Source organism: Anopheles ziemanni, chromosome 3, assembly GCF_943734765.1.
Source record: "Anopheles ziemanni chromosome 3, idAnoZiCoDA_A2_x.2, whole genome shotgun sequence".
Classification (NCBI taxonomy): Eukaryota; Metazoa; Arthropoda; class Insecta; order Diptera; family Culicidae; genus Anopheles; species Anopheles ziemanni.
Window position 1 is genome coordinate 7,982,485 of NC_080706.1, and position 71,178 is coordinate 8,053,662.

Consider the following 71,178-nt stretch of genomic DNA (forward strand, 5'->3'; position numbering starts at 1 on the left):
ATGATCGACACATTGTGTTTCAAAACAAGACAACTAAGCAAAAGGAAATCGGTGTTTAAAAGCCATTGTAATCATTTTCCGAAACGGGCTCCCCCATTTGTGTAGGTGTTAACCGTCGAGCTAAAGATTCTTAAAGAATGGTTTACGTTACACTGCATCCGCCCGGGGTTTCGGAGAGATGGAGGCCAGATTTCGTTCTCGTGCATAATGATGCTTATGCTCGCTGATGCTGATGCCCTCCTCCGCGCACTCCATTCCGGTTAATGAAGTAAACCCCGGCGTAGGATTAGGCGAAACAATCTTGGCAAGTGGCCGGGAATCTGTCTAAGAATGCCGATCATAAAAAACTCATCGAAGCCAGCCGCTTTCTTCATTTTTTTTTTCGCTTTTTACCGGTCCAGCATGAAATATTTAAGCCGCCACCCGCGTAAGGTGTGGCGTTCGGCCAACCAGCGACTTTCGCCCGCTAAAGGGAAGGACAGGAAGAGGTTGGCCGCTGTCGACTTAAGCGCGATGGCGTTTTTTATTGCAAACGCTAGCAAGCTCGAGCATTAATGCTGAACTGTTCGAAATGACACCATAAAACAGTTTCCTTATCGGCGCCTCTTGGGAGGGATGAGAGCGTCTTTATTGTTTTCTCCATGTGTTTGTGCGCATCTGGGTGCGTCTGGAGGTTTGTTTATTTTATGAACAGTTTCGTCGTTTTACACCCCGGCGCAACTAGTGCCTGATTCGGATGTACGCACTTGTTTGTATGGCTTTAAAAGCGGTGACAAATTTTCACATCGATCCGGCTTTGATTAATCACTACAGAATGGGTTCCATTGTGGACAAACAAGACAAATAGTTGTATGTTGTATATATTGAGTTTGATAAACCCGTAAATCAAGCAAGTAGGTAACAAAAGCAAGGATATATTTGAATAGGTCATATGGCTTCGTTCTACATTGAGACTGAGTTGTAGTAGTTAAAAACAATTTTTAATATTTTATTTGACAACAATCATTTACAAAAACAGAAAAAAAATGTAAAAATTTACAATTCATCGAAAATTGTCGATATTTTGAAATTTCAGTTCATTTAAAATGATCACTTCATCCGGCAGGTTCGGATGACTCATTCATTCACCCGAACGAATCCGAAGCGGGATGAATTACCGGTTCGATGACCGTCAAACCAAAAGTGCCGGTGAAGCTGCCGGCAGCCGCCGTTTTCGTACGGAAGCACGAGATGCTGAACGTCAGTTTGTTTCGAACCGTTGGAAACGTAGCACGTGCGTCGCGTTGGCCAACGAAAGGATGTTGTTTTGAGGACGCGCAAACAACGTGCTCGAAGAAACGTAAACAATCAAATGTTCCACGTGAAATGTTGTCGTGCTGTATGAAAAATTGTGCAGAGCCAATGAATGTGCTCGGAGCCAAGTAAAACAAAACTTCATAGATATTAGTATACTGAAGAGCGTGTGTGAGCGACGTGTATGTTCTAAAGCGACTCAACAACGAATATCATAGTGTTTTGAAACCCGTAACAGACGTAAGTTTGATCGTTACCCCAAGCCCACCGCAACGTAGACAAACGGCGCCGACCGAACAACCTGTATGCGGTGGAAAAAAGTAAAGTAAAACATAAATAAAGGTTCGTCGCTGGCTGGCAAGTGAACACACGAAACGAAAGTTATGACGTTGTGTGAAAATTGACCCATTTTCCGGCGGCAAACCCGGCACGCTTCCGGGCTTCAATATATGTGTACCTCAACCCTGTTTTTAGTGAACAGGTGCGATGAAACAATTACTACTTCCGCGTGTGTGTTTTGCAGCGTTTTTATTGAGCGGTTGTTGAAATTCGATAAGAAACCCCAAGAAAAACGTGAAATCACCTGCGAAGAAGATTCTTCAGTCCAGTTGTTATTCCGACCACGTAAGAATTCGTAGTTTTTTGTTTTCGTTTTGTGGCCTGACTTCCTAAAAAGGTTGAAGACGTGCAAAGACGACTAGGTCGCTCTGAGGTCGAACCAAGGCACGGTGTCGGATCGGTTTGTTTGGCCGGTGCAAGTGTACCATTGTTTCCATGACTACGGAGTTTCCTTCCCGAGGCCGCACCGAGCCGGAGCTGATCGATTTAGACGTCGTGAAAACGTAGGGTGACTGCCGTTTGAAGAAGGTTCCCTGTCCCGAGTCGAGTTATATAAGTGAGAGTCAGGTGCTTTTACCCAGTGGGGGTGTGCAAGGAGGGGATAAAAATCTTAAGCGGTTGAGAGAAAGAGAAGGAGCTTAACGATTCCTTGAAATTGCGCTAAGAATCAAATAAACCCTAGCACGTTTGTGTTCCATGAAGACGATGGGTATCCAACGCTTCCGTATCCTATCGTCTGCCACGTTCTGTGTCAGTGTATGTGTGCGGACTTCAAAGTTCAAAGTACACGCAACCAAAACCCAACAACAGCAGAGGGTGGTGTCTGGTCGCGTAACTCCTACGCCATGTGAGTTTTCCTTCTGAACGTCTGGAGTATAAGTGACATTTTCTTCGCCGAAAAACCCGAACCCCCCCGAACCCCCTAGTTGCTCCTAGCGACGGTTCGCTTGCTGGGGAAAACAAATTCCGCAACAAAATGAAAAACGAATACACAAAAACCAAAATGATGGTTAAAACATTAGCTTTTCCGCTTCCGCTGCTGCTCGTGGCGGCCATGTTGGGCCTCGGTATGCCGCTTGCCAACGGTGCATCATCGATAACGGTGGAAAAGTCGGCGTACAAAAACGTCGTCATCGAGATCAGGGATAACGTGCCGGTGGACAACTGCCAAACGATACTGCAGAATCTAGAGGTAAGTCAACAGAGACACTATGTCTTTCTTTTAGGTGGATTTAAGCACCGTAAAGTCGTTGAAAACAATAAGAAAAGCTGCTGTTTTCCAGTTTTTCTGTACTTTCAAAACGCCACCCATTCCACCGGGACACCTCACGTGGAGACCCGGCGTTTTCCGGCACTTCTGCTAGACGGACTGCACTAAAAATGTAAACAGTCATTTATCTTACAACGTAGATTTATGTCCTGGGGTCCGACTCGTCGCATATGGTGCCGCGAGCGTGATCCGGCCACCTTTCGGAGGAATGAGTGTCCCTTCCGTCCCAGTTCGTCACACATTCCACCCTAACCTTCCGTGTGGGATGGGCGCGTGACACGAGTGAATGCGTTGCTCGGTCGAACGGAAATGTGATACCAACGAACCGCGGCTAGGTGGCCATCATTGGAGTCTGGGACCGGCACGAGGCCCACTTTTGGTGTGATGCTAAGCCCAAGGCAAGGTGAAAAGCACGTGTATGGCACTGGAACACGCCCGGAGGCGCTGTACCATCGCAGCATCAGGCTTTCCGGTGCTTTGATTCCTGGTAGTGTTTGGTTTGGTTGCTTTTTTTCTGCGCCAACGGGGTCCCAATCCTTCCACCGTGGAGGACCTTCGCCATATCTGACCTTTTGTTTTACGACCCAATTTAATATTTAACGATAGTGGTAGTGCCGTTGTTCGTGTATATCGTTCCAATATCGCCAAGCCGTTCTCCATTGGACTCCTTTTATATTCTCTTTTTCCGTTTGGTTTTGCTTGTTACGACTGTTTGATTTTGAATGCCGATGTAGCAAAAGGGTTTTCAATTTTTTAGAAACGCTTTATAAATTAATCACAACCATTTTACGATCGAGCATCCGCGTTTCCTTATGGATGAGATGGCTCTTCTGTGATATGCAAACATTGGAAAATGGTTCACATATTCCAACGGTTCGATTCTCTGGTGAACAAAATGCGGATTCGATTGACTTTGCCATCCAAATGTTTTATTAATGTCACTGTCAAAACCAATTCTATACGAGATCTGCCTAACTACGAATTCAAACATAAAATTTCCCCATTATTAAAAATAAAGTGAAAAGCTAAAGTCCGAGCATTGCAAAACATCAGGAGGGAGAACAATTCTACAAAGTGCGCGTAAGTGGTGGTGATTTTCTAATTTGTTTAGATCTGTCCGAATGCATCCCGCATCAAAGTCACGGTTCGCTGCACCAACATTGGTAATTACTCAACCATGTCCGAACAAGCGCGTCCGGATGACATTCCAAAGCGCGCCAATTTTTGGGTGTGTGTTTTTCCGCCTCACTCATCGTCGACAGAGCAGCACGTGGTGCGTTGGGCATCTCTTGGTCGATTTATTTTTTAGATTTCTCTCCCTCCACCAATGGCATAGAAAAGAGTTTTAATGGAGCATCGAGCCGCATCGCATGATGGCATGATTTATCGGAACTACATCAAAATTAAACTTCAAACAACCGACGCTTCAGGCTCTGTGACGAGGCTGGTCGTAATAATAATGCCGACAACAAAAACACCCACCAGAATCCTTTCCAACCTGCCGTCCGTGCCCGGATTCCATTACATTCTAAACTTCATCCTCCAATCAACGTGCCATCCATCACCTCGCAACAGAGGAAAAAAGCTTTCCCTCCGAAAAAAGCTCACCCAATATCGTGTCACGCGGCCATTCCATCATCGTGGCGGTGTTGTAAAAAGGGCCGCTCGAAATTGAAAACCAGCGAAGGTGGTGGAGCAGTAGAAAAAGAGGAGAGGCTGAAGAAAATCCAAAAAATCTGCCACAAGCCCACCCCCGGCCTGATTGATTTCGGCTTTGAAGTATCACATGTGTAATTGATTTGTACGCCCTTTTTTCGGTCTACCTTTTCTCGTCCGTGGTCCGGGATGTGTGTGCTAGAACCGTCGAAGATAGATCACCATTGGAAGCGCTTGGATTACTCCGTGGGTGGAATTTCCATTTGCGCCTCTCTCCTCACAGTCCCTCGCTCGGTTCGAGGTGTCGTCGTGGTTCATCCGAAACATACGGCAATTTAGCATCACTGGTGATGGTGAAAAGGTGCTGGACTAGTACAGCCTTAGGTTGCCCTATTTTACCGACCGATCGTTAGAGTAAGTATAGTCAAAAGATTTCGACTAAACACTCGAACCAAAGCCGGTCGAAGAGGAAAACGGCTTCGAAGAGGAGTCGCACTAAAAACCACCGTTCTCAGGGTTTTGGCCAGATTTTTAAGTACTGCCCATGCGGGAACACACGCTGTACACGATCCGCGATTATGGACCCATATGGTCCCTCCGCCCCTTTCCCCAATGGCTCATCCGGTAGCATCATCTCATCAGTGGCGCAGCTGGCATCGCCGAGTTGGGAGCCCTGGAATCTCCGGACCCACCGAAGAGCAAATGTGCATACGTACATACGTAGCACGTATATTAAAACCGATTAGCTTACGGTACGTCCCGCCGAAGGGGGCCACGCTCAAACATCGCCTCGCAGCAGCAGAACATAATGAAAACACATTTTCGAGGTTAATGACGAGCGAGGCTCCATCAGTCCCGGCGGGTGAGCGACCAAAAGGTTCATCTTCATTTCTTCTCCATCCCTCTCTCCTTCCCCTCCCGAGCCGTGGTTTGTAATTTTACACGGTTAATCGCAAGGGAAATCGATGAACCGGCGGACCCGCTAACCACCGGGCGTATTTTTCCTTTCGGCACACGAAAGGCACACGGGAAGATTCACCCAGATCTTCGAAAAAATTGGGCAAACATAAGGGCAAGTGTAGGTTGCCTTTCGTGAGCTTCCGAACCGCGGGACGCTGTGGCTTTTGTCGTTGAAGGTGAAAAAAGTCACGGGAGCAGAAACAATTATCACCACCAGCAGCATTCGGGACATCATCGGCATCGGGTTTTATGGACTTTACTTACACTTTAAATGTTTCTTTTGGCAATTACCACCTTTGCCGGCGAGAAGGGAGGTGGTGAAAGTGTGGCACCAGCGGAGAACGGAAGCAAATGGAACGAAACGGAGCACACGGACTACAAAGGAACACGAAAATGGTGCACCAGAAAGCCCGAACTGTCCATTAGCAGGAGTGGCTTGGAGTTTTGTGGCTTGGCCTAGGTTTCCGAGCCGCTTCCTAGTATGTGTGCGAGTGTGCCACAATAAATCACCGACTCTCGGCTTCCGGTTTTGCCTCCGCCAGTGCACATCCGTCTCCAAAGCGTTGGTTGGCGCTGACTAGGCCACTTTTGTCCTTTCTTGCGATGCTGGCGTGTGGAATCTTCGAAAACCGTTACCCAAACCAACCGGACTCTTCCAAATTAAAGGAACCTCACTAAGTGCAACCGAGAAATCTGGATCGGTTACGCGACGCAGACATACATTGTATAGCCGGGACGATGCCGGTCCTGAGGCGTGTGCTCGGTTTCGGTGATAATTGGTTGTGCAATGTCGTCTTAAATTCAGCTTTTTCATCTGAACCTTTTTTCTTGGGCGTTCTACTTCGTACCGGCAGGCATCTAAGCGATCGGTGAGAACTTCAAGGCAAAGAGTTTGTTTTTTTTATGCTCCCTAATGTTCTAGAGCTGTAATTTATGAGTAAGCTTCAGGATACGCCAGCCAGCAAGGGTTTCTTGGTAAGTTGTTGTAGTTCTTACCGTTCAAGGATGCTTTTCCTAGTGAGCGCTTTTTCAGCTTGTTTTCCTTTTGCCCGCAGTTCACACTCGGAATCGTAAGGTGCACACTTGCCTGAAATGATGGGTTTTATGTACGGACCTCCTTTTTTCCTCCGTTTTTAGAGCATTCTAGGCCAGCAGTGGTTTTGGAACGCTGTCAAGAAAATTAATCGACATTCGTGTGATGTTTGGGCAGTTCTTTCCGTCCCATTTCCAAAGGTTTCGCGGGGTTGAACTTATGCACGGAAACGTCCACACAAAGCCACACATACACACACACCAAATAGTTGGCAGGCAAAAGTAAATTCAGCGTCGGAAAGCAACGGCAGGACGTGGCCATAAATCAGACTTGCAAGAATCACTTTAACGACGGCTCTAGCTTTTCACCGCGGGCCATGTTTTAACTCGTGGAGCTGTTGACTAATGGGCAATGGGGTGTAATTTAGCGTGAGAAATTATGTGCCTCCTGTCTTCCCACCCACTTCCTCCTATCCCACAAGCCTTCCGAGAAAGGCGAGCTTTTCGGGGAAGGACCGCCCAAAGCTAGCTTCAATTTGGCGTTGGAAGAAAATTCGCCAATTTTCGGTGCCAGGAAGTTTCAGCGCCAAATTCTAGGCTGAATAGCAAGAACGCCTACGGCCTTGAGGCACTGCTGGATTTGACCTAATTAGTTGGCAAAGTAAACAAATTATCATAGCAAAGTTAACCTCATCCGAAACCCATTCCCTCGTCCAAGGGATAAGAGGAGAGGATCCGAGCAAAAAGGGGTTGGCGCGTTGGCGAGCAATATCTTGAATCTCTTGGCAACTCATAAAACTGTCATAAAATGAATATCTGCCCACATATTCTATCCGATTTGGAAGAGGTTCAAGAGGCGGGGGCTACTCGTAACGCCACTAGCGAAATGCTTACGATGGTGCTGAGGGTGAAAGTACCGGATTTATTGATATTATGCTATCTTTCTTTCCTTTTTATCCGCCTTTCTTCCACACCCACCCACGTGAGCATAAACTTATCGATATCGGGAAATCGCATGGCAAATAAAATAATAATTGCGTTAAGGCTTTACGATCTCCTTTCCTCCGATCGGACGCGCTTTCTTCATCTCCGCGAGTTGTGCCGAAGTCATCGTAGGTCGTCGTCGACTATGAAAGGCAGCAATGAATCAAATTGATCGGTATACGTCGCTTCTTTTTCTGGTTTTTATTGCCATCCCCGTCGTGTCACCGAACACCGGCCGAGTGGTCCTTTCGCCGGGCATGTTATCTCGTTTGATTTTACTTTTATTCCCGTTCGGGTGGAAAAATAGCCAATCATTCCGTGGCATGATTTGACAGGAAAAACACTCCACCACCCGATGGATGGATTATGGAAAGGGGGAGGAAAGGAAGAGGATCGCCTGAAGTGAGCAAAGAAAAAATAAAAATCGCCACCCCTAAGAGACCGGGAGCCCAAACAACTGTGCCGCGCATAAACATAGATTGAATTTCATTTATCCGATTTCTTCCGCACGGTTCTTCGACAGCATCACTCCGTCGGGGCAACTTTGGTGTCCTCGGGCGTCTTTGGCAGCTCGAAAGCTTACGCGATCGGGGAAGAAAGTATGCGAAATCAATCGTCCACGGTGGAAAGGTGCAAAGGAGAGAGCAAAAAAAGCACACGGCACGCCAGCTCCGGTGATGATGATAGCCCCAATGATACCACCCTCAACGGAGGGAAGGGAGGGGTCGGATACCACCCCTAGGGAGCTGGAAGCATATTGTGATATTTGATTAATTTTTCCTTCCCTCTCAGCAGTAACAGTTGCACTCTTGCGGAAGATTGTTGTCATGTCTGGCGTTGTGGAAAGTCTCGTGTTTTTTCCACTTTTTCCAATGCTTGATTCCTATCACTTTTCCTGGTGCTATTCAAATCTGCGCTTTAGGTATCTGGTTGCGGTCTGTGGGGGTAACTGTTCGAAACAAGCTCCAATCTACCCTTTCCCGCTCACGAAATCCCACCTCAAACCCGAGTCACATGCTACCTCAAGAAATCTCATCCTAACATTGGCGAAAAAGAAGAGGCAGAAAAAAAAACACATACAAAAAAGAAAATTCAGGTAATATATCCGATCGAACAAACTCGGGAGGAAGAAGGAAGGAAAAACCTACCGTAATTTAATCAAACATGAACACACCGATGTTTTTTAGAGTGCTTTTTCAGCGCAGTTGGGGATGAAAACCGAAAAGCCCCATAGAGGTGGGCGTACATCGATTCGGCGAACTGACTTTGGATGCTGCTTGAATTTCCTCTTTTCCTATTTTCCACCTCATGCGCCCCAATTTCGACCAGCTTCCCTTTTACGAGTGGGTGTGTGTATGAATCTATTTTCTTTACCACGTGTGGGAGTAGCAGGAAAATCATCATCTCAAACGGGCGCTGCAAGGCATCAATGAAGGCACAAAACAACGTAATCTTCCCATACGGTAAGCGAGAAAGAGAGAGAGAGAGAGAGAGAGAGAGAGAGAGAGAGAGAGAAAGAGAGAGAGAGAGAGACCGAGAAAAAATCCTACAATCCACATTTGTTGCGCTTCAGCGGATGGACAAAGGTACGAAAAGCAATCCTTTCAACATCAAATACCCAAAAGGGAATATACGTATTTGCAGGTTGGTTTTTCCACCCAAACCAATAGGCCCCATTCCCGGTCCTTCGGGTTTGGTTTCGAACCCTTTAAGGGTTGAACAACATCAACAAAAGGCAAATGATAAAACCAACCGACAGAGAAGCCAAGGAATAAACCGGTACGCTTAGCTTCATTTTCAACCCGCAAGCGGTTTTTTTCTTCGCAACCGATTTTCCAATGGCACTATCAGTCACAACCGATTGATCGGGAAGGTAAAGCTCTGAACAAAACCGATGGATCCCGATATGGAAGGTAGACTAGGCAAACGCTTCCCTTCGGATAGGGTTAGCTTAAAATAGGAGAAAATCGTGAATCCGCATGACTTCTTTTTTCCCTCCCAGCCGTAGAAGTAATGCATCCACAAAGAAGATGATTTCTTCATGTGCCCATTGGGATGGAACTGCAGCGTGGCCCAATCATAGACGAATCAATCTGTCACGTGGAAAAATGGAAACGACTGCCGTTCCTCCTCGTTCGTCTTCTTCCGAAGAGTTTAATTATCTATCATCTTCAATATCGTAGATGAGGTCGGTTGGGAGAGAAAGGGGGAAACCGTGCATCCAAAGATGGCATCAAGACGAAGTCACGATGTCTGGCTTGGCTCCCGAGCTAAGTGATGTCAGCATGTGTCACGCGTTGTGGCGCAGAAGTTCCGTTACTTTCCATCCGACATCACGATCGATCGCTCTGAAGGCGGCTACTGACGATGTTTGACGGAGCGTGCGATTCGGTTCCTGCTGGATAAATATCTTTTCCGGAAAACCCGCGCCACCCTTTTCCTTAGCATTCCATTTCGGAAGTTCTACCTTCGACCGGTTTCTACCAACCTCATTGTGCCGCGTGAGATTGCATTGCAAACCATCTTCAAGTAGATTCAATTTACGTCTCTTAAAACGGCTTTTCCATTTCCCCCGAATACGTACTTTGTTCGCTTTGATTAACAACCATCTTTACCAGTTTCACGTAACGCCACATTCTAACGGTCTTCCAAATGTAATCGTGAACCCCAAATCCGCACACATGGAAATGTAAAATAAAAATAATCGACCATCCGAATAACGTGTCACCGGAAGCGTGAGCTTCTTCGTGCGGCGATGATCAGATTGCGCGCGCGATACCGTCCTTTTTCCGAGATCGTTATCGTTCGCCACGGGAAATTGTAGTTGACGTCTTCTGGAGCATAAACTCCCCACATGATACGCCCGCCCGGTACGATAAATAGCACGTTTGGTAAAACAATAAGTCACATACCTGAATTATTGCGTTTACATGCTCCAATTACTGTCGCTTCGTCGTCGTCGGTTGAGAAGGTGTACGCTTCGTTCGTCTGTGTTTGCCTCCGGAAAGACGTGCTTCGAAGACAATCCCTTCTGCGCCGAGAAGGTTTACCCACGCCCAGTGCAGCTACAGTTGCATCTTGCATTTTGTTGAGCAAAGCGTAGCAAAGTGCTCACTTTACACCACCACAACCAACCGAACATGGGCAACGTTCGTGCCTCCCTTCACCCTGGGCCTCTCTGGGAAACTCGAAACTCGACGGTAAACGAACCCATAAATTCAGCTCTTTTTTCGATGCTGCCTTGAGAATGGTTTCGATTGTTTTTCGTTGGCTACATTTTGTTTTATAGTATTTCGTTTATTTTTCTCAAAAATACCACACCAATGATCCGGGCGGGATGATTAACGACTGAGCTGGGACGTCCCGTCAGCCTCGATCGGAGAACAATTGGGCCGGCGAGAATCGAAAGTGGAAGTGGAGAACCTTCCCAATACGAGGCACGCTTCTCTGTTCGAGGGAGGCTGTTATTGGTATTTGATGGATTCATAAACACCCGTAACGTCCATGGAACGATGGGAGGACATGGCTCGTGGGGTGGGAGGCCAGAAATAACATACAAATTTCATACGTTTTGTTCAAGCTAGGGAAGACCTCGTCTCAACGCTGTCCATCCGTGAGTGGATGATAATTCATGATTATATATGGTCCATAATTGAGAAAATGTTACCGAGCAAAAGGCGACCAACTCCAGCGAGTTGAGGAAAAATGTTATTTCAGCTAAACTTCCGGGCAGAAGTGATTATACGTCGCTGTTGGGATGTTCGCCAAGTACGATATTTTATCAATTTCATTACTGAACAACCCCGAACCTGCTTCTAACCATCTGCCAATCTGCATTTTAAAGCGCTTCCCCGAGAGGAGGAATTTACTAATAATAGAGGCTTTCCAGCCTCCGGTTTCTTCATCTTCAAGCAGTACGATTGTGTGCGTGTTTCGTTTTCATTGCGTGCGGTACGTTGGAAAAATGGACCAATTTAGAGGCTAATTTTCCGGCATCGGCAAAGCTTACCCAACGAGGTTTGGGCCCGAATGGGCTACACGCTTGCGAAAATGGTGGAAATTTGTTTTACATTTCGGTAAGTGGAAAATTATCATCGCCAACGCACCTCGCGTGCAACGTAACCAACATCATCATCATCATCAGCATGAGCATGATGATCATTTAACCAATCGCTATTTAATTCGTATTAATTATGATTTTGAAATTGATTTTTCCTCCGATTCGGCTGCTCTTCATCGCTTGTTTTCCTTTGATGACTGGCGATGATTAACCAGGCCGGGGACGGCGTGCTGCGTTGGCTTCGGATGCACCTAAAACAGCATCATCAGCGAGAGGAAAATTAGATCACGTCCACACAACCCGGTTGATGGAATCTTGCCTCCGAACGAGACGTGTGTTCTGGTGTATGCACACCACTCGTTTCCCGGTTTGGTCATCGTTTTTTCTACCTCCCCCCTTTCAACGAGTCATAAGGAGCTCTATCTTGGATGGCTTAGACACTGGGGCACCCATCTTCGATATTACCCCTCCACCGCCCTTCTTCCCTTTTCTCGAAAAGACAATCGATTTTTGATTGAACCGACCGAAGGGAAGGTATCCGAGTCCGAGCAGCAAAATCATTCTCCCATGCCTTACATGCTGGACGTTTGTTTAGCTGGAAAGCTGATCAGCCTCGATCGGATCTTCCTTTTGGCGAGGGTGAACGGGAAAGAAGATGTTAATCGTATCGATGATACGCGCAAACGATGACGAGGCCATCAGGCTGGGGAGATTACGTGAAGAAGGCGGTAAGAAAAAAACGTTCCGAAGGTTTTTCAATTAACCAAAGGAAGTAGCACGGATTTTGGATTAGGCCACAAACCCACGGTGATCAAAAAACGGGCTAGAGTGAGTATATTTATTTTTCCTCCCTTCCTTCCTCTGTACGTTTAATATAAAGAAGGTTTTCCCAACAAAACCTTCGTAAACCGTTAGTGTAAAGCGTTAATGCAAAACCCGTAATGACAATGTAAGTCGAGTTTCATTTTATGCACTCTTCCGGCACCCAATCTCATTATGTTCGCGGACGAGAGAAGCGAAGCGCTAGAATTAAGACCGAAAAGCTTCGATGCCGGCATTAGCATATTGCTAGCTCTCCACGAATGTACTCCAGAAAGGATGACCTACCGCTCGTTAGCGGCCGTTCGAAATAATGACCCTCAGTCGAAAACTTCGAACGCGATTTTCCAAGAGAGGGTCGGTTTATCTTTCCCGCACCTCGCGATGATGTTTAAAACTTAACTGCAACTGCGCTTCGACCCGTCCAACAGAGATGACCGTTCCACTTGTGCGGCTCGGGAAAACGAGTTGGATGTAAATGTTTTACGATTCCTAAGTACGTACTCCTCCCACAAAAACCCTTTCCCTTCGGGTTGAGTTTATTTAACTGCAATGTGCTACAACTTTTAAACTCTCATCGATCTCGAACGAACGCCGTTCCGCAGCGAGTTCAGGATTTGGACAGAAATATATGTTAGTGCGGATCCTGAGTGAACTCACCACCTTTGAGACGCCAAACTCGGCGTTGGCTTGGGAAGGAGCGATGAAACGCAGCTACATCTTCTCATCAACAGCATCGCTCAGTACAATACCACCATTGTAGGGATTGAGCCCTTCTCCAGCCGTAGGTCGTTGGTTCATACCGTGGGGAAGGTGACGGAAGGGTTTTCTTGTTTCGTTTAAATGCCAACAAGTTGTACGGATGGACGAAGGGGGTGGCGAAAAGTGGCGAAAGGAAGTGGCGCGAGCGGACGCGAACATCGCGTGGCAAGTGAAGAAGACACGAAAACGCTTAAATGAAAAGGTTGCACGCACTTTTAAGATCTAACCGCTATAAAAGAGACCTCCCTGTCACCCTTAGCCCCAACGATGGTTGGGAAGATAGAGAAGGACGGTACTTTCACCAAGTTCACAAAAAACGAAACAAGACACACAGACAACATTACACCAGCGAGCAATGGGTCCTCAAATGTCAGCGGATGGCATTACGGATGTTGTTGAGTCAGGAATAAAGTGCAGCTTCCAAACTCGTCCGTAATAACTTCCTGCACGTGGTTTACTCTTTCCTCTCTTCATCCCGTGTTTTTGCTTCTCTTTGCTACTTTTTGCATGTCCAGGATTCGGGAAGTTGAGTGCTATTTATGTTTTTTGTTCTTCAATTTAGTTATTATACGTCGTGACAATATTGTTCATCATGGCGCTCTTTTTTGCCGTTCGTTTAACCCGAAACATTTTCGTTTTTGTATCTAAAGCCAAAGCACCAGCATCGGACGGTTGTGGAGTTCGGTACGCTAGCACTTCTGTTTGAAAATATGCACACAACATGATAAACAAGACAAAAATGGCACAAGACAAACAAAATGCCCTTTGAAAAACAATTGCCGCAAGCACAGTCACAAGAACAAGTCGCACAGAGTGCCGAACACCGAGCACGGATTGGGGAAAAACGAACTACGACAAACAGGAGGAAAAATGGTCATTTGTCCAGCTTATTCTGGACAGCACTCGGTCACGCGAAAGACCCGGTCGGGAACGAAAGAGTTGCGCTGTCACTTTGGAGCAGCTTCAAAGTCAGCTGATCCGACACTTCCCGGGCTTCCGGAGCTTCCTACTGCTTAGCAAAACGGTTCTGGACTCGGATTGATGGAGACTGATGGACGGCAACAATCTATTCTGCAAGTCACCGAAGTCGTTATTCTTCCCGTTCATTTGTTTGTTTCCCATACTCTCATCCGTTATCCGTTCGTTATCGTTTCGTGTATTTTTCTACTTCGTGGAAGTTTTCGTAATTCTACTTATCATGTGGCTTCTCCTAACATTAATTGATGATGAATTGATTGCGTATGAATATTTATGTGCGAAGATGACACGCCGGTGCGAACAGTAGCAGTCGGATGCGACCGGTAGCGGTTGCGTCAATGTCTTCAGCTTTATCCATAAACATGCTTCGCGCGAGATGATAAACAAATTCTGAGTGAAAAGTAGGTCAGTTAGGTTTTGGTTGTTGGGCATAATTTTCTGTTTGGAAAATATCATTTTTGTTTTTCTTTCCCATCTAACAGACCACGTAGGAAATGGTTGTATTTCGGAGAAAACCTGTCCTCGCGATATTTTAAAAATATTGTCCCTCATAATTCAACTTCCGTATATAGCATCCATAAAGGTGATTATGGGTAGACAGGAACTATCGTTCAACCCTTCAGCACATGTGTTCGAAGAGTTGCGTAGGAATTCTCTTTCGGTGAGTGGGATAAGCACCTGTCCAACTTTCATATTTGGGTCAATTTTGAGTTAATCTTCTTATCCCTTGAGCACGCAGGTTGTATGCCTTCGGGGCTCTACATAATCCCATCTATTGGAGTGAAACTCATGCATGTATTTGCACCTGTTCATCCAATTCTTCGGCTTGCATAAATCACACCGTCCAATTTCCCTCCCTGGAACCTCAGAACTTCACGATCACCTTGCCAACCTACCCTATCATAAACCATTTACACTCGGCGATGGCGCAGCGGCACGAATGGGTATTATTATTCACTCGCGGGACTCCATTGCATCAACCCGGCGTCGTCATCACCATTGGTGACGGCTGGTTATTATTATGATGATGATGGCGGTGCACCTGAATGCTGCGCAAAGTTGTATGCAAACTTTACCTTCTATACAGATTCCTCCCCGAGGACTGAGGGCTTAACACTCGCGCTCGATGTTGTTTTTTGCTGCATGCTTTCACGGAAAGCAGAATCTCACATCCAATCAGCATCACAACCACCACCAGCACCACCAGGGTTTGCGCATTTGACGTTCTAGTGTCGTTAGTGTAATTACATTTCACAGCTCGAGGTACCTACAATAGCGATCAGCATGCAGAGTGTGCAACCTCAACCGAAGCTAAAGCAAGGCCGATGCCGAGTCATATTTCAATTACCTCCACAATACAATAAAAATATCATTCTGAGTTATTCTTGCCTCATTTTCTCTCGGCATAATTATGACTATTCCGTGCCGACATGGTAGGTAAAGGGCGCTAGCGACACAGTGCAACCCTGGGCTTGGGTTTGTAATAGTAAAGCTGGGACGCCATGCTATTTACTTAGTATTACGAGTGCCGGAGTTTACCTTCAATTAGGCTCCAGTCCGATCGCTTTAATCCGAAAGCCGTCCATGTCCATTTCGACAGTCACCGATAGCGGGACCAGAGGGACGACATGATGTACTACGATTTGCGATTCGACCCGACCTTTCCTCATTCGCGACGGATGGGTTCAACATCGGTGTGAAAGAAAGCAACGCGGAAAGCAATCCAACTTGAGGCTGCTCGGTGGCCCGAAAAACCGTTGGGCACTTACCAGCGACGACGGCGGGACTCATTAAATGTAAAGCAAAATGTTTACGCTAGCGGAAGAGGGCCTGTGATGGAGCAGAGGGTGGTAGAAAAACGAGTGCGCAAATAGTTGAACAAATTCTTTAATTGTATGCTAAGGGAGAAGCCGCGTCTCGCGAGCTAGACCTTGGGCCTAAGGGATAGGGAAACTCGCGATCCATGGAGACCGAACAATGCGGTCTGCTAGCGGACGAGCGCAAATCCGAGAAAACAGACGAGAAACTCCCCCAAATAGAAGCGGGCAGGCAGGATGGGGCAGTGGGTGGGATAATTGAGTGAAAATTGAAGTCCTCCCCTGGGAGAGCGCGCTCGGTTTGAGGCAGAACTATTGGATGGCACAAACCCGGCCCGGTTGGTCGGTGTAAAGTTGTTTGGTTTGCACACACACACAGTTTTCCTCGGTGATTATGTACTCTGCCGCCGTCTGTGGCCAATGCGAACGTACTGCTGCCGACCCGGATCGTCTGCTAGAACCACAGCAATGTTCTTCCTTCAGAACTCGAGTGCGATTTGGTGCAGCTCAATTTTCCCCTTGCAGAAACGGACTGAGCGTCATTGTGCTGCGGCGAATACGCTCTTAGCGAGTTCCAGAAGTTGTTGAACCGACGCATCATTTTCGTGCTTAATGCCATTTCGGAAAAGCTTTTCCCCAGTCTTCCTCTCTCCAAACGCTTCGCTGAAACTTTGAGGGCTCGATTTACTACTGGAGAAAAGTTGGAGCCCTTTCTTTCCACCTCACAATTGTAATTCATCTCTCCAGTTCATATGGTCGCCTTCGGCATGCCCCGGCACGTCATGTTCCAGTCAGTAAGACAAACCCGAAATAGAAAAAGAACGGCCCGTTTCGGAGATTTGCTCGCCGCACAAAACCACGATCAAGCTAGCAGGCACATTCCTTATGGCCGAAAAAGGCGCCGCAGTTCGTTGCGGATCATTCCAGGTCGGGTGCTTATAAGTTTTTCGCCAAGTTTTCGCCTCACGGCTCCGAAAAGAAAAGGGTTCTCTGGGTGAGCTGGGTGGGGAAAATAAAAAAGAATGAATCTCATGCCAAACCAGAAAAGAAAAACGATCACCACGTAGCACAATTTCACATACACATCCCCATACATCCTCCCGATGCTGGTGGGAAACTATTTTCCAACTTTTCCACCAACGACCTGCAACTCCGGCGTGCTGGCTGGCTGGTTGGCTGGTTTGGGTAAAATCCTTGTAACCGCACACGTACATCCCGTAAAAGTTACCTTATCGTTCCAGGCGTTCGGCTCGTTCGTTCCGTTTACGGCAGGTTGGCCGAAAGGTTGGCCAGGGTTTTGCTGTTTGATATTTGATCCCTATGTTGGAAAAATCTTTCTCACCGATGGCACAACATTTCCGACCTGCCGGAAGGCATATGCTGGAGAACTCCAATTGGAGCCAGGTTTGCCATTATCAACGAAATGTATTAGTTCTCTGTACCTGTGACGTTACGTTAACGAAGAATAACATGTATTACCGAAGAAAATGAAAAATAAACGGTAAGAGAAAACCTCATTACACCAACCGTAATTTTTCCTGGCACGCAGGATAAATATTTAATGCAGTTTTCTTTGCCGCAGGAGATGGTCGAGTTTTCCCATAGTGCCTGGCCGTGATGATCCCGGTCGCTCGAAATACTACCAATGGAATGGAAAGTCTTTGTAACAGCATCACCAATACAGAGACGAACGCTAGCCGGATATTTCATGAATCGTAAAATAGAACCTGCCCGAAGGATTGAAAACGGTTCCTACCCACCGTTGTTTTTTTGGGATCAATCCAACGCGCCCCGCTTTTGAGGTTAAGCGTGGAGCGTATTATCTTCGACTCGGTACACCCAACTAAAACCGGCACTCCCGAACATTCCAACAGACTGAAGCCAACCGAAAGGAGGCACGGGATGCTTGTTAATCAATGGGATATCCGTTCGATTTCTCCAGTTCTTCCTACGCAAAGAGAAGTCCTAGCAAAAGCGCCCGAAACTATGCAATCTGTGCCGGAACCAACTTTGGTCGATCCGTTCGCATTCGATATTCAAATTTGATTACAAGTCAATAAAAGATAATTAAAGATTCTGACGATAGCCGGGCACTTCGGCTGCACTTTGTCGATCAGCTGATACCGTGGCATCGTCAGGCGAAATTGACACAAATTTGGTACCATTTTGTTAAGCCGGGAGGAGATCCTTAAATAACCTCCCTCCATCCCGTAGCTCCCTTCGGGCAGAAAGGACATGATCCAAGCCTGTAAAGCTTTTAAAACGAAAACTTTTCCACTTCGGACGTTCGGAAAAGGTTGTTCGAAAATGAAATGATTGGCGTCAGTCCGGGGAAATTAAACCGCAATCACCCCAAAGATGCCACTCCAGAACGGAATCTGACCGATTGGACGATGCTGTTTCCAAGCACTCCGACAGGTGCCGTTTTTCGGTCAGCGCTGCATCATGGACATCATCAGCATCCTGGCCTGACGTTCGGATTAGACCAGACCGGTCCGTGAAGTGCCACTTGGAGCGAGCAGTAAAATTTTACGGCAGCCCAAAATTCCAAATAGATTACAAGCGATGATTATCGTTTTGCCAGCACCAAGGAAGGAGACAGAACTGGAAGGAACCAAAGTCAAACCGATGCAATTTGCTGCAACACAACAGCATGCTCTACCGGGACCTTGGGTTTGCCGTCGACCAACAATGCGGTTGTAAAACGGGTCTATCCATTCGAAGTGATACTCGATGAGATGGGATAGACTGGACCTTTGGTTTGAAAGTTCCTTGAAAGATGGTCGAACAAAAAACTGGATCCACGCTACAACACATGTCACGAACGATAAGCTTTTGAAGCGGTAGAGCTTGGTTCTGCTTTTACGGCACATGTTGTACCCTTGAGGCTCTTGGATTGGAGTACATGACAACTTCCACCGGCAAACATGGCTGACATTCCTTTTATTTAGACGTTTGTGCAAAAGTTGTAAGAAGATTTTGTTGATCTCGTTCATCCACCTTTCATTATGACTTTCGTCTTCGTTGTGTCATAAAATGATGATAATTTATTTCACTGCTATATACGATTTTATAATCTGTTCCTGTTATTAAAATCACTCTGTTTTCTCTATTTGCAGGTAAGCTTCATCACAAAATCATCTTCTCAAAATGTCAACCTCGGTAGGTTCTTAACATCATTGATCATTCCGAGATTACCGCATAACCATAGACACTCATTTGACCAGATTTAAAAGTTTACACCCCAAGATTACCCTCGGCAAGTCAATGACTCGCACTCACAAGTCCGGAAACGGTTTTGACTAAAGACTGTGGGAACTAAAATCCTTCGAATTATTTCCTGCAGCCCTAAATCGTACGCAACCAACTGACACCGGCACACAGAGAGAGGCTTGGCAGTTGGCAAAAGCGAGCAATCTTTTTGGCAGGATGATGGTAATTTAATACTTCTTGAACCTCCTCGTGTCCCTTCCCTGGCACTGTGGCTTTCGGCTGTACTTCCACCGGCTTTTGCACCGGAAGATTGCTCATGACATCCATCAAGCTTCCTCTCGGACCGGCGTCGCAATGCAGCATATGGCCGAACTGTGATGCACCTTCACTGCCGTCGCTCTCTTCGTACACTCTTTTACTTCCCTCCAGATTCACGTGTTCACCCACGAAACTTCACGTCCTTCCTTTTTGGGAGATCGAAGCTTGGGATGGTACGACCCTTGCACACCCGCCGTAGTCTGTCCTTCTCCTGGGCTGCCCGGTGTTTATGAGCACTTAAAAAGCCATACGCAACGCCGCAATATAGGCACGAAAAACAACCACTCTTTGTAGACTGCAGCCTGCAGCGAGCGGCAAAAGCCACGCGGCTTGGATCCAGTGCCTCGGAGATTCTTGAAACAACAGTTCCCTCTGTTGTAGCACTGGGCGGACACCCCGATCGCATAGAGCACCGACCGAGCACCGTCGTCCCTTCTTGCGGCTTTTCCTTTTTTGTCTGCCCTCCGAGTACCATTAGCCCACTCGTCGTGGGGTTTCGGTGCCTTACGTTCAAGTGGAACCAGAAAAACAACAACAGCAACGACAACCAAACCGAAAAACATCATCTTATGTTCACTATTTGAACAGCGCACGACAGCCGAGGAGTCCTCCTTCGAGGCTCGGTGTGTGAGAGTGAGTAAAATAAATCTACCATGAAGAGGCAGTAGCATGATCAAGAGACGGACTACATTTTCTGGAGATTTTATTTTCTTCCTTTTCCTCCTCACCGGGCGGTTGTTTTTCCCTTCGATAAGTCGAGAGCATTATCATCCTTATCAAGCGCAAACATGCACTTTCACACACACACCCTCCCTTGTTTCGAGAATCACGACGAGTGAAGTGTTTGTTCATTTACATATTTTTCTGTCACCCGAGTTTGAACAATTTGGAGACTTTCCCTCGGGGGGGTCATATCCGGACGCCGGCAACAACTACGAGAGACTCGAATGTAGGCCCATCAAGGCGTAAAGTTTCCAATTGTCGAATTGCTGGGTCGTGTGCCCTTTTCCCCGCACTGATTTCTTCCACGGGAAAATGTGGGGGGAAAACTTTTCCAAAATCCGGCCGAGAACATGCCCCTTTTCCCCACATAGCTGTTGCACTGTGGGCTCGTTTTTGTTGCACTCTGCACTCTGTTGCATATTGCGGCGGAACTTCCGGGGACTTGTTCGCTTGTAGAGTTTTTGAATATTCTCCGCACGTTGCAGTGCTTGCAGAGGGGAAGAACGTCAAAGTAACTGAATTTCCCATGCATGACCAAGTGCAACGCTTGGGATCAGGGGAATGTCAGTTAGTTTTTATCTTCCTCCTTTTTTATTTGTTTCCGGCGCAAACCGGGTGCATAAAATTATCTTCCCTGTTTTTGTTATTAAACAGGGTGGGAATTGATATTTTTAATTGCTCCCGCTTCCCGCGGTGAAAATTCATCGGTTCCGAGAAGGACCGGAGCAGAGCTGTAACCGTTTTTCGACAAATGGATCAAATTATGATCAATCGTTTTTTAATTCGATCAATTCATTGCTACCCTGCGTTGTGGGAGGCTTCAATATTGACGTTATTAAACGGTATGTTGTCCTCGGCTGGTTCGAGAGCTTTCGGAAGCACGCTCCCATCGTACCATTTCTCTGACCAGGGAATCGAATATACCCTGTTTATCAGTCGTACCGCGGATCACCATCTGTTGCTGTACCGTTTTTTGCTTGTTTGTTTTTATAAATTACTCACCCATTCGGCAAGTGGATCGATTTTTTCAAACCATGCCACACTGCACAACAACGTCATGAAAAGCGTTCCACCGAGAGCTCGGAAATACCACAGGTCTGCCTTTTTTGCATACGACTAGTCGTTGTACATCTGCTCGAAAACGATACTCCAGGGAGCGACCCCTAACGAGATCCCAAAAGGGAACGCTCCCGTGTGCTTCCGACTCCAACAAACTTTATCAGCTACTGCTGCTCGGTTAAGCAAACCAATCAAAATCCCTTCCCCTCGACTGCCCAACCTCACCCCATCCTCCAATCTAATGGGTCCCAAAACGGTTCGTAACCCCTCGTTCGCGACAAACCCGTCGAACGATCCATTTGTGGAACGCAAAGAGTGTATGATTTACAGAGTTTGTTTCGTCGTTTTTTATTCCTCTTTTATTCATCCGCCCAATGTAATCGATTGAGTGCGCGGAGTTGCCATGCTTTTCCCGCACCCTCCCACATCGACATCGACGACATATTTCCGGTCGGTGCGTTTTGTATTATTCTATCGCTTCACTACTTTTTTGTCCATGCGTGTTTGTGTTTAGTTGCATTTGTCCGGTCGTTGCTAGCAGACAGCACTGTCCATGCCTGCATGTTTCCCACCCCAACAAAGGGTGAGTTTTCCACACCCAACGCAAGCAACCCCCACCGACAGAGGAACGCACCCACACACATCATGCTGGTAGCCGTCCGAAGCCGAATCGATTCCGAATGGATGTAGTTTGTCGTTTTATTAGCATCACAATAAACAAACACTCGTCACACCGTTGCTATGCTGCCTCATACTCCACCGCAAGGGTGAGGTGGACAAGGGAAACATGCAGGTTTAGACTACCGTTGGGACCACGGAATCAAGTCGAACGGATCGGAATGGTCGAGACCGAACCAGCTTCAAACAAACTTTCGACAGACCGCAGCTTTTATTGGGTGGTAAAGAAAGTGCGAACATTAGGATATAAACTTTCAATTCGTAACACATAAATCTGCCGTTTGAAGGATTGGAGTTCTGTGTTTGAGAAGGTTGGATTAAGGGACAACATTCAGAATAATTGCAGTAATAGAATAATTTATTGGTTACTATAAACGTAACATAAAAGACAGTCAAATCATAGAAAGAATTCATAATTCACCAAACCAAAATATTATAAAATGTTCACGAATTTGTAGGTGAAAAATTTAAGCTGATCGCCTTCATACAATGTGTAGATTTAACCTTCTCTCGAAAAACACACAAGTTTAGTTAGTGTATCTTTCAATCATTTTAACCTTGCGTCAAAATCAAAACAATTCAAACGATACACTTTAAAAGTTGAACATCTCACTTTTATGTACAGTTCAAAGCCAAAACAACACCCATTTGCACCCAATTACATTTCGCAGAAACCTCTCCTGTAGCCCTGACTCTCGCAAAGCTTTAAAAAACAACCCTCCCCAGAGACCTTCCACGCCGAAGTCAGCCAGAACAATTGAATGACATTTGTTTTATTGCAGAACGGTACAATCATCATAAAAATTACGGTCTGACTCACCTCACCATGAACTAGCAGCATAAAGTCGTCGTGAATGGGGCTCCGGGAGGAAGCCAGAGGGAGCATGGGCAGGTTTCCAATAGATTTGACGACGCGAAAGCACAGAGATCGAAGTCAGCTGCTCGTCGTGTCGAGGGTGCTTTTATGGGAGTTTATCAACAAACGACCCACCACCAAACCATTGCCCAATGTTGAACAGACGATGCGGGACGACAAACGATGAGGCTCCCGAATGTAACGTGACTCTCCTTCTCCTTCCCTACTCCCCATGCCCAGGGCGATGACGCCGTGACCGACCATTTATAGCCAATTTTGCACCGTTTATACCTCCATCGCCCGAAGGCTCGTTATCATCCGGGCCCGGTGTCGTGGCAAGCAAACCCGCGTATTTCCACGTGGCGAAAATTTATGTATCAAACGTATCGCTCTCACGTTCTGAGGGAGGTTTTTCTTCGCTTTGTGTTGCGTTTCGAACACGGTTCGGGCGGTTCAGGTTCCGAGCGCCCTTGTGGAGGCGTTGCTGTTTGATGGCTTGCGGTTGGATATTGTTATTATAATTTAAAGAGGTAGCCTTAAACCTCCTCCCACAAGCCATCAGCCACCACCCACTCGGGGTTGACATTGACCGCACTCGGTTCACCTGCTCGAGCGAATCGACAACAACCGAGAGGAGTTGTTTGGCGTGCACACCGAGTTGTGGCTCTTTGCGGCTCCGTTTGGGGTCAACTAGAGATGTCCGAGATTTGCTTCGTTGGTAAACCTATCAAGCATGCCTGAAACTCATCTCTGATGGCCTTGCCCTCCTCAACATCGGAAACCGCAGTCTAATCTTCCACGTCGGTGGCCGCACGTCGTCGGACCTATTTCAACAATTAGCCAATCAATCAGTGCACCACGACGACCTATTTATCCCGTGCCGACATGCACAACCTCGGTTCCTATATGGAAAGTGGTGCGAATGAGTGATGTGTTTGCCAAGGGAACGAGCGAGAACGAGAACGAAGTGTTTGTGCCTCGTTGCATTCTGTGATGCGAATACCGATACGATGCCTTTGTGTGTTCATGCCATCAAATGCACGGCACTCCCACCAGGTGCTTTTCCGACCAGACCGCCAGAGCGATTCCTATCTATTTCCACCCGGTTTGAAACAGCGAACGGTTTCATCTAGATGGCACACCTGGAGTGCATTCGATGTGACCGAGGGTGTGCCGTACGCCGTAGCAAGAAGCGGCATTTCCGCACCGAATCCCGAATGCAGCTGCTGTGACGTGATGCAACTGCACACCGGCCGGAACAAGTGCTCGCCATTCTAGTTGCGTTCTACTTCTTGACGCGCTCCAGATACGCACCCTGCTGAGAGAAATTTCGTCGTATAATGAAGTGGTTTTCTTTCAACGGGAGACTAATGGGAAAATGGAAAACTAAATTGCAACTACAAAGAAACGTAACAAAAAAAAATAAGCCATACATTCCAGTTTGTGTTTTGGTGAAATTAAATTTCGTGCAAGAGAGAACATCCCGAATATTTCATTATGCAACTTCATCACTTCAAAGCCCTTTTTATTATGAGAACAAGTGTTATGCTTGTTCAAACTCCCTAATGCTTGAACCAACTGGGAAAGGTTAGAACACCTTCATAATGGTTCATAGAGCAAACGTCGATCGTGAGTGAAGCTTTAGATTTTCAATGGGTTTTCTTCTCCACTCAAAAAATGATGACGAGAGATGAAGATTTGGGGAAAACCGGAAAACTACATAATTCATATTCCATAATCTGCTGCTAATGTTACGACCATCAAGTCTAAATAGTTTCCTGTTCGCTCGAGCGATGATCGAGAAGCTGCAGGAGATGCTTAACTCGCCTCCTTTTTCCTCCTCACATCACCGAAAAGAAAACTGTTTGGGGCTACGTGGATGATGACGAGTTCAACGAGTTTTCATATTCCACCACGCACTATCCACGTTCTTTCGTTGCTGCAAAATTGCTCCAATTTGAACATCCGCATAAATGCACATCAGAAAATCTCTCCCCAAACCGCCCCGTATGGAACTCATCTGGCTCGGCGTGCTGGGGAAATACAAGAAAATAGATGTGCGATTACATCACTTTCGTTCGAAACACATACATCATCGCAACACCTGATTTTCTCCGGCAGCCCTTTCCGGCACCAATCCAATCAATCGATCCGCGTGGATCCAAACGCTTGGTTGCTTTACCCTCTTGCCGGAAAAAAAAACCTCCGGGAGGAGAGAAAAAAAATGATTGCATGGCTGGATGGATAGATTCATACGGAACAGAACGACGGTGGACCCCGGAACGAACGCACTCGTGGCCCGCGATGAGGCGAGTAAGAAGCGTAGAAACTAATTTATATTTTCGATTTATTTTAACGTCCGAACGAAATTGGGCTCCAGCCAACCTTCCTGGCTCGTTGCTTTGGCTCCACCACCTTGTTTGCCAGACGATATCGTAGATCTTTTCCGGAGAGTTAGTCTCCGGAGCGCCGAATAGAGGCCCACACGTAATGGCGATAATTTAACACGCGCTTTACGCAACCAGCATCGAGAGGCTCTCCAGGGAGGCAACCAAGGGGGAAAGAGGCAACGCAGATCATCCATCGTAGAACATATGTTGTCGATAATTGCCACAACCAGCCCCCTCACCCATCGTCGTCGTCGTCGTGATGAATCTAGCTGAAAAATGAACCGACCGTGATCCGGACTCCGTGGTGAGGATTTCCATGGCCACCAAAAGCTGGGCTCTTTCGTTCTAAGGTGCACAAGTTGGACCACTCGTACTCGTTTCGGGTCTGGCAAAAAGAATAGAAAACGTTCAAGCAAAACACTGACCGGGCAAACGAACTCGGGTCGAGCGTGCAAAATCACGAATCATAAATCCCTCGAAACTCTTCTTAGCCCTTGGAATGGGCGGTGTAAGAAGGGGTGGAAAGCGAGTCCATTTCCTTTTCATGGCATGCATGAAACAATACCATCCACAGTGTTTCGCTTCCGCCAACTTTTCTCTCTTCTGGACACTGGCGGTGGAAAGGTCGAGTCCCTCGAAGAATATCGTTTAACGCACTGACCATCGTGGTGCGTCCCTTTTCGCTTTTCCAAGCAGAATGGATGAGCTCGAACCTGAATACTCAACCATGCCATCCGGAAGAGCCCAATGGGCCCGAAATATGAAAAAAATAAATAATCGAATGCCGAAAATCTATGCTTCTGACAGGCGAAAGTTACAGACTACCGGTTAAAGGCATCCAAGCAGGCGTTTCCCAGGAAGAAGAGGACCTTTAAGAGGTTGCCAGCATGGAGGTTGTTGTTCACCGTTGTTGGTTGTGGAAGCCACTTGCGACTCGTAAGACTCTGCTGCGTTCGACAAGCGAAAGAGTTATAACATTAACAGACTAATACACTGGGCTGGCCCTTTCCCAGGGACATGGTTTTCCTGCCGAAGAAATGGAAAATGGTTGTAGATATGAATATTTATGCTACTCGAGTTCCCTGCCACTGGCGTCTGGTTGTGTGCGGTACGTGGCCGGGAAGGTAGAGCCGGGAATCCATAGAAAAGCAAAAGCAGTTTTCCTTTCGGAAACACTATCTTCTCGCCTGGACACCTCCTTGCCGGGAACCGTCCTGGCTTCGACAGTCACCCCGTCAGTCAGCTGTGCCGCCTTTCGTTGCGAAACTACTTACTGCTGGTTGGTTTATTTCCTTTTTTTAATACACAAAAACTAACTTCTCAGTCGGGTTCGAAGGAGTTCTTCCGTCCTGCACCTTCCGGCTTCGGGGTTCCCGATCGGCTACTGTAATCGAAACATTCATATTGATTTTTTCAGGCTTCTTTACGGGCAAGAAATGACGATCCCAGTGAAGACGAACCAGTTCTCCTCAAGCAGGCGCCCCAAGAATGGATGAAGGAAAACCAATAAACAATGTGAGCGCAAACATGAAAGAAGGCAGGAAAAAAGAACACTTTTCCGATGGACGGCTTGCTGGCGCAGGTGTAATAAATTACGCTTACGTGTGTGACTAAACACACAAGCGAACACAAACAAGCACACGACAAGGCCAAGGGAAAAGCACTTCTTCATCGAAAATTTGTTTGGTCCCCGGAATTTATATATTCGCTCCGGTTTGATATTTTCCTCAAGCCCTTGAGCCCAAGGCTCTTTTTTCTCTCGAGACCGCGTCAGTCTCGTTTTCACTGCGAAACGTGACGTTGGGTGTCAATTTTTCCAAGCAGGACGTCTCGTCCTCGGAAGATCATAAATTTGCCAACCGGGCTGAGATTGGATTCACTCCTGGGAAATTTTTTGGGGGCCGCCAAGCAGCAAGCGTGCACGCGCGCGGAAACTTTTCCGCTGACTCGCATCCCTTCCATTTCGAATACTTCTTTTCCACTTCAAAGTCAAACATCCAGCGACAACACACATACACACACACACACACCTTGAACAAGTAAGCGATGACGAATTCTTGGTCTTCTCCAAAAACCAGGGAAAGCATAAATGAAGTTGCCCTTTTCGATTTTGCCCCATTGTTAAGAGAGAGAGAGAGAGAGAGAGTGAAAGAGAAACACCACACAGGGACACAATCTTGGCGCTCGGTCGGGCTGGTTTGGAAAAGTTCGGTTTAAATGCAATGAAATTAACATCAGCCTCGCCAGAGTGTGTCCTTTTTGGCTCCACCGAGTCTCTCTTGTCCTAACGCGTTCAGAAATTAATAAGCACGACGCAAAATTATTAAGAGCCGGGCTCTGACGAGAAGAATGTCGGCCTTTCTCCTACGCAACTGGCAGAGGGTTGTCTTGGTTTCGAGCGAGAAAATTCCCACCAACATTATGCTGGACTGTGGGCTTATTTTTTAACTAATAGCGTGGAATGTTATCTAGAATTGGGTGTTGAACATTTAAAATGCCCGACAATATCTTGGGTCCTCCTTTTTATCAATGGACCTCCTTTCCAATTTTGTGTAACAGCTCTTGGCGTTGCCAAATGATGCTTTCAATTTTCCCATTTTACCCCCGAAAAGAATAGTCCATTTAATCTGCACGAAAGAAAACGGAGCTAATCCTCTCCCGGGATGAAGGTTTTCTTGCAAACCGTGCAAAACGGCTCAAACTGCATACCTAATCCATCAATCATACAGCCTTTTATAGGTCGAAGGTATCCGCTGTCCGTGACCTCGGCAACCGAAAAAGGGATTTTCTCCTTCCTGAAACTCAGGAGGAAGAAAAAACCGAATCTCAAACCGGTTCATTCATCTGGATCGGCATCGGGTATGTTGTTGCCTGTTATAAATTTCCCAGGGCCCAAACTCGAACACATGATGCAACGTCGGAAAAATCCTTTCTTATCGCCGGTGGCATTTTTAGAAAGATAGACGCCGTTGTAAAAGGTTGTCCGAGAACTACTTTTTTCTATTCGTTCTTTACGATAATCTTCCCGATGGGTGATGCTTTTTCGGTTGACGATTATCGTCGTCGTGATTGCATTAACGGAAGACCATCACACGGGTCCGGGGAAAGAAAACCGGGGCGAGAAAACAATAATGGGCTTCCTTGACGGTTAGATGGATGGATATCGAAAGCTTATCGGGCGAACAAGGGCGCAAGACGATACCTACGGAAGAAGAAAGGAAGCCGAAAAAGGTAATGTTCTTCGGCGGGAGAAGAAAAGCAACAAACTATCCCCAACCTCCTCGAGGCGAAGGAAGTTCTTTATGAGCGTGAGCCGTGCCTTAATTTAACCTGACCAGGTTTACCTTTCAGGTTTCTTCACCCCCCGGAACACGGCAGCGAACTAAGGCGCGAGGCACTCGCAACATAAATATTAGATTAGCCGCGTGTAAATATGAGAAATTAAATTGAATTTCCTGTGTGAGGCGAACCCGCGGTCAGCTTAACTCCGAGCCCAGCCGGGGCCTTTCCCAAAGGCGTCATGTGCCAACCGCGCGTGCCTTGGCAACAGCTTTCCCCTGGAAAAGTTCGATGCAAGATTAGCCGAAAGGAACCGACGCTGGGTAAATAGCCAGCTTAGCCTACTTGCTTTTAAAAGACGCTTTAGTAAAAGACGAAGCCCTTCAATGGCCGAAAAAAGACCCGAAGAGGAAACAAACCCACCCAAGGGGGGATGCAAAAACACACACACCCTGGAGGCATTACACTACAACGCTACGCCTTTCGCTGTACTGCGGACAACCCATTTAACCTTTTTCGGGCGCAGCTTTGCCGTTTGGTGGATTGCGAACCCGGCGAAGCGTTCGAGCGGAAAGGCGCAAAATACGCAAACAGCCCCCCGCTTCACCCACATCCCGGAACGTCCGCCAGAGGGGTCAACACGCTCTGGTGTAACATTTTAATTACGGAGCGCTTTTTCGGCGAGACTCGAGCAAACGATGACCCAGCTGCCGCTCCTTTGGGTGCGGGGATGTGTTGACATAAATCAGCCGACGGGCACGGAGTGTCCAGGGACTATCTGTCACTACAAGATGGCTACAAATAGCTCCGTTGGCCGTTTTCTTTGCGTACTTCGGTTTCGTGACGCACGTGTGTCTTGGTTCGCCTTCCTTTGGTAAAGATGAGCTTTATCTAGGTTAGGGTGTCGGTTGGAAGGACTTTAACCCGCTTCAAGTGTGCTGAAATTGCAGGTTAAATTTTTGACATTTATTTCTCGTGGAAAGTTTTCCTTCAAAACCATTTCCTCTTCGTTTAAAACGTCCAACCCGACAGCAGCCACGAACGAGTCGTGCAGAGCCTGTCCAATTGTTTCCATCGCTGCGCTCGCATTTTCCCACGCGATCGAAAAAGGGGCTCCAGCTTGGAGGCTGCTTCCGCAGTGGCGCATAATTCACAGGATCTTATTAGCTGGCATCGGTTGTCTTGCCCCCGGGCCGGAAGGGACGTTTAGCGTTCGGGATACATTTTTTGTGCCTCGCTCTTTATTAAAAACGATAATTCATTACACGTCCTGCGCTTGTAATATGAGATTTTTCTTCCCCGAAGCGGTGTGCAACGCTTTCTTCCGTTTACACGCGAGGAGTTGAAAGTCTGGCCTCGGGAAGAAGAACCTGCTCGGTGGCTATGCTACCTGAGGCTGGCTGCATAGTCTTCGCGACGGGATGGGATGGAGAAATGATTCCCCGGGGGTAACTCCGTCCGACTCCAACGAATATACCTCCAGCTCATGAAGAATGGAACGGAAAATGGATCAAACCTTACCGAAGGGAAAGCTTCCTCGCGTTGGCTCTCAGGTCGCTGGAACCTGATCGTTTTGTTTGCTCCGTGCGCCATCCGCTCGATTCGGGATCGTTGCGAGCTGCCTCTGCGCGGGGTTTGATCGAGTTTTTTCATTTCGTTTTTCCCTGTTTCGTTCTTTAAGAAACGCGATCTTTTCCTTACATTCCTTCTTTTTTTTGTTGTCCGGCTTCACCCGGGACGTCATATGGTTCCCGCACACTTGCCAGCCCGGCAAGAGGTCCCGGGTAAGGTGTCGAGTTTATGAATATGAGAACAGGAAAGTCATTGGGCTGGAATTAGACTCTTCCATTTCGCTCGGTCCCTTTTCGGTTCCGCGGTTCGTTCCAGCGCCCTTAACGTCCATCGGCATCGACAGTTGGTCATCTTCGGGCCATGCAGGTTTGATATGTCTCCCCGTGGGCTAGAATTTCTTGAGGTTAAACTGTTTAACCATCGCTCAGCCAGCATGCTCCAGCGACAGCTTTCGGGCGAAGAAATCAAGTCAAAGTCTGCTCTCTCGTGTGCAATCTTGAAATTTGAGATAGCTGGCACTTTTTTCTTGTGCCTCTTTTTTCCTCTGGTGCGTACCAACAAGGTTGAAATTTGAAACAAAAACGACAAACCTGTCGGAAAATGGTCTTTCACAGAATCTCGAGCCAGCCGATTTCCATCTCGAGAGCTGCCAACGTATCTGCCAACTGTTACCACAAGCAATCATAGCACTTGGTCCCGATGGCGTAATCGAGCCACGCGATCTTCCCCTCTCTCCTCCTCCTCTGTTCGCTTAGCACACGAGCCAAACATGAGTTTTTTACGAATACGCTTGTGAGCTTGAGTCAGTTCCTCTATGTGTCTCTAATTAGAATGCATGTCCCAGCGGTGAGAAGATGAGAATGTTTACTTTTATGATTAGACTTTACTTTTTATGATCTCGCGTCGGGACGGGGAGTCACTTTCGAGTTTTCAAAAAAAAAACAGAAAAATGAAAAGAAACGGAACATAAAATAAATCCAGATCCGACAACAGAAAAAGAATGCTTTAACCAACTCCAGCAGAATCCCCCTGAAGACCGTAAGCTCGATGTCCAATGTGCTAATGGGTGAATAAAAAACCTCACTTAACGATCCCGGTGCTATGTGAACTCAAACACAAACACACGTACAAGTTCACATATCCCGAACGCGTTCATAATAAAAACATATTCACGGGTCCTAGGTTCTCCCAACGGGCGATAACCACCCCGAGTGTGGTGACAGCGAACAGCAAAGACAACATGGCCATAAAACATCATAAAGCTGGTGTTTCAAAAAAAAATAGCCGAGGTTAACGAACAGGAATACCAAACATTTTCCTACAATTACACAACGGATGTGTTTGAGCAAATCTTTCTCGAAAGAGATTCTGGCACCCCGAGGGGTATTCTTCTTTACTTCGTGTCTCTAATCGTCGTCCTTCGAACAGGTAAAGGGCAAAGTATGCGTTTTCCCCGAAAAGCTGCGGTGTTAAAAAAGTTCATGGAAACATTTTAATTGAATTAATTAACGTTCAAATGCTTCATTTAAGCCTTTGGCAGTTACAGATTAAGGTACTCCAAACCACTTTTTTCCCGAAGACGCTGTTTTTCGATGGTTTCCGAGAAACCAAGTTGTTGATTTTTATTCTATTCAGAGCGTACTGGAAACGGTTCATTTAATCGAATGGCAATTGTTTTCCCAGCTGGAACAGTGTGGCATTTCGTACCTCCAGAAACTATTGCAAACACGAACACTCCTTTCGAGACGATGCACTCAAATGGGAAAGTTTTCCACACTGTCACCTTTAAATGACAGCCGACGAGTGGAGCGGACTAGGAATAGAGCTTGTCCGCTTTCCCAACGGGTTCAAATGGACCCGCAATCATTGTGCCCCGTCCCCTCTCCCTCCCCGAGAGGACTACCTATCAATTCCCTCCGTAGCTCCGGGGGGAACCTTGCCGACACTTGCCGATTGCACTCATCGCAAGTCGGATATGGCACGATGGTGGAATTTTAAAACACCTCACGCTGCCAACACTCCCTCCCTACCGGGCCATATGCTCGGGACCCCTCCCGCAGCACTCAGAATGGCCACTTCTAATGCACAACTTGCACAACGGATCGTTTCAGTCATGCTCCGCTTACTTTGGCCTCGGGGTACCGTCCGTAGGAAAATGGTCGAAAACTGGCGCTCTCCGACGTGACCAGACTTGACTAACGCAACCGGGGCTCATCGGAAACGTCCCGGGGACGCCTTGGATGTGAGTTCTACCATCGACCGGAGCAACTTTATTGCAGTTTTCGGGAGTGTTCTAAATAGCAACAAATGTTGCACGTAAGTTCGGAGCTAGAACAGAAAACAATTTGCCGGGAACTCCATCCCAAAACCGATCGAACTCTAGGAAAACTTTCTCCCTCGAGTGTCTTAAACAGCCGGTGTCTTAATCGGCCTGTTAACGTTGACACTATCGGTTTCCATTTTAGGGAAAAACATACTCAGAACGGAGTTTAAGATCAAAAGTAAAAACCGCTTCATCGCGAGAGCACTTCCGCACGCCAATTTCACCGACAATCGGGAAAGATCAAAAAGATAAATGATCGCGTGAAAATAAGATGAGCACACACCCAGGCCGGATCACCGGATCGTGGCCTTTGAAGTGATCAATTTGCACACTCCATTAGCAGACGAAATTGAGAAGAGCCGCGAAAGGTACACACCAACACCGGCGACCTTTGATTTTGAGTTCGCTCCAACATTTTGAAAGCTTAAAAAATGGACCAATTTTCTCTTAAAGCACACACTCACATGCATATATAAACATACTCTCCGCGTTGGAATGTTGCGGAAAAATGGATCCTCCAATGGAATTCTATTCTTTGCGCCGCCAGAAAAGCAAACGAGCTGTCAATAATAGTCGAAGGCCGGGAAGGCGCTAGAAAATGAATAAAACCGTCACGCCAGGTTCGGTGTCAACCCTTTTTTCCCCGATTGGATTATAATGCCATCATCATCATCATTATCCTCATCATCATCGTCACCATCGTCGCCGCAGACGGTGGAGGGAAATATTTGCTCACATTGATTCGATTGCACCGACGAGCATAAATCACCGATTGATTGAGGGTTACGCTATTTGTCTTGGAGTCTGCCTTGGAGTTTCGCGGGCCAGGGCGAATCGTTCGTTCGTTCGTTTGTTGGTTTTTCCTTTATTTCTCATTTTTACTCACAGCTGTCACCGATCGATGGCAGATTTATCGAGCAGTAGTTGCGAATGGCACAAGAATTGCTGGCATTTATTTTAGTGGATCAATTTCGATAAAAGCCATCAGGCGTCCACCTCCACCTCGAAGCCACAGAGTGTCAATCACACAATCGGGGGAAGGGTTGAGGGAGGTATGGAAGCATTGGGTCGATGGGTTGTGGGAAAACAATAAATTGGAAACTCAGCCTGCACCAGCATTCCCAGTACCGGACCCAGAGGATATGCATTTTCACGGTGCACGGGGAAAACGAAACGGTGGAAAGTGACACTCGGCACCTAACAACTAGTTTGCGGTACATTACAGTATCGATAATGACACAAACGCGCGGCTGGGAAAACCAATCCGGTTTTTTCCCTAGTGGCGGACAGAACCCACTAGGGAAAAAACCGGTGCTCGTGAAAGTTGATGACATTTTTGCCGTTGCTTTTTCGTTTCCTCCACTAAGCCCTTCTTTGGTGACTGTTTTTGCGCTGCATCGTCCGTTCTCTGGCTGCATTGCGATACCGAACCCCCACCCCGTTGTTGCCCACCGGTTTCTCGTTGGTTCCACTTTTCTCCGCTCACTGCAAACTGACTGCAGCGCCAGACTGCAACAACTGCAAAATGCGACGCTGCACTTGCGGATCCTCCCCGCGGATCGGATGGACTTCGTTCGCAGCAAACGACGCGCTCCGTGTGGCGAATGGGAAATTATGATGCAAATTTTCTCCACTCTCTTTCACCGTATTTTTCCCCCGTCTTTCCTCGAAAAGCAAATCCGGGGAAACGGCGTGTTTGTTTCTTGCTTTCGGATTTTGCATTTTACATTATCACGGACCCAGGACAGCTTCCCATCGGTAAGCTCTAATGCTTCCGAGCCGAACCATGGTAATGATTTCGGTTGTGTGTTGTTCCTTCGGAAATTGATTTTCCCGCACGGTCGCCTCCGAGCGGAAGCACTTGAACGAGCAGAAACTCTTCGACTCGATCGTAGATTACTCTCCCAAGCCGAAGATTGGCCGTTTCAACCGCCATCGTGTCACCGGAGGGAAATAGAAACCAACGCGGGATGATTATCGGGTCCCAGCGTTGCATTGGCCTAGGATTACTGCTTCACTTGCAAGCACCTTGAAAGTGGCGTAGGAAGGACACGGTTGGTAACCTTCAACCGGCGAGATGCACTATTGCAACCCAGCAGTGCATGGTCGCCCGGAGCCAAATCGTGTGATTCGGAATCGTGGGGGGAGTAAAGGAAAATAAAACCTCACCGTTTCTACGAGGAGATGCACCGGTATCGGATAAATCGGGTGTGCAGTACGAGGTAGTGAACCTGCGGGCCTGTTTTTAAACGGTAACGGTTCCATCGCGTTCCTTCTAGAATGGGTCTGACTTGCAACTGACCTTTTGCAAACGCTCGCCAAATCGGTGTGAAGTGAAGAAGGAGGGGGGAAAACGGTAAACCAATCAGTCGAGGAGGTCGTTCCCGTACGGACGAAGAAAACCCTGGCCCGGCAAACTGTGCCACATCGGCTCGGGTTGAGTGGCCTCAACCGTTGGTGACGTTCCACTCCGAGAGGTCGTGAAGAGTTAGAAAGGCTTTAGCTCGCGAAGAAGCTCCACCGGTTCCCGTAAGTCGTGTGTCCGCGGCAGAAGGAGACAGAACCACGCATCACATGAGCAAACGACCAACGACGACGACGACGACGACAGTGCCAAATCACGGTGGGATATCTTTTAAAATTCAGAAAGCATGTTTAACCCGGGGCCAAATCGAGATTGCAATTTTCCCTCGCTCTCCGTCCTCCTACTCCGTCCCCTGACACATACTCACTTGTTTCAATACTGCAGGCTTATTTCAATATCATCAACCTTTTCGCTCCTCGAGCCGGTACCTTTCCTCCACTCCCTGAGAACACATCTCTCACCGAGAAAAGGTTAAGAGAGCGCACATCGTCAAGCCGAGCCGAGAAATGTACAGCCTACCTTACGTCGGCCGTATGGAAAACGGGGCCGGTGGAAAAGCTGCACCAAAAGAAAACTGTTTGTTTATCCTTGGGGAAGTTCTTCCCGTCTCCCCGTTCAATTTTGTTTCAAGTTGGCCATGCTGTGTGCGTGTGTGTTTGTGAGTTGGATGCCTTTTGCTTTTCCTCCTTAGGACGGAAAGTTTTCCATTCCGCAAGGTTGGTCGGAAAAATGGCTAGGTCCCGCAAGACCGCAGCACAAAATATGGCCCGACGTAAGGCCGGTTGTGGTTTTGGGGTATTTGTATTTACTTTTTGTTTTGTTTTTTATAAGTCCAATTCCACCCGGAGTGTCCTTTTTTCCGCTCGTCACCCGCAGGTTACGAAGGTTCTGACTTTTTCTAGATTGAGTTCGTTTATTCACATGTGTGTTGTGGGTTGGCTCGTGAGCGGTGAGCTGTATTAATAGAATTTAACCGACGGTTTTTTTCTGTCTTTTCTTCTTTTTCCAACGCAGGTGAGTCTACCGATGATGGAGGCAAAGCAACAGGTTTGACAGGAATCGGGAAAACAGCGTGTCGATTGTGATAAGAACCGAGTACATTCGTTTTAATGGAGAGGGAGGTTCCGAGGACCTCGAAGGGTATTTATGCCATGGGCTCAATTTATTGACAGCAAGATGACGCCAACTGCTCGCCCGCAATTGAACCGATCGAAACGATCCCTTTTCGTATGTGTGTGCGACACGAGAAAACATTAGTCCACCCGAAATGGCCACATGGAGTTTATTATCTTGGCTCGCCCGAAGACCCCCACTCGACTCGATCTGTACATATTTTTGGCCAAATGTCCACTTTCCGACAGCAATAACATAAAAGCTAACATACGACCTAATTTAACGAGTTTCGGGTGCCGTTGTGGCTTCGTTATTTGTGTATGAATTTCGGAGTTCGAAAGAGAAGAAAAAAGAACATTAAGAAGAAACATGCTAAAACCTAACCAAACAAAACATTATCCCCAGGAACGGAACGCTCTCGCAAAAGTTCGCACTAATGTCCCTGCAGAAAGATTATAACTCATAATCCACAGCGGAAAAAGCTGCGAGCGCCTGGCACTCCTTTGACCAGCTTCTGCCGTTTTCGGGCTGGATGCTGGACCTCCTCCTCCCGTTGCAGAATGGTGCTTCGCTTATGGCCAAAGGCCAAAATAAATAAAACTCTTCCAGTCGCGCAGTATGAACGCATCACAAATGGCGACATTATTCGCCATATTCCACCAACTCTTCGATGAGACTCGGAAGGTTATCCGAGGGTTCCTGGTGGTGGTGGATCGCGCCATTCATTCGGAGAACTTTATTGCCAATATAAAGGCAATTTTTTCCATTGCAAAGACCGTTGCAGTTAGAAAGTTTGCTGATGGAGGATTGGGACGTGCAGAAGACATTCGGATGCTTGCGGTTTACTGCGCGTTCAAAACCGGCGGGCAACTTTGACTCCCCATCACTAGCGATCCTTAAGAGATTCCTTTTTCCAACTTCTGTTCATCGTTTCGCCACTACATACTTCCTTAAGCTGATCACGCAGAAGACGTCCATCCAAACGCCGTACTCGTCGTTGCACTCCTCCTAATTGCAAATGACAACGTCAACGCGCTTCTCGGCCATGATCCAGGGACGCACAATCCTCAAAGGAAGAACCTCGCGGAAGGTAACTTCTTGTCGCTTCCTGAGGCGCGGGTTCGCGAGTTTCGACATCCCGAAAGTTTGCCTTTGCTTCCCGCAAGGGAAGACAATAAGAAGACGTTGGAGCGCGGGTTGATGGGGATAGCTAAAAGACACGTCTACACCGTGGACCTCGCCTCGGTCGGTCGTGATGCTGCTGAGATGTTCTTTCCAGATTCCTCCCGCGACGAGGAAGACCTCTTCGGGCGCAATAAACAACTGAAATAATAATAATTGTCGTGATTTGAAGTCACGTTCTGCAGTACATTAGCATGTTTCGTTTCATCGCCCTTCCATCCCCATTCCGTACCTTCCGGTTGCTTCTCTTTCTTGGTCCGGCGCGGAATTCTCGGTCAACACTCTTCTGCTTTAAAGCTTCTCCGGTCTTCCAAACGGTGCGGACATCGTCTTTCACGAGACCTTTCACCACCATCATGCGATACTCATCCCGTGACACCCCAAAAGGCCCCGGGAAAGAGGGGGGTGTTAGTAGGGCACTTTTAATTAAATTTAAAAGAAAACTAAACGAATCGACCCCGGCACTTAAACGCACATGTACAACAGACAGTGCTCCTTTGGAGGGGAAGAAGAAATAGCAACGGGCTGGAAGAAGCGAAAAGAAGCTGCAAACGCGCACGACGAGTGTCGACGGGGTGCGTGGTTTGAGGCGTCGGACATCGGGCTAGTAACGCGCCACGACGCCGAACTCGCCCTAATCTATGCGTTTTTGGATTTATTTCCTTTCTCGCATCCTCGACCACGTTCGTTGAAACTATTCGAAACGCCTATCAAATGGTCCACGTCTTCCCGGGAGACGCTAATGGACGTGTCCGCAATGCGCGGCCCAGGGAGCGACCCGAAATGATAGGGGCGAAGCCGAGAACTTTAAAGCTAAACCACGGGGAAGCGAAGGGAGAAAATAAAAACCCCCTAAAAAGATATATTGTGCGTGATCTGCTCCGTTCCCGCGGGCGGTGTGGCCTTTACCTGCGATAACCCAGCGCCAACTCCAAGCCCAAAAGCCCACGATGAGGGTTGGGCCGGCGTGAACTGTATTAACGACCGCGGCTCGGGATGCTCCCCCGGGTTGGGAGTCGGGAACTGAAATGTGTAGTGCCTTGGATTCCTCGATACCCGCAGGAAAGCACGACCTGTTCTCTGAGATTACCCGCAATATTGCGCTTTAATGGTTTTGGTAATCTAACTTTAAATGCTGACTACGTACGTACTAAGGTGCTAGGCGAGGCATGGCTGAAGGCGGAACCGAGGAAAGATTGAATTCCATTCCGACTATGTCTGACCCTCCAAAAGTCGGCGTTGGACTCTTCTCTATTCTTGACGGGCCACGTCATCACTTCACATCTCGGACTTCTTTTTCTGGCAAATTTCTTCTCTAAAAAAACACGTGCCTTCCTCACGGAAAACAACACCGGAACCGAATAATGTATCAATCCGTCCAATCGCAAAAACCACCTCACGGAATCACGAAACATCTTGTCACCTTGTCCGGGCGGACCGAAGCGATAAAACTGTCAATTACTCGCGTGGCGCTTTTATATGACCGGCCTCGAAAAAGGTAACGACCATCGCCCGAAGACTTTTGTCTTTCCGATCGAAGATCCCGGCTATTCCGGGTGGGGTCGCGGTGGTGTTTCATCCGATTTTTATGATCCCCGCCCGAGGAAGCTGTACCAACCCCGAGGAAGAACATCACACGTCGATTTATCCATCCATCCACAAAGAGGATAGATCTTTCGGCAAATGTCGGCGACGAATCGGATTTTAACGACCGTTCGGTCAAATTAGAGGGTATTCGATTTTCCGGACTAAGACAATCCATCTTCACCTCTTCTCCCACCTTGGGAAACGACAACGTGACGCCGCCATTGTGGACACGCAAAGACAACATAAATTAATGTTCATTAGCGGCCGCCACGTGCGTTTGCTTTCGGTTTCGCTGGTTTCAGTTCCAGAGAAAAAGTTCACGTTGATTGCGTTGTAAAATTAAGCCATAAGCCTTAAGCGATCTTGGAACGTGCACCTGCCTTCGTTGGCGTTCCGAACCAGGCCGTGCCGGAGGAGGGTACTTGGAAAGGGGTCGTGCTTTTACGCCATTTTCTAGCCAACTTTTGGAGGGAAAACACGATTTATAAGACACGAGACTGCATGATAAGATGAGCTTGAGTCGGCGTAAGGAACATCTTCGAGATTCTATCGAAATGTGCATGTTTTTCTAACAATTCCCTCCTTCATCGTTGCTTCCTTCACCAAACGAACAAACGAAAGCTACAAAAGATGAGTTCTCGCAAGATAAGACACGCGACCTCGCCGAAAACACCACCACGAGTGAACGGAGCGTCGAGGACTTTTCGTCAAGGAAAGTTTGTTCAGTTCCGCGAAATTCTGGTTGGACTGGGAACATGTATATGGGTGTGTTTGCACGAGCAAAAGGTGGCGCCCGGTGCCGTATAATTTACTGTGTGAAGTTTTTAACGAGTTTTTAAGAGCCACTCATTTTCGTGCGCAACCATCGTCGCGTTTCTCAAGCGATTTGAGTGGAGGAGATTTCAGGGAATCGAGCTGCTTTCTTGAGGTGATGGTGGTTTGTCTTTATTTATTTTTTTGGCAGAGGGGAAGAAGTTAGTGCAAACTTTTCTATTCGACCTATCTCCAACATGGAGGCCTAACTCATGCTTCCGTGCATAGTGTGCATAAATAGCTAATCTTGGCAAAACTTCCCAACCGCAAGAGACCGAAACAGTTCTCCCATTTTGCGACAAGCGGATTCTATTCCAAAAACTTTCGCGGTTAGGTTTTTCGGGTGCGGAATATTGCGGAAAACATCACCCAGTTCATTGGAGGTTCACAAAACAACGCGAGGAATTCATGACAAATCGTTGAAACCGTATTCGACGGATGAATCAGACCCTTAACCGGATGAATCCTTTTCCTTTGTTTTTTGTCGACGAACGGTTCGATTCCTGATCGATCAAAACATCCTTCACAAATTCCTCCTAATTAGTATCGTTTCGCATCAACCACAAGTAGTTCCGAGGAAATCCTTCCCGCCCTACAGTGAAACAAAAAGAACCGTTTGGTTACAATTTGGTTTCCAATTAGCGGCTGATTGGTGACCAATCGATGACCACCGAAAAGCTACCGAATTTGCCCTTAAGTTCGACCGAAATCAGGCTCTAGGGAGACGTTTGGGGCGATGCAAAAACATTTATATCACCTCGTGCCGACGTGCTCTGTTGCTAATCGAATGGGATTTCCCGAAACACAATCGAAAGAAAGGATGCATGAGCCCAAAAACAATCGTCATGCCAATAACACAACACATTGCTCAACCAGGCCAATCATTATTTTGTATCATCGGCCCGGAATGCACTAAAACCGGGAACGTTTTTCGGGATCAACCCTCCCGACATTCCTCTCCCTCAACTCGAGCATCAAGCGAGTGCAAGATTGCACTAATTGACTGGAGTTTCGCTTTCGCACATGCTTCCAGTTGTCGGTGGCGCGCGAATGCAATGCGTTGTGAATGCATTCTCGGAAACGGTCCAGAAGGAAAACCCATCGAGCCGATGCCGCCAACGATGGATCGTTCGTGGTTCGCTTCGTACTGGCGATGGCTGGAGGGTAAACCATGCCAAATCAAAAACACATCCCAATGCCACACAATTATTCCACAGTACAGGATAAGGATTCCCATCGGGAACGGACGAGATTTGTTCTATCGTGCCAATTAGATCATGCTAATTTCAAACCAACTGGAAAGATGCAACATAAAGTGATACTTTTTGCCCTTTCGCTCGCGGCCATTCTGGGAAAATCAAAACCTTATCCTAATGCCACAGACACGCAGTGAAATTCTCAAAACGATTCGTCGGATGGCAACCAAAGGCAAACTCCAGATACGATTATCTTTCTCAACAGAATTTTTTGAAATAAAATCTTCGTCACGATAAACTCGAAGCATATTGAGCTGCAATTCATGTAATTAGAAAAAGTTGGCTATTCGGAACTGATCATTTTTCATGAAAAAAAGTTGCAAAGATGCAGACCCGAATTGAATTACTTTGCCATCGGAGTGTTGTGTCACCAGCCCCGAGGGAAAAGATAAATATTTGTAAACAGCCGGTCAAAGACTTTTTTCCTACGCAACCCAAAACCGAAAAGGCCATAAACTTTTGTCGGTTTCTCCCTTTTCTCACCAAACGATGTTTAACTAAAAAAAATAAAAATCAATTTCCTGACGAAAGTTCATGCGATGCGTGTCCTTTCTACCTGCTGCCACCTGAGGCAATACTTTTCTTGGCCAGAACGGAGGGGACAGGACCTTTTATTCCACATCCAAACGTCCGTAAAATCCGATCGATTGATCAACGAAAAGCATAAAACACGATCGTCGAAATATTGTGCGTAAATGGAAACGGTTTGCGATCCGAACCCCGTCGGAGCAATCAATCGAGGGAAGAAACAGGCACAACTTTTCACTTTCGTTGTGTTTGATATAAATCTTTCCGTTTGTTGTTGTTGTTGCTCGCTTAGCTAATAGAAAGAAGGAAGAATCACCAAGCCTGAAAGGTATTTCAAACTCACCATTCACCGAATGGTTTGACGAAAGCCGAAGACGAAACCCGATAATACCCGTGTAGCATTACCATTTAACCAGAAATGTCACCGTGTAAAGGCAAGAAGGTGGTCGTTCCGTGAACGCTGGCTCGGAATCGAATCCGCGCAGCCAACAGTCGAAGCGTGAGAAAATTGTTTCCTCCACGGCGTACGATGGGCATCTTCCACCTCCTCAACAGCGCCGGGCAACCAACATCCATTTGGCATACATTCTATTCCACTTCGAACGCTCGAGACAGGAGGCCGCACGAAGTAAACGGTTGGTGGAGCCCTCTTGTTGAGGAAAAAACGACTCGTAGTAAACGGCAAACCGCATGGAAGGTATTTTCCTACCCACGAAGCTATTTGCAGCATTGGTTTCTCATTCAATACCAAACGAGGGAACGGAGAGATCCATACTCGCGATCGCGCTTGGTGATCACTTTTTCCTACCTTTTATTTCATATTTTATTTAACGCCAGGAGAACCTGCGCGAGCTGCTGGTCTGCTTGGAATTATTTTTAAAAACCTCCCCACCCACCCACTCGGCCTTCCCTACCGTTTCGGTGTAAAGTTGTTGATGGGCTGCCTCATCTCTTGCCTTTCCCTAGGGTTATTATTTCTTCGCTCCCATCGATGACCATCTGGCGGCCGCGTTCGGAATTCCGCGATCGCGCACTACCATAATCAGAAGGCTGCTCTCTGCTGCCATCTTTGCCTAATCATTCATTGATCGAATCTTGGTTCGTTCACTTCAGCCTCAGCATCTGTGCATCGGTGCTTCGGGCCAATGGCGCTGTGATGGAGCGAGTATGGATTTTGTAATCAAACCTGTACAGCGCCATTTACAAGACGAACGACCGATGTGGTTGATTGATTCCTTTTTCTACTCTCAATTTGCATCGGGTCGTCTCGTCGTCCGTCCGTTTGTTGGCATTTATTTGAACGGTGGCTCCATGCCTTCCACAACGAACGTGCATTTAAGCGAAGGTACAACTTCAAGAAAGGTAGAAAGGGAGAGAGAGACCACAAAATCCATTTGAATACGATTTTTGATTTGATTTTCCAACGCAAGGCCCAAACCTTCATCATCATCGTCGCACTTGTCCTCGAACCGTAAGGCACAAGGGAAAACGCAAAGACAAAGCATACAAGGGAGAAAACAAAAAACATCATAAACCACATAAACGCAGCATCACCGCAACGCGCCGGTTCTCTTCACCTGTCCTCGCCATCCCTAAAACCCCGCGGAGGGTTCGAATTCGGTTTGTTCCTACCGTTTGTTTATTTCACGCTGGCTGCTGCCTTTGGTTTTTTATTAATTATTGTTTTTGTTTTCCTCACCGTTTTGTGCGTATGTGTGTGTTTGCCCTCGGCCACTCGAAAGTTCAAGTAACCGCGGCGGGTTGTTCTGGCACGGTTTCACGTGTGATTTAGAATTTGGAGGTTCCTTAATGTTTTGTTTTCAAGTAGTCAAACAGAGCGGTCCGAAAAACAAAACCACGCTTGCGCACACACAAGACTTCAACAGGTGGTCAAGAGACGAACCTGCGTTTTGAATTTATTTTATTTTATTTATTTATTTCCCTCTCTCGCTCGCTTTGTTCAATCCATCTTTTGTAGTTACCTTCGCCGACTCAGAGGAATGGGAAGAGGGAAATTAGAAAGCATAAGTCGGTCCCTTGATGCTTGAGATACACTCGACAATGCGACTGGCAAAGTGGCGATCGGTCGGTGTTGACGTTGTCGTCTCTCGGTTGCTTTCCCATTATGCGCAACGCGCATAATAAGGCAGATTCACTCGTCCTCTGCACTCTTCTTCCTTACACACCCTCCCGCCCTGCTCACATCCCGATGGTGAATGTCAAAGGATTGCCTTTTTCGTTGCTACCGTCGTCTCCTTTGCGCGCAGTTTAGCCTATTCCAAATCGGGTCAAACACAATAAATTTTGCTCTCCCCCCTTCGGGCGATGCACGTTTTTGCGCAACCGAAGGAGGGCTCGATCGAGGAACTTTAAAGCCCTTACCACCACACAGACACACTTATAGCTAAGCTCAGCTAAGACGCGCGCTGGGAAACTGTCTCGTTTGCCCGCCCGACGAAGCAGTTGAATTTATCTTCTCCCCCTCGCCTTGACAGCGACATCGTGAGTGCGGGCTTTGCAGGCGAAACAAGTTTTGCGCTTCTTCGACGACGGCCTTCCTGTCTTCTCCCCATCCCGAGGATTGGGGCAGAAGCAAAGTCAGCCCCAGCATCGAATGATGAATGCCCTTTTCAATTTAACAGCATCAGCAACTCCGGGCTAGATGGATGATGATCGGCTCGGTGGGTGCATGCGACTTCTCGCGAGGAGTTTCGCTGCTCTGGGAACGACGATCGCGGGACTTAGGAAAGGTCGCACGCCAATCACGTTACCCGACCAGCTAACAGCTGCAGTCGATTTGACTTTATTTGCCGAATTATAAAACCAACCGCCAACTGACAATTGTGATTGGGATCCTTCCTTTTTTCTGGCTTGGTGCCACGAAGCAGCTGCATCCGACCGAAGGCAGATGATTGCTCTATAATCACGACCGGCGTGGAACGATTGGCACACGGCAAAGCCATTGGCGTACGGAGAGAGAAACAAAAGTAAATTTAATGCATATTAAAATTCAACCCGTGCATTTGTACGACCAGGTGGAAGTAAGCCCCGAAGTTCCCGATCTGGAGCCGGCTCGGAAGAAGCTGGTCTGGATCGTTCCCTGCAGTCGAATGTTGCATCTTGTTGCTCCGGAGGCTGAAGATCGCGCACATGCTTTCGAAGCGAAAGTGCGAAGAACCGAACCAAAACACAAACCAGATGAATCCAAAGATCCAAAACATACAGCATAAAAGAATCTAGAGGACGCATCGAAACAAAGTATCCAATAATGCCGTGACACACGCGAAACGCAAGGTGGAAAAGAAAGAGCCCGAAAAACGGGGCCACCTGTCGGTCGGTAAATGGTGCGCGGATCCCGAATCTTCCGCCGCCGGGCGAGCATGAATAATTAAGATCGAAGAAACGATAGGCCGAGGCACACAAACAGAGTCTTACGCAAGCGAGCCTGAGTTTGAAAACCGATTTGACCCCACGCACATTAACGAAGAAGGTGGACGAAGATTGACAACCAGAAGAAAACGGTCGAGATGCATGCAGAAAAGCCTCAAGAAACAACACGAAAAAATGTGCGACCTCACTTTCCATTCCGGTCGCACCGGCGTCGGCGTGCGGATCGATCGGTTGTCATCCGTTTGGGTTCGAATATGCGCGCGCGTCCGCTAATGGATAGCCATTAGAGAAACATTTGCGCATATGTGATCGGTGGGAGTCAGGCGGGGTGTGGAAATCGATCTTTCCAAACCGATCGATCACTGGATTTTTCAATGGTTTTATTCCCTCCTCGTATGCCCAAAGACAGACGGGCCAAAAAAATGGTGATGATGATGATGATGATATTCGTCGACCGAAAAGAAATGGAAAAGAGTCTGATGAGTCGCTCTTCTTCTTCGCCTCTTCATGTTGGCTCCGGTTTGCAGAAGGTCATTATGAAATTTTCGCACAATTACGATTGCCCAACGTGTTTCGATCGAGGCAGAAGAAAAAACAACCCAGCGACCCACGGTTCCAAATGTCGGTCACCGGTCGGGTGCGAAGGCACCGACTTCATTTGGATGGCGCTTTAGAATTGGAAGGGATTTCTTGCCATCTCACCTTGAGAAGACGCTCTCACTTTCTGTCCAGCAACGTTGAACGATCGTCTTGGCGCGCAGGTCCGCCATTCAATTATTGCGACGAGGCGTTTGGGGCTGAGATGATGTTGGTTTATTTTTTCCCTCTTTCTCATCGGTAATCCTCCCTTGCGGGGGTTGTGTAAAGCTGTTTAACCTTTCCATCGACCGATCGACCAATGATGTTGAAATGTTCATCCCGGCCATATAATCTCGCTGCCTCAAGCCTAACGAGCCTAACGATGCCCTTTTCTCTTCTGCCTTTTCTCTTCCAGATCATGCTAACGTCGGCTTCGCAGTACCTGTTCAATGCACTCGATAGCCGCGTGTACTTCGGCGAGGTGTCGGTGATACTGCCGAACCACTGGCCGCAGTCCTGCATCCCGTACAATCAGACGCGAACGTCGGCGAGCGGCGAAACGGCCGACGTAACGATCCGGCCGCAAACGAAGGCGGAACCATCGATCTGGACGCAGCAGTACGCCGGCTGCGGGGAGGCGGGCGAGCAGATCTACATCGACCCGGACATTCTGGGGCGGGAAACGATCTGGCGGGAGTTTATCCGCGAGTGGGCCAAGTACCGCTACGGAATGTTCGATGAGATCGGGTACGATCGCGATCCGGTGTATCCGCGGTGTTACATCAACGACGAGCACAAGGTGAAGCTGACCGGCTGTTCCGACGCACCGGTGAACGATGAGGGACTCTGCGGAAGTCCTCAGGTCAGCGATCGGTGAAACACGGCATACTCTTCAAAGGATGCTCCGAGTTACAGTAAGTCTCTCCAAACCCCATTACGAGAAAACTTCCCTTGGAAATGTTTCTAACAAATCTTCTTCTTTTCCTCTTTAGCCACATCGTCCAGTGTACAGCCGGGACGTTGCTGTGGTAGTTCCGTGCCCATCGTGCAAAAGCAATCGCTGGACTCGTTCGAACGCATCCTTCCCCCGATGACGGTGTTCGTCAGCCAAGCGGATCTCGTCAATGCGGCCAAGGTTCCCGTCGGTCGCATCAGCGATCTCAGTGCGGACGTCGAAGGCATGAAGGTACGGCTCAGCTGGACCTTACCTGACATGGGCGGCAAGAACGTGGCCCGGTACGAGGTGAAGTACGCCACCACGATCAAGGACATCGTGGACAACTTCGATACGGCGGCCGTCCTGTGGCATCACGACACTCCGTTTACTTTCTCGATCTGAGAAGGAAGTGAGTTTACGATGAACATCACCCACGAGCCACATCTGTTCGGTCAGATCCTCTACTTCGCGGTACGCCCCTACGCTACCCTCACGAAGGACGCCCGTTCCGCAAAGGAACCGGGTCCGTCAAGCACCGAATTTACGGAGAGTTACGATTATTATTACAGTGGTTCAGAAAGAAACATATTTTTATAAATACAAAATGAATACAAAACCTGAGTTTGACGACCTTCTCTGCCATTTGATGCCTAATCGACCTCCCCTCATGCCCTGTCAATAACGTTACGTTTCATTTCTCCTGTTTGAGACCTTACTCGAAGCGTTTTGGAACAGAACATTAAAACACTCGATCCAGATCCAGCGAGTCGTGTTTCTCCAGGCTTGAGTAATGGTGGGAGGAGGAGTTTTACAGTGAGGCTAATATGCCGAACCCCGAAATTAACGGTTCGATTTTCAGCAGCAGCGATGTTTTATGGCCGTTTGTCCAGCGCAAGTCCTGGCTGTCGATTAATGCGCGCTCCCCAAAAAAGCGTGTTAAAACATGGGTTGTTTTACGATGAAACTGAAAGCGCATACACACACTCATTGTGTCGTTGTATTGTGTTTCCTATGTGGGTTTCTTCACTTGTCCCTACCGTAAATAGCGATCATCCGTACATGAAGTCGTACAAATCCTGCTAAGCTCCAATTATTCTGGCGCTCATACTAATGGGAAAAGCGTTAGTTCCTGGATTTGACTGTCGGAACAAAAAACAAAACAGCCAGTAGCATTACACAGTAAAGGCATTTGTGCAGGAACAGTGAACAAAACAGCAATTACAAACACCACACGACAGGACAATCCGTTACGTACTGGTATGTTTGTTTTAGGTCAAAACCAAGATGAATGAAAAAGCAAACCAGACGACCGAGCGTGCCAAAACTGGTCAAAAAACTACATTTAATTTCTATATCACCCTGTCACTGTGCTTCATGCTTTTTTTAGTGTCACTCTTCCTGGCCCTTCCACTCTTGCCTGTGCAGCTTGCCCTCGCTGCTTTCAAGCTGATTTACGAATTCATAAGCTTTAATTACCTGCGACAATTGGCGGTGGGGAAAAGGGCACGGCCATATGATAGTGGCAGGAAGCTCGCCCTACTTTAGCCACCATCCGCAGAAAGTTTGGGCGCCGTATTTAACTTTCCAGCGAATGTGATGGCTTTTCCCGATAGCGATGGCTATCTTCTCGGAAAGGGACGGGCTACGCCGGAAAACAAAACACCAATGAAAAAGCAAGGACAACATCATAGAGAACAGATGGGTAAGTGTGTGCGTGTGTGTTTGAGCATGTAAATCACAGCCAAAAGCTCCACAACGCCCGACATGTGGGTGGAAAATCAGGTGGGATAAATGAAGGTGTTAAAGCTGGTGGGTTGGAGTTGGGGTCTTTTCTCAGAGTGGTAGGTGACCCAAACCTCGTTGAGATAGGAGCGTATGTTCGCCCAAAAACTCGCGCTTCCGGACGGTGCATCGTTCTCAACCACAAACCTCGACGCGCCATGTTGAAGCACCTTCGAACCCACCGGACGCAGCGTGGCAACTCAATAAACGCAAAAATGAATATTTTCCGGACTGTTGAGCCGAAGCAGAAAGGCCCCCGCACAGCTTCCGGAAGCTTTCACAAACGCGCCATGTGTGTCGATGTGTAGGTGCGTGTGGCCTTCACGCCTGAACACCCGGCATGGTGTGAAACGGAGACTCGAGAAAAGAGTGAGAGAGCAGCATCCGGTGCGACAGTGCGGTCTCTACTGTAGAGGTTCTCAATATTTCTAGTTTGAGTAAATTAGAGTACAAGAGAAATATATTTTGATAGACTATGGTAATATGAATGAATACGGAATTATAAAATCGAAATTTGGATCATTCTTCTGTTGCTGATACTTTGGCATTGTGGTTGAGAACCTCTGGTCTTCCACCCTTTCACCATACCGTTCTGAGCCCGGTGGTGACATATGACATGTGCGACATGTCGTGCATCTACCATCGTCCCCTCAACATGTGTGGTTTCTCCACCTTTTCTCGTCCGACCTAAACAGACGTGGTCCACCGTAGTATCCCTGGGATCTGCTTATCCTGGCGCTCCAATGGACTTTCTCTATCCTCTCTGCGGGCTTTTCCATCACCATCACCCCCAATCCCGTTGAAGCTGGTTTAAATATTCATGACTTTACCTACTTTACCGTCATTCATCATTATATCCTTCCCCAAACTAGCTTCCGACTGAGGAGAAGTCGGCGAGTGCTAGTTGGTGGTGGAAACTTATCCCCCGTCACTTCCCAGATATACTAAAAATCGGTGCAAAAATTCAACCTTCTCCCCAAACCTCATGAGAACCTCAAGCCATCTCCACGTGAACCACGACCAAAGGGGATCCATTCAATGTCATCCTGTCGTGAAGTTCGCTCTGGTGCTCTGTTTCCTTCGACCAGTGGAACTAACCGACCTGTCAGGCTGTTGGCGTAAACTATACACGCTGTGATCGGTGCCACTCGACATCAAGCAGATCACACACACGTGTGGGCCGACACAATGGAGGAAGGATATTGATTTACTCAGCATTAGCTCTAGTGGCGTGCGCTTTAGGTCCGAGAAGATCCATCGGCGAAAAGTGTGATCCAACTTGACAGAGTGGAGTTGTTTTGATTCATTTTTCCATTTTTCCTTTTTTATAATAAACACTTTTTAACCTTTCACCCGAGCAATTTCGTTATGGGGCCACTTGTCGTGTTGGCCAACCTTTCTCGGAACCAAGAACATGGAGGAAGAGCTCAACTTTACTGTACCAGACAACTCTCTTACTGTGAACAAGCAGAGGCAGGATGTTTTCTCCTGGTTTGCACATGTGACGAACCGTACCGCAATTGGAAAATGGGAGTTTTGAATTATTGAAACCGACGCAGTCTAGGACCTGCATGTCAAGGCGGCCTGGCAAGCCAATGCTGGTGAATGTGTGTTAGTCCGTGTCAGGTCAAAGCTTTTGATGCCTCAAGGATTGAATGCCAAGTGCTTCGTCCGTCGGATCCCTGTGCTGTGACGTTGCAAAAGAATAGTACAAGCTTCCATTCACCGGTTGTCGGTGTGTTTGCTGAGTCCTTTGGTTCGCTTAATGAGTAAAGCCTGTCGTTTCAGAGACCAACCCCTTCGCCGCCTCGTTTGAACTCGTTCGAACGATGAAGGTTGGTATCTAACCCGTAACCCGTGGTAGACACATACCAACGATGCTTATAATCGACAAGTCACTGAGCATTCACTGAGATCACGTGCACCGTGGCGTATGATTTGACCGCAATTTTAACCAACATCCAAAGGTACGGCCGGTGCACTGCAACCGCACGATTGGCCAACATGTCGTCGGCAAAGGTAATAAACCCACCACACCGGACCGGTCAATTGAAGTGTGGGAGAAGTGATTTCAACCGCATGGAAAATAAAGCTTGCCTTTGATCGATTTAAACACATTGGGATGAATCGAACGAGGAAATGTAGCAAGCATACACTAGTTAAAAACAATTGTGGTTAATTGGAAGCTAATAAATGTCAATAAATTAATGTTTCATGATTCCGAGAAACATCCAAAACGAGCTAAAATGAACAGAACAATGTAGTTATATAGTTTTTCTTTCAAGAAAGAAAGCGTTGTTAACATGTTATGAATCATTCAATAAATTCGATAAAGGAAGAATCCTAAAACAAACAAACAAATTAAAAATTAACTAAGAACAATGATAAGCTTCCTGAAAAAAAAAATATGATGTCAAATTTGAGATGTTCACCAATTGGTACCCTTGATTTGTCTTTTTATATAATTGCTAGGTATTCCACAAAACGCAAAATCCTTTGTTTAATATCACAACATATTCTTGCCCAATTCCAACAACACATATCATAAACGAATAGTTGTTTAATTATTTTAGTTTAAACAACTAAATGATTGCCGTTTACTTTACTCGTTGTGCCATTGAACAAAATTGTCACGGTGTGGCCTGACACTTAAGCTCGGATGCTGTCCGTTTATTTTCCTTCTCGTTTCGGCCATCCGGAACGTTTTCCTTATCTTGATGGACACATCGCCATCGCTCCCGGTGTATAGAGACATACGCCGTCATTGCGATCCCCAGTCGTATGTTAACCCACCTCGAGTCCCTCTTGCGCCTCAGCTCGTCGGTTGCTCGAAATGTCACCTTAGTCACGCTCGAAGCTCCTGGACATCCTGTCCTATGAATGCTGGACGACCTCTCTCTTTCTCTTGTATGTGCACATGGTTCGCACTTCGCATTTCCGTATGCATTGCAGCCCTTGAATCATGACACCTCGACAGAAAACCTGCCATGCTTGTGCAAAGGACTTGTCGCATTATATGATCCTTTTGCGACACAAATCACCAAAAGCTCCTCTCCGCAGAACCGGCCAGTTTCCTGGTGGAGTCAGGGTGCGCCTGTTTCGTTGCTAGAACAACGCTGTCGCTGTCATGTGTCGGTATTATTGAGTTATTATCCTCAAACAGCCCATTTCCCGCCGACCCCGCACTTCCGAACGGTGGCCCACTGACTCATAAAAGTCGCATCCTTCCGGAGGACATCGGGTGTCCTCGGAGACGGATAGGAACATTTTCAGCCCGGCCAAGAGCATAGCTGCGAATAGCTTCCTCTCATCAAGAACACCGTATCGTTCCGTATCGTGCCGTTGGGTGAGGAATTTTCTTCCAAGCGACAGCAAAACTTGGCACCAATTTTAAAAGGCTTGTCCTTCTTCTTTGCCAAACACACATACATAACGTACACATCACAGAAAAGGACATTGAGTTGGTTAAATCCGACCAGAGAAACCTCACCCCGCTTCCCACGTCCCAGAGTCCCACGTCCTTGGTTCGACCCGGGACCGGCGCCCCGGGACCAGTGTGTAGAACCTATGAATAAAATTAGCATAAAATTTGATGGATGTTTCTTGTTCTTGCATTCTCGAACCGAGACGCCAATCTTGGGACTTAAAATCAAAGCCCATCTTCCATTCACAACAGGACACCGGAGGGTCTTACAAAATGGAAAAGAACACCGGGCTTTTAAGCGTTCGACAATTTTACCTCTAAAAGCTAGAAGTTCATGACAATGCTGCCATTTGTCAGACTTGAGACTCCCAGTTGCAATCTGAAACAGGAGTGGATGCACAGCGATGCTCAGCGTTTTTAGGAGTAATGCAACTTTATTGTTTTACAACTGTGTTACTCTGACGGCAGGGGTCTGCCGAATGGAAAACAGAAAAAGGTCTCAATGTTCATCAATGCCAGAACGGATGCACGTTTTATGTTTTTGGGTCTCTTTCCGGTCAACCGCGCTCTCAAAGTCTAGGCGCCGATCTTCTGATAAGCGAACAGTTGGATTTTTATCTGTCACGTGGGTTAGGGCAGGTTTTTGCTACTGCCACTCATTGAGCCTGATCGTATCCTTGTTTTTGGTGAGTCAGTCCTGTCACGCCATTCCGGTTTGCACCCGAAAGATGAAATGGTCATCGCTTTTCGGTCAGGTCGGTGCTTTTTTGTGGAAATGTATATCAGTTAGTTTGTTTTCCATTTGGCTTCTACCAACAATGTATAAAATCTTCAACCCAGAACAGTGTTCCAGAAGGTGAACTTGCTCGGAAACCGATTGTCCGCCTGGGTTTAGTAGTTTCCCTTCAGGATTACTTGTCTGGCAGCATGCATTAGAATAGGACATCGGAATAGAAAAACCGGGAATAACAACAAGCAAAAGAAAGGAAAATAATATTACGCAACGAGTAGAGAAGGTGTTTTGCAGACATTATTTTCTTCTTAATTTCAACACGGTACCATAAGAAGCTTTTACGAAATTAAATATTCTCTTACAATACAGTATAGACCAACTTTGCTGAATCGAAAGAGGTCTGATTATACAATAAACAAATTTACCACGGCACGGTCCAATAGCAAAGTTTTAAATAAGACCGTGTTCCAACAAAGTTAGTAGAGCGGAAAGCTCTGTATTTATTTTTCCAGGTGCTATTGCGAGATTGAAGGTGTTTGTTTTAGAATATTAATCTGTTCGCCGCAAGCAACGGCTGCCACGACGGGTCATCCTTGCTTTTTCGTAACCAAAAACGGGGTGTCAACTGGTAAAGGACCAAAAGACGTATGCAACAACGGCTGAAGGATAAGTTCACCGGATAAAGGCAAAGTTTCCGGAAACACCTATCTCGGTCAGGCCTGGGTAAGTTCGTGAACATAAATAATTAATAAAGATGTGTCAAATGGAGAGAAATTTAAAATTTTATTGTTTTTCAGCTAGTAGCGTCCCTTTCGGCTTGTCCGCCCACCGCCGGTTTGCTGGTTTGCTTACATTTTGTGTATTTTCTTCCAGTCCCATTCTTAGTCATTACGTTTTGTTCGTCCAGAAAAAGGTCGTTTGATGTTTTTTTCTATCGTTACAACGTTACTATGAAAAGAAGGTCCAAGGTGTGTCAAGAGAAAGCAAGGCGAGAAACAACGAGAATAAGGCTCCTGGGCGTGTGAGGCACACAAAGGTGTGAAGTGTCTATGAACATGATGGTTGGTTACTTCCTGGGTACTTGTAGATAAAAGATTTCGGATGAAATTGGTATGCGATGAATATTCAAATACCACCAGTGCTGCAACGGGGAAGGAAATTGAAATCCAGATGCAATGGAGCAGGGGGAAAGGCGCCCGAACAGGATGTGCCCAAAACGCGATGATGAATTTAAATACCGAAAGATAATGATGAACTGATGTTGCAGCTACTGCTATTGTTGAACCGACACCAGGAGCTCGATGGATACCGAAGATGCAATGAAAGGTCATCAAGTTGAAGTCTTCTTGAAAGACTTTATGTGTTTCACGCATTAATGCATGCTCATCGAAATGTGATGTATGGCGTAGATTATCATCGTTGACAGGAATTAATTCAAATTATTTCTGTTTCACGGGCAATCTGAAAAATAGGATATGTATGCCATTGCAACAAGATTGTATAATGCAAATTTAAATAATAACTTAACAGCAGTTTCTTCGTACAGGCGAGCGATTTGGGTCCGTTTGATTCAAAAAGTTGTCAGACAGCTTTTTATTACTACACAAGAATGTCAATTTTTACACTAAAAAATCATTTAACCGTACATTCAAAACATACATCATCGCGATGTTGCTCGTAGCGCTAGCAGCGCCCTCTATATCTTTATCTGACTCAGATTCGGAATCCTTTCTGAGATCCGGATCTACAAATCCGAATCCCGATTTTGTCAACACTAGTTAAAACATTTGATGATTACAAAAGTAAACAAACTAGTGATGAGAAAACTGAATCTTTCGATTCAAATCCATTCTGAGATCCGGATCTTCGAATCCGAGTCCCAATCCATCATTTCATGCGTGCCTACCAAATTTACCAATTTTTCATACTATTTGTTACTTTAACAATTGTACAATCATTGGTTGAATTGATCCAAAGGCTAAATCGAGCTTGTGAATGGTCCCCAGGACCATCTGGTTCGCTATTGCTATCCGCTCCCAGGGGGAGCTGTTTCATTTCAGTTCCGAGGAAACTACCCACCACTATGCGCACTTTGTAAACAAACCTTTTGTAAGATCGACAAAAATGAATCGATTGCCTCTAAGAATCCGCAAATTATCGGAGTGTTTTCGAGATAAATCTTTGGATCCTGTTACCGTGACTGAGCATTCGCTAGCATTGATCGATCAGCTAAAGCATCTCAATGCATTCGTTCGAATTTCCCGTACGCAGGCACTTCTTCAGGCCGAAAGTGCTAAAGACCGGTACCACAACAATACGCCGAGGGGAGTGTTGGATGGAGTAACAATTGCCGTAAAGGATAATTTCTGTACCAAAGGCATCCACACTACATGTGCTTCTCGGTAGAAATGAATTATGTGTACGTATCAGTGCATGCCCTTATTACCCTTGTTTATTGGTCCTTTCTAGAATGCTGGAGAGCTTCGTTCCAACTTACAATGCAACCGTGGTGGAGAGACTGCAACAATTGGGAGCTGTGGTTCTTGGTAAAACAAATCTTGACCAATTCGGCATGGGCTCAGGATGCATTGATTCCATTTTCGGACCAACACGCAACAGTTGGAGCGAGGAGCTGGAAAATGATCTGTTCCGCATAGCGGGCGGAAGTTCCGGTGGGTCCGCCGTCGCCGTTGCCGCGGGATTATGTTACGCAGCCCTTGGTTCGGATACCGGGGGTTCAACAAGAAATCCTGCGTCTTACTGTGGGGTTGTTGGTTTGAAACCGACGTACGGATTGCTGTCCCGACATGGCCTGATCCCTCTAGTTAATTCAATGGATGTGCCAGGCATAATGACTCGAACCGTTGATGACTGTCGGTCCGTCTTGAACGCCATAGCCGGCCCGGACGATCGAGACTCAACGACGGTGAAAACGCAATTTAAAACAATACCTTCACCAGATGGGGACATTTCGCTTAAGGGGCTTCGCGTAGGTATCCCGGTGGAGTACCACTGCGATGGACTGGACAAGGAGGTGCTAGAAACGTGGACCATAGTAGCTGACCTGCTTGAATCCTCGGGTGCGACAGTAACAGCCGTATCACTCCCCAACACTGCTTCATCAATTTTCGTCTACTCAATCCTCAATCAATGCGAAGTAAGCAGTAACATGTCACGCTATGATGGGATAGAATATGGTCATCGATCACAAGAGGATGCCAGTACGGAACAGCTGTACGCCAAAACAAGAGCGGAGGGCTTCAACAGTGTCGTGAAGAATCGAATTCTTTCCGGTAACTATTTCCTTCTCCGGCAAAACTACGACAAGTATTTCCAAAAGGCGCTTAAAGTTCGACGACTCATAGCGGATGACTTTGTTCAAGCGTTCAAAAGTGTCGATGTCCTTCTCACGCCAACCACACTTACCGATGCCCCGTTGTACAAGGATTTTATTCAAAGCAACAACCGTGACCAGTGTGCAGTACAGGATTTTTGCACTCAATCCGCCAACATGGCCGGCATACCGGCGCTTTCGGTTCCCGTTCGATTGTCTTCGCGAAGACTACCGATTAGCCTCCAGCTGATGGGCAATCATTTCTCCGAAAATGTCCTCCTGTCCGTGGCTGCTTGGATCGAAAAGGAAGTGGACTTCATGTCCTTCTACGAGTAAGCAAACAAGTAGAGCTTTAATAAATTAGGTGCAGCAAACTGATGTGCGTTTATTTTACGTATCCGGCGATGGTGCGGGCAACAAAGTTATTTACAACGATCCAAAACACGACCGATATCGAGTTGGGCACTTTCGCGGGGAAGTTGATGAGACCGCCGAATGGTTCAAAGTTGAAGTTGCTTCCAAACACGATGATTGTTGAGTAACGGTAGGAGAAAGAAATGTACATCATACAGAGTGCAAGCACCGCCATACCGCCGTAATGGATAGCATATTCGTACACCACCCGCTTCACGTTATCGCGTCCTTTGGCTTCGTTTAGTTTCGTTTCGTACGCAACGACCGTCCGTTCACATTTTACGTACTTGATGTACTCATCGCGCATCGAAATCTTCGCTAAATCTGCCCGCAATTGGGAAATTTCTTTCTTCAACGATTTCACCTCCGAACTATCGCCGCAAACAAATGGCAACACCTAATGAGGAGAAGGAAACATTTATTTCAACATTCTTTTCTACAAACAAACTGATGTGGGTTCAAAAGCATCATAGCTTACGGTTTTGGTTATTTTTGAGGTAAATGCCATTAATAAACATAGGATTGAAATCACAAAAATTAGATACATCTTTCACAAGTTTTCCAAAACAATTGTTTGAGGACATGAAACTGGGTTGAAATTAAGGTTGACATAAGTAACTCGTTGGAAGCACGGGAGTATAAACGCAATATGACTGACGGGTAAACTGATTTACAAAAAAATGATGTAAAAATGTATTTGCACAGTGCTATTTATCTTCAAAAAACCCTTTCATTTACTAACAAATTGGGTAAGTTATTAGTAAATTGATTACTTCAGTTATCGAACTCTTCTTCTTCTTCTTCTTTTATGCGAGTCGGGGTATATCCTCCTACGTTAAGTCGAACGTTAGTTCCCTTACTCGTACTCAGAGGCATACCGACTCTGACACGAGCTCCTATGTAGGGGCTCGTGCTGTAGGACCGACTGTGACAGCCATATGTCCACCAGCCATCGACGAGAGGGGTGGTTCCTCTCGTTTGTCAGTTCACAGGCCTCGTGGTGTCGAGTGTCAGCTTGACAGCTCGGCCACCGTGAGCTGTGTGACAGCTGGGTTTATCTGACGTAGGGCTAGGTTTGTTTTGGATTTGGTAAATGGAAATCCCCCACCGGACTATCCCCTAGTCCCGTGGGTGATTCTCTTGCTTTGGTTTGGGTGTTTGGTTTGTTGTTGGTTTTGGTTTTGGTGTTAAATGGTTACTTTGGTTGTATAGTTAGTTGTCCCCGTATGGTATTAGTTTCTTTTTTTTTTTTTTTTTTTTCCCACCCCCCTCATATCCCACGCCCCTCCCTCGTCCGCGCTGGTCTCCCTTGGGGATTGAGGCGAGGGGCATGGTTGTTATTAGTACTGGAGGGTTGCTACTATGTTGTTAGGGGGCTGTATTTTTTTTTTTTTTTTAGAATTCGATTTTGTTGTCTCTGGCAAATTTGATTATGGTTTTTATGTATTTCCCATCCTTGTCTTTCCATCTTTTTTTGAAGTTGGTCAGGGAAATGTTCTCTGCTCTCTGGTATTTTTTGCATCTGAAGATTTTGTGGGATGCTGTCTCTGGTACTTTGCATTTCTCGCATTCCCCCTCCTCGGTTATTTTCATGATGCTGAGCCAGTAATTGGCCAGGTCATGTCCTGCCAGGATTCGGTTTGCGGATCTGATTTCGGTTGCGGTGAGTGGTATGTTCTGGTGCCAAGGTGTTGCTTCGAAATCGGGCTGGTAAGCCTCGAATTTTCTCCCCTTTTTCTTGCACGCGTCCTTGTACCAGATTTTTGTTTCTTGTATCATCTGTTGTTTGGCAGTGTGGATGATGTCCTCCAGTCTGAGGTTATTGGTGATTTGTTTGGTTCCTCTGGATCCTTTTTTCGCTAGTTCATCCGCCTTTTCATTGCCCGGTATCCCCAGATGTCCAGGGATCCATCTTATTTCGGCGTTTATATTTTGGCATTTTTTTAGTATATTGTGGATGGTTTGGTCTAGGTGAGTTTCTGTTTGGCCTTTGTCTATGATTCTGCAGGCTGCTTGGCTGTCTGTGTATAGTATTGGGTTTCGTATTTGGTTCTGTTCGGCTATTTCTAGGGCTTTTTCAATTGCGCTTAGCTCTATTGACGTGATGGGTGTGTGGTTTGTGAGTCTATAGCTGCTCGCAATATATCTGTTGGGTTGGCGGGCATTTGTTATGTATATGCCAATACCACTCCCCTCTTGCGACAGACTGCCATCTGTGTAGATTAGTGGGTTCGTTCGTTTGGTTTGATTTATTTCCTGTGTGAAGATCGTTTTCATTAGGCGTTGTTCGTTGGGGTTTTTTTTGTTAAGCTGTTCCTCTAGGCTGTGTCGTATTTTGGTCTGCTTGTTTAGGTCGTTCAGGACGGTATTGTTCATTTTGTTGAACAGCTCCAGGTTTGCTTCGTATGTTTTTTGCATGAATGTTTTTGATCTTGGTTTTCGGTTCTCGGTTCGGAGCGTTTCTAGTTGTGTTCTGTTTGTTGGGGAGTACATTATGGATTTTGCTATCTCTTTTGTGGTTATGTATTTCTTCCTGATGTGGTATGGTACCTCTGCGTTGATGGCATAGAGGGTGTTAATTGGTGTTGTCCTTGTGCATCCTGAGATTTTCCTCAGTGATTGTGAGGCTATTGTGTTCATGGATTTGAGGGGGGTTATCGAACTCAAAATAGACCTATGTCTTAATTATCTTGGTCATAAGGTAAATATTTTGCATCGCAAATGACAACTGCTGTCAGCTTAAGACAGCTGTCAATCAGTCTGCTTCAATTTTGCATCCGCGATCACGTTTGCTAATCGCAGCACGAATCGACGATGGCAGGAATTCTTTCGATATCTTCGCGAAATCTTCCCCGCGCGGCCCTTCGCATTAGCCTGCGCTCGCTAGAAGGACAATCACCGTCGCCGCAGGTAAGAGGTTATCAAATCAAAATCAAAACGGCGTGGAAACCGTGCCCCTTGCTTGTTTCACCAGCATCTCTGATTTTGCACACCGGGAAAAAGGCAGATTATGTAATCTTGCAAAAGAATGGATTGGAAAATGGGCCATTGTGTGAATTAAAACGTTGCTCGTTGAGTTGAAGAACACTCCTCCAACAATGGTTAGCATGCGGCTAGAATTTCAAGGTTGCACGGTTGATTTTTCCATTTGAGAAATGTAGCGTTCACTGCGCGTTGACGACTGTTTTCTAATCGATGTCACTGCTCTCCGCATCCCCGCAGGTTGCCGGAACCGGTACCAGATCGATCCACCAGCAGAGCCGCAAATCGTTGGCAAGCATCGCTAGGACAGTGGTTGCCGAGGGTGGCCGACGCGAGGGCAACGTAACCGTTCGAAAGTGAGTAGAAAGTGTTTTGGTTTTATATATAGAACTTCCTCCGTTTGATCGCCCGCTTACCATGCATTGCGTCTTTGTAATCGATTGATAACAATGTTAATCGTTGCTTTCGTGGGTGTCGTGGGGGGTGTGGTCGCATGGTTCGCTGCATTCGCTTACGTTCGCGTGGATGCAAGCGGTTTGTTTACATTAAATCACCGATCGTTCGGGGAATGGTGCACGCACCGGATCTGGTGGGATTTGTTTACCAAGCCGGTTTGGAGGAAGATTTTAGCGATAAGGCACTAATCAGTTTTCTTGTTCTCTTTTGATTGATTGATAGCTCTATCAAGGCGCAGCAATGGGGATTGACCGAGCGTACCATTTTCACGTCCGCTCGCCTGCTGTCCTCGGAGATCGTTAAGGTTCCGCCATTCGCCGACTCCGTGTCCGAGGGTGATGTGAAGTTCGAGAAGAAGGTGGGCGATGCCGTTGCCGCCGACGAGGTGGTGATGGAGATCGAAACCGACAAGACGACGGTCGGTGTCCCGTCGCCGGCTCATGGTATTATCGAAGAAATCTTCGTCGCAGACGGTGACACGGTCAAGGCTGGACAGCAGCTGTTCAGGCTGAAAGTCACCGGTGAAGCTCCGAAGGCTGCCGCTAAACCGGCCGAGGCACCTGCCCCAGCGGCCGCCGCGCCTCCACCGCCACCGCCACCACCACCGGTAGCGGCGGCTGCTGCCCCGCCAGCACCCCCACCACCAGCGGCTGCCGGTGCTCCTCCACCACCGCCACCGCCGAAACCGGCTGCACCGATTAGCAAAATGCCGGTCGCTGCCATCCGCCATGCGCAGGCCATCGAGGCTGCCACCGTGAAGGTTCCGCCGGCCGATTACAGCAAGGAAATCACCGGCACTCGCACGGAGCAGCGCGTCAAAATGACCCGCATGCGGCTGAAGATCGCTTCCCGCCTGAAGGAGGCCCAGAACACGAACGCCATGTTGACGACGTTCAACGAAATCGACATGAGGTGAGTAAAACCGTGCTTGTGCTAGTGAACGATCGTTATCACCTCAACCGTCTAGCCAACGGTCGCCTTGTCTTATCACCGCTGGGAACAGAACAACCTTCACGTGTACAATCTTGACAGCGCTAATCCATCTGCATACTTCAAACACTTGTTGCGCGGTCGTTTAATCAATGGCCAAGCCTCCAACTGGAGATTTGCTCAATAAGATTCCAAACCATATTTTGTTGAATTCCAAGACAAAGCCCGTCGACACGCAATATGCATCACATGAGTAAGCGTCATGGTGACGTGTTAAGATGATGACGATGCCTCACGAAATCCCACCGGCGGCGCATGACGTAATCCGTTAGATCTGTGGTGAGAGGTACGCATGCGCTTTTTTTTTTGGATTGAAGGTTGAAGCTTTAACAGGTTTGTTTCGGCTCAGCGAACTTCAGCTATCTATGGCCAGGCGTTTGTTGTGCGTGATTTAGTTCTGCGGAAAAATTATAAATAACACAAAACGCTGTCCCACTGACGGGCGATATCCGTAATGGATATTGGAAACATTGTTAAGCGCGAAATTAGTTGTGGACCCGTTTGCAAAAATGACGTAAATGGCAAGATAAATACCAATAGGGGTTTTCATGCTCATCTTTTTATTTTATAAACCGCTCTTCTGTATGCATTTAAAGTAGTATAAAAAGGTTTTTAAATCTTAAAATAAATATGCTACGTTGACATATTGTTATTTAAATTCAACATGACCTTAACATCTTACAAATACAATGCCCTTTTTTGCATCAAATCATAAAGAAATGCAGGCAAGCATCACTGAAAAAATTGTGCATAAAAGTAATTGATTGTGTTGATATTCTTTGGACTTTATTCATGTTTGAACGAACACTTCATCGATTCAACCAACCTACACGACTTACAACATTGTGCAACTGGATGTTAATTGAAATTATTTGTTTTATTTGATCAATCTTCTGATCAATCTTTGATTGAACAGATTAGCAACCCTTAGTTTTTAAGACTTATTCTTCAAACTAAACTGATAATGATGTCTTTCGGATGCTGTTTGTATTCAATCGCTAATTTGTCATGGATTTTTGTTACTTTTCTCTAAGCTTCATCATGGACTTCCGCAAGCAACATTTGGAGGCGTTCCAGAAGAAGTACGGCATGAAGCTGGGCTTCATGTCTGCCTTCTGCAAAGCTGCCGCGTACGCCCTGCAAGATCAACCCGTTGTAAACGCTGTCATTGGAGAAAATGTAAGTGCCATCAGCCGCGTTCTTGTCTTATCAAGTAATGACACGTGTCTTTTCATTTGTAGGAAATTATCTATCGTGATTACGTAGACATCTCGGTTGCGGTGGCTTCGCCGAAGGGCTTGGTGGTGCCCGTACTAAGAAACGTTGAGGGAATGAACTTTGCCGACATTGAGCTGTCCATTGCCGCGCTGGCGGACAAGGCGAAGAAGGGAACGCTGGCCGTGGAGGATATGGATGGTGGTACTTTCACCATCTCGAACGGAGGTGTGTTTGGATCGCTGCTGGGAACGCCAATCATCAATCCTCCCCAGAGTGCCATCCTGGGTATGCATGGTATCTTCGAGCGACCGATCGCTGTTAAGGGACAGGTGAGTAGACGTGCAGGTTCCTTTAAACACTGTGTATAATAACGCTAAACGGACCTTTCCAGGTGGTTATCCGACCCATGATGTATGTAGCCCTCACCTACGATCATCGGCTTATTGATGGCCGCGAGGCTGTCACCTTCCTGCGCAAGGTGAAGGCGGCCGTCGAGGATCCGCGCATTATTCTGGCCGGCCTGTAAGCGAAACACGACCGACACACGACGTAACATCAATCGCCTGCGTTCATGATGAAAGGATCTCCTGAATCAGCCACCCAGCTGTATCGTGCCGCGTAAAACTAACCACATCATAGCCGTAAATTAATAGAAACGATACGTTTATAAAATGAAGCAGACAGCACACTAACGCTTTCCCGTTGCACTAAATTATCTAAACCATTTGTGGTATTCGCAGAACCCATTGCCTGGGCACATGTTTTTCGATGAATCTTTATACCTACCGTTGCCACCACTTAAGGCCTCCTAGAGGAAGTACTTTTTAGAGCTAATAGATTCGGACGGTATCGAGTATTGAGGGCGTCACCGACAGTCGGTTTAGGTCACAATAGGATATATGACTCATCATTCTATTGGTTTGATCCGATCGGAACCATCGAACACCGAACGGTGCGTCTCAATGCGAACGACAATGGGGGTAAATTGAGTGTTTTCCTTTCCACAAAAAAAAACCTGTGCCCCATGCGGTCTGGATGTGTTATTTTTCTCCGGGGATTCGTGTTACGTATGGGCGAACCTGCAATACAGGTGCGTTTGTGTTCCGTAAGGTGAATAAGGTGCTCTAATAGTTCAATCAAAAAGGAAGAAAAAGAAAGAGTTAACGAACGGATTCCGGACGGACACCGACTGGAAGCACTGTGTTTGGTGATCATGAACAGCGTGCTTAAGAACATCATACTAAGATAACTTTTCGACGAAACCCGTGGAACGCGACGCAGTGTAGGTAGAGACGTATTTATTTGAGAAAAACAAAACAAAATAAAATACAATACATTAAAATATTCAAATGATCTTTTTCTATTGTAGCTATTTTTTAGTGATTTTAATATTATTTTTTCAATATTTCGGATAACCATCAAGACACAACTTAAAGTAAAGTTGTTAAGAAACAGCGAAACATGTTAAAAGGAAGGTGATGTCTATTTAATCCTAAGTATTAATTGTTAATACTACGCCATTCTGCTGATACTTTGTAGGACTCATTCTATCAGTAGTTTGGTTCATACTTTGACTCCCTTCATATATCTGTTCTTTCTAATTTTCAGAAAATTAATTGAATTGAAAAAATATTTCATCATATTTTAAAACAAATAATAAATCAATGCAACATTTTCTACATTCTAGGACAGAACTTAGCCTATTTTCTCAATTAGTGAAAAAAATATCGCACATGGATTTGAAGTAGTATGTTTATTAAAAAGAAAAGTCGGCTTCTTACTTCCCAAGATTGATGTCCTTGCCACAGACATGTCTGATAGTTTCAGTCTAGATGGGCATTCCTTATTTATCCATGAATTATGCTCCGCGCAATAGTGAGGACAACAAAAAGCAAACCCCGATAAAACTGCACATTAATGTCGGAAGTTTTGTCATAAACTATGAGATATGAGCGAATGATGATGTTTTATTTGAAATTACCCGTCCGGACTCTTCGTTTGACGCTGGTCTAGCTCAACGGCGAGCGGAAATAAGAAATAAGGGCTAAAAAGAAGCAACGGAAGTTTTGTGCCAAGCACCAGGAGGATGCTAAATAAGTCGATGGCGGTTCCATTGTCATCCAAAGTACTGACTGGGAGGAAGCAAGACGAGGTTCGTCCAGCAAAGTCGTAAACTTTGAAATATGTACTTTGTCCGAGGAGAGTATCGCAGATGATTCAACCTTATCGGATTGCATGCTGTAAGTGAGGGCAAGGAAATACGAAAAAAAACTGCGTGCTTTATTTATCTAAAAACATTTTTTTCTTTTATTATCAGTTCTGAAATATTTCAATTTGGGGAATGTTTCTTCATTTTATATTACGTTCAATTATGGGCCTGATGTGTACATATATGTTAAATTTAGGATTTCATTTCAGTTTTGTTTGTTTTTTACTGACCGCCTCAACTTTAGGAAGCTAGGAAGCTTTGTTTCCCTTTTTCAATAAATGTTTTTCTTTTCAGTTAAGTTTTCCTTTATAATCTTTTTTTTCATATTGCAATGTGTATTAACATTAATTTTGCTGTTCTTCGTTCATGTTGGTTTGGTTTTGACTGATTCTTTAATATTTCTTCTTTGATATATTTCTGTTAAAACTCTTCTGCATTGGTATTTTTTCGAATCCGGTATTATGTTTCGTTTTTTCTTTTCTTCCGTTCGAATGTGGCCTCTATTTATATGAAATTTTAAACCGGTCTTTCAGACCGTTTCCTTGTTAGATTCATTCTAGCCTGCGACAATTAAGATAATCTCATGCGATCGTATTTGAATTGGACTGGTTTTCGGTGAACTTTTCTGACTGGTTCTATAGGTTCCATTTTCCAAGAAAACGTGCGCTACCGGAGGGAAGAAACTCCAATCATTCCGGGCGGTGGTCACGGGTGCTTTGTTTGATAATGAATTTCTCCACGGCTAATGGAGCTGACCAAAGCGAAGGACAATGCGAAGGATATACACTAGACCCGAGCGATCCTGCACGGAAAGTGTGTCACGGATTTGGCACAGAGATGAGCACTAAGGCTAGTTATGAGTCTTGAAATCCTTTTTGGGGTTTCGTACGCTTGTGCGTGCGTTGCCTATCGTCATTAGAATCTGTTCAACTGTTGAAACGTTCCCGAAAGGGGTTTCGGTGAAAAGCCGTCTGGCGTCCAGTCGCATGCTGCCAAACGAAACAGGCCCGTCCCATTTTTTTCCTTCCCCTGCTCACTTGTTCCCCCTTCGGTAATTGTCGGCGAAACGTGATGCTGGTAGTAGATTTTGTGACAAGAGTCAATTGTAAACGGTCGCAAGGGAGGATGCTGCAGCGTGTTTAATGTTAGGGGTTGCGCGTTGAACCAACGTCTGGGGTGATTCAAGCAGCTGGCAATTTTAGTTCACAAAGAAAACTAAGACATTATGGAAATGGTGGCCCGCGGTGGTCAGAGACGGTCGACGAATTTTTACACGAAAGTTGAAATTTTTTTCACCTGAAAAACGGGCTTCACAGTTAACGCAGACCGAAACGTTCCAGGGAGGGGTTTAACGTTGTTTAACTTTAGAAATAATTTGTGTAGTGGTTGTGCGCGGAACCTTAACCTACTGCGAGGAATCGAGTATTTTTTCAAAGTTGTTTTTTTTACGTTTTGTTTTTTTTTGACATTTACATTTTGATGCTACTCTTTTTAGATTGGGTTGAATGCTACCACATATTACATCTTTGTTTCAAAGTTCAAGGTTCAACATTAAAAGCCTTTCCTCTACTATCATTGTTCGTTCTTCTTGTTTCGTAGATATGTCTTATAAGTATTTCAATTTATCAAGTGACACATTTGCGTTTGTTTTCAAAGCTTATGATTATGAAATTGTGGTTATCCAAATGATAGTAACATGTTATCAATTTTATGTTTTAGCTTAAGCTCGTTTTTGGAAGTTCCAAGTTTTCCTTCTTTGGGTAATTGTTTGTTGTTTGCAAATCAATTGTAGCTACTGCGAATATAGTGCTATTTTACACACGCGTTCCTTAGTATACAAAATGCACTGTATTAGCTGAACTTTCAGTTGTTATTTTTAAACAGTTATTTATATGGCAAACAGGATTTTTTGTTAGCTTGTGTTTAACTGAAGAGCTGTACCATTTAATTACGAGTGACATAAACCATTTTGTTTAATATGTTGTGCTAAGTCTAATCCCTGATGTTTATGGTTGTAAGTCCTGCTACGCATCATAAGGCACATAATTGATCTTAGTAAACAATTTTATACGCTATCTGAACGATGAAACTCTCATCTGCTTTGATATGTTCAAATGTTCGTTCTAATATATTTTCATGAAGATAACCGCTTTCTATTTCTTTTCCGTAGCTTGTTATGTTATGTGTTAAAGTATTTTTTTTTCTATTTTTCGTTTCACTTTTGAGTTTTCTTATTTTTCATAATAGGTCTGTACTAATTCGTTTCGTTTGCTTCGTTTTGCGAGAATGTACGGGACTTAACGGCACTTTTAAAAACTGCAGTCCAATGAATTCGATGTAATTTTGTAATCGTCTTGTGCAGAATGTAGATAAGTTATACTAACAGTTAGAAATGGTCGATCAAAAATAGGTTTCTTCTCCGGCTCGCAGGTTTTCTTCATGTCTATTATACTATAAGTTTTTCTTGTTGTTTCTTGTGTAATCCTTTCGCAAGACAATCATCGCTCATTTAAATCATACGTATCGAAGTTTAAGAATATTCATTGAAAACGTTCAGTTAACTTAAGCTCACCCCTGTTCTATACCTATTCTTATCTCTTAATATAAATTAAAAGTTTAACTCACAAGCAAAGGTTTTTAAACTAAAAACTCGTTTAATAAAAAAAAGATAGTTTCTGTTAAGTTAAGGAAGATACATTGAAAAGAAAATAAATACTTTTACAACAGCCTAGACATACTCTTGGTTGTTTGGAAATGCGTCAATCAGTAGTTCAACCGTGGAATTGAAAGTTTCCAGTGAAATACGAGTGCAAAGGATGTGTTGTGTATGTGTGTGTGGTCCTTTTTGTATTGTCGAACCGTAGTCGACAGTAAGAGCAAGAAAAACTATTGCAGCGTGGAAATTTTAAGTTTAATTTGGATCTCATTTAGCTTTACAGCGATTTATTTCGTAGATCATTCTTTTAGTTGGACTTTGATTGCCCAGTGACCGGGACGAGTTAAGAGAAACTAAAATAATAAAAAAAAAGTGGAAAAAGGAAAAGCAAAACATAATGATAAATTCATTTTCACAAACGAGACAAAACTACACTCGGTTGAATTAAATATTGTACGCACCTATAAAATAAACACCTCGATGGAGTCTGATTTTATCATTTCGTCGAAATGGCTTTTCGATAGTTCTCCCACAACTGTCAAACGTTAAAAAAAACTATTAATTTGTTCTGGTGAATTGGGGGGAACATTTATGATGTTCCTATTTTCGTCCCTATCTTGCATTTATCCAGTAAGAACTTCTCGCAAGGATCTTGACCACAGCAGCCTGAAAGTGGTCCTGAAAGTAACTCATTTACGATTTGCAGATTTGATATTAATTCAATGGTTGAATGGACAAATCGCAGGTTTTGTACCCTTCGCTTGCCCTTTGCGCCACTTCTGCCAGCTTCCGTTTCCCCTGACTAAATCAAGGCCCGAAGGAAGTAATCAATTACTGAGTTCATAACTTCCGAAATATCTGTGCAAAATATCCGAAAAGAGCCGAAATCTGCACATTGAAGGTTTGAAGAATGGTTTGAGAATTTTCAGATGATTGAGATGTTTCTATATTCGTTTCCGCCCCGTTGGTCTTCGATTAAAGCCGTGTGCAAAGTCCAAAAAGGCTAAATTTGTGCATCGAAGATTCTTAAAAGAAAACTTGTTCGTACGGCACGGACCAACTGACGGCGGGATGGGTGGGACACTAATATTTATCCGCTTCCATTCGGTAAATGGGAGGTGGGCTGATTTCTTTGCACGCTTCATTCGTCTTACGCCGAGATATAGTTTTCTTCACTTGGCTTCTGTGCCCCGGAAAGGTACTTAAAATATGCAAATTTAGTTTCGTTCACTTTGTTGTGCTCAGAAACATGCAGCCGGTTGCGAAAAAGTCGTCTGCTTCGTAGAGGACTTTGAAAGTTGATCTGGATTAGATTCTAAGACGCTGGCAAAAGGGCAATGGAGAAATGAAAACTTTTCTATCGTCTTAAGTCAGCAGTGGGACTAGCGGGTGTAGGAGAGTTTCCCGGTTATTGCCTTTTTTGCCCCATGTGCAATGAGGATTAGTCAATTTCTTGCCTAACTTGGTCATGTGTTTGTAAACAATACTAGCTAATTGGGCAACCGGATGTCCTATTTTTCGCGCAACACAAACACGTTTGGTTGTAAATTCCTTTGAATTCTATTTTTCCTCAGTTATGTTCCAAAAATTTTCCAGATTATGTCTTGGATATCTTGTTTTCACTAATATTATTTTGAAATGACGCTTTCTCTTTATATTTTTGAATTATTAGTTCAACTATTTCTTATGTTCTGTTTTTATATGTTTTTGAAGTTTTTGAAAACGAGTGACAAACTGTTTCCTAACCCCACTGCTGATGATTTTGATAAAGTTCTATAATGATAAATTCTGGCGCCTTCGCTTGACGGAACTATTAAAATTGCACTCCATTTTAGTGATAGGAAAAGGTTGTCCTGTAACTTAAAATAGAAAACATAAATTGTACGTTGTCTGTGTTTGGATGAGATAGCCGGTGTTGCTGAAGAATTGGTCTTAAAGCGGAAATATCTTGATATTTCTTCTTCGTCCATCACTCAAACCCGACCTCCACGTCGATGGAGGTGGATGAGATGGAACAATTTTGCAGAGGAAATTTGTTCAAAGATACTCAAATGCCATCAAGGAAATAAGTTCCGCCTGGTTTTGGTGTGTGTTGATGTGTGTTGACTAATTTTAAGTTTTTTGCTTTCCGGTTCTTCTTTTAGTAAGGATGGCTCATTCTCATGTACGTATCAAGTGCAGTTGATGGATGCGACCTAGACGAACTTTCTTCTTACCGCCCGCAGTAGGTGGTACTCGGTGGTCACTCTTTTGGAGAGGTTAATTAAGAAAATATTCCGTACGTTCGCTATTAGGAATAATTTGATTACATTTCCGTGTACGGCAACAGTGAACGTAAGGTTGTTCGGGTGTGTGAGGCTTCTTGTTTTGTAAGTTTGCTCTGCCAGTTCAGTGTCTTTGGCCGGAAATTGACTCTACCGAAAGGAGTTTCGCCCGGATTTCTTGGGAATGGTTTTTGTGCCATATGGTTCAATTGCAATGTTTTTGTATACAGTTTTTGAAGCAATTTTCTGGGTGTTTTGAATAACTATTCGATTTTTTGTATCCCACAGACACTATTGCTGTACTTGCTTTAGAATGCATTCCGTTTTCGTTTGTAAATTGTTTTAGTAAAATGTTTCTTCCGTTATTGCTTTCTTTGATGTATTTTGAAATTGGTGGCAAGGATTGGGTATTTCTTTGTTTTCGGTTTTGATAATTTGGAATAGATCATTCGACGTAAATCAAAAGTTCATCTTCAAACTATCTTTTCAGTCAATTACAGTTCAATTGGGTCTTTCAAAGTTTTGTCGTTTGTATTTCAGTTTCAGTGCTCGGGAAATTGTTTTGATCTTGATTATTGCCTTTTTAAATCAAGGGGCCGTGAGGTATTTTCTTATTTTATCATTTTAATTTGCCAGTTTTTCTAGGTTTTGGTTCCAGCTTATATTTTGTTTTCTGATTTTGATTAATTTGTAAACATGAATTATTATAAATCTCTTTTCATATCAAATGTCTCTAATGGGTAAGCGTTTTACTTATTGAATGAGATACTATTTCTTCTTTATTTTTATAGAAATTTGTGTTTTCTTCCTTGTAGTTTTTAATGCGTGTAAATTGCCATATTACAGAAGAATTATAATGCCTCTTTAGTTTGTTTTATGTTCGCTCAAAGTTTTCGCTTGTATTGAATCTTAATTTTACTTTATCGTTTTGCTGGTGGTCCTTGAATTTACTAATTTGCGTGGATTAAGTGGAATGGTTAGGATTTCACTGCGATAATATGCACCTAAAACGATCCCAAACTCCTTCAAGAAGTTTACGGTAAAATGTGGGTACGGTATAGATTTTGCCTCTTCAAAGAGAATTTCTTTATCTGTAAAACGCCATCCCCCAAGCTCTCAGAGTTTCCTTGCGTCCGAACATAAGTCCCATAAACCCGATAGACCAAATTCCTGAAAATTTCACGGATGTATTAATATTTGATAAACGATTTGATCGTTCCGTCCGGTCGTCCATCTTTCCACCACGCATGTTTGTGTTTGCCTATTAATGTTCTTGGATCGTTTCCTTGTTCATGATTGAGATTTTTATCGCGGTTTCCAGAATGTTGTCTTCTTTGTTCACGGTAATGAGTTTCTAATAATCAAGCGAATTACTCGAAACGAAGTTTTTGATGAAATTCAGGATTCCCCAAAGAAGGAATGTAAAATGAATTTTTACCCCTTCCCGTCGCAGCTTCGGCAGTAACACAACTGCGATGTGGTCCATCCACTAGCTAACCGAATGGAACCCACATCCTACGTAGCTGCAAAATGGAACAACACTTTCCATTCCTTTCTTAGGAAAACCCACTATTTGTGGTAAAATATTATCTATAACTTTTGCTTAGCGCATCATGTTTTGTTTTACATGCATTGAAATTCTGCACTTTATGATGTACATGAGATGAGCCATTTGTTTTGCATTCAGAATGTGTGCAATGGCAGCAGGCTGAACGATGGTTATTGCGAGTTTTTGTAAACTTTTTAATAATATTGATTTGATACTTTGAAACTTTGAAATTTTCAGAGAACATTCATGTTGGTTCTCTTATGAAATTGCATAAACTAATGTAACCCAATGAAGTCGAAACCCTGCAATAATTCAGCATGGAATAACTTTCAAAAAGTATTATCTGATAACTTTCTGCTTGGTAAGTTCTTGCGAGAAGTTTTCTAGTTTTTGAGTTTTTCCAAGTATTTTCGATGAACATTTTGGACTCCATTCGATATTGTCTAGTTAAACGAGTTTCACTCCATTTTCATCACCCTGTCTAAAAGAAGAAGAGTAAAATAATCATTTTAGTTACTCTCATCTAAATCAATTCTTTTTTCTGCCATTTTTACGCAATTTTTATCCTTTTGGAACGCATTGTTGCGCGCAGAGCACTGTAAAAAGTTACGTTTAGTAGATATTTTTTACAAACACCGCGTTTCGACTCCGCTTATCCTCGTCTTTTGAAGTTAAGTGAAAATATTTTTTTTTATATCAAGAAACAAAATAGATTTTATACAAAAACTGGATGCCTTCTTTCGAGAAGGGGTAGTATTGATTGTGACATAACTCTAAGCAAAAATTAAACCAGTATTTACTAAGCCCTTCGACCTGTTTTTGTTACTTGACTCGATGACGTCTCAAAGTACCGGCACATTTTCTTTTATTACAGAAATTATTGCCATTTCTAGCTTCTATTTGAGTTTTGTAACTTTTGTTTCCTGGTTTTTGCTTGATCGTTGACCAACAGTTTCTGTCCGGAATTGAAAACATGTTTTGGCCTGTTCTTGGTCCATGATTCATTTTTGTCTCGAAAATGAACTATGCAGTCGAA

General features: G+C 45.6%; 4 protein-coding genes across 4 annotated transcripts; 3 read left to right on the forward strand and 1 right to left on the reverse strand.

Annotated features, from left to right (window-relative positions):
- The first annotated feature begins 2,635 nt into the window (after nucleotides 1–2,635).
- Nucleotides 2,636–46,533, forward strand: LOC131289673 (calcium-activated chloride channel regulator 1-like). The gene is made up of 3 exons (XM_058318971.1): nucleotides 2,636–2,824; nucleotides 45,610–46,048; nucleotides 46,187–46,533. Exons 1-3 carry the CDS (start codon nucleotides 2,636–2,638, stop codon nucleotides 46,531–46,533), a joined length of 975 nt encoding a protein of 324 aa, XP_058174954.1.
- A 7,655-nt stretch (nucleotides 46,534–54,188) lies between these two features.
- On the forward strand, nucleotides 54,189–55,770 carry LOC131286894 (glutamyl-tRNA(Gln) amidotransferase subunit A, mitochondrial). The gene is made up of 2 exons (XM_058315901.1): nucleotides 54,189–54,472; nucleotides 54,540–55,770. Exons 1-2 carry the CDS (start codon nucleotides 54,195–54,197, stop codon nucleotides 55,738–55,740), a joined length of 1,479 nt encoding a protein of 492 aa, XP_058171884.1. The 5' UTR covers nucleotides 54,189–54,194; the 3' UTR covers nucleotides 55,741–55,770.
- Nucleotides 55,766–56,365, reverse strand: LOC131286895 (guided entry of tail-anchored proteins factor 1-like). The gene is made up of 2 exons (XM_058315903.1): nucleotides 56,297–56,365; nucleotides 55,766–56,215 (listed from the first exon to the last, which is right to left on the reverse strand). Exons 1-2 carry the CDS (start codon nucleotides 56,363–56,365, stop codon nucleotides 55,790–55,792), a joined length of 495 nt encoding a protein of 164 aa, XP_058171886.1. The 3' UTR covers nucleotides 55,766–55,789.
- Nucleotides 56,366–58,597: 2,232 nt separating this feature from the next.
- LOC131286022 (dihydrolipoyllysine-residue succinyltransferase component of 2-oxoglutarate dehydrogenase complex, mitochondrial) lies at nucleotides 58,598–62,786 on the forward strand. The gene is made up of 6 exons (XM_058314880.1): nucleotides 58,598–58,728; nucleotides 59,041–59,156; nucleotides 59,479–60,168; nucleotides 61,281–61,425; nucleotides 61,488–61,793; nucleotides 61,856–62,786. Exons 1-6 carry the CDS (start codon nucleotides 58,633–58,635, stop codon nucleotides 61,988–61,990), a joined length of 1,488 nt encoding a protein of 495 aa, XP_058170863.1. The 5' UTR covers nucleotides 58,598–58,632; the 3' UTR covers nucleotides 61,991–62,786.
- Nucleotides 62,787–71,178: the final 8,392 nt, after the last annotated feature.

Coding starts and splice junctions, on each gene's coding strand:
- LOC131289673 (XM_058318971.1), top strand. CDS start 2,636: ATGATGGTTAAAACATTAGCTTTTCCGCTTCCGCTGCTGCTCGTGGCG. Junction 2,825..45,609: donor CGATACTGCAGAATCTAGAG/GTAAGTCAACAG, acceptor TTTCTCTTCCAG/ATCATGCTAACGTCGGCTTC. Junction 46,049..46,186: donor CGATGAGGGACTCTGCGGAA/GTCCTCAGGTCA, acceptor TTTCCTCTTTAG/CCACATCGTCCAGTGTACAG.
- LOC131286894 (XM_058315901.1), top strand. CDS start 54,195: ATGAATCGATTGCCTCTAAGAATCCGCAAATTATCGGAGTGTTTTCGA. Junction 54,473..54,539: donor CACACTACATGTGCTTCTCG/GTAGAAATGAAT, acceptor GGTCCTTTCTAG/AATGCTGGAGAGCTTCGTTC.
- LOC131286895 (XM_058315903.1), bottom strand. CDS start 56,365: ATGTATCTAATTTTTGTGATTTCAATCCTATGTTTATTAATGGCATTT. Junction 56,216..56,296: donor CCTCAAAAATAACCAAAACC/GTAAGCTATGAT, acceptor TCTCCTCATTAG/GTGTTGCCATTTGTTTGCGG.
- LOC131286022 (XM_058314880.1), top strand. CDS start 58,633: ATGGCAGGAATTCTTTCGATATCTTCGCGAAATCTTCCCCGCGCGGCC. Junction 60,169..61,280: donor TTCAACGAAATCGACATGAG/GTGAGTAAAACC, acceptor CTTTTCTCTAAG/CTTCATCATGGACTTCCGCA. Junction 61,794..61,855: donor CGATCGCTGTTAAGGGACAG/GTGAGTAGACGT, acceptor GGACCTTTCCAG/GTGGTTATCCGACCCATGAT.